Raw genomic sequence first — 72089 nt, 5'->3', positions numbered from 1 at the left:
GTCAACACTGATTCTAAAGACAACCACAAAGCATTCTATAGCTATGTCAAGAATCTCAATGGCAACACTCAGATCTGCTCTGAGTTACAGCACAATGGCTCTAAATATACAGACCCAACTGATATTGCCAATAGCCTGGCAGATAGGATCAGTGCTAACTTTACCCCCCTCTCACCCATGAAAGAGCACATCTCTATACCGGAAGAATGCAAAGTTGCTGTCATCATGGCTGCACAGGTAAAAGCCACTCTCCAAAGCCAGGAACACAGCAGCCATGGGACCAGATTACATCCCAGGCTGCGTTCTACATGAACTACAGAACGAACTGGCACCACACCTACATACCATGTTCAATCATAGCCTCACCTCAGGCTTTGTGCCTGCTGAATGGCGCACAGCAATAGTTATCCCACTACACAAGGGGAGAGCCACCACAGACCCCAGGAACTAGTGCCTCATTAGCCTGATGAACCTGGTCTGCAAGGCCATGGAACGTATCATCATGGAACTTATAAACAAAGACTTTGGTAATCTCCAAACTCTGGACCACAACCATTGTGGGTTTGTAAAAGGCAGATCATGTCTCCTAAACCTGATAGACTTCTTTGAAGCAGTCACCAAAGCCGTAGACAAGGGTAAGGTGGTTCACACAGCCTATCTAGATCTTGCCACGGCTTTCGACACCCTCCCCCACTCTGGAATTATGGATAAACACACTAAACTAGGTATAAATCCCTATGTCACAAGATGGGTTGCCAACTGGCTCACTGACACAACCCACACTGTGAAAGTAGAAGACTCCAAGTCCGACTTCGTACCAGTGACAAGTGGAGTACCACATGGTTCAGTCCTGGGTCCTGTCCTGTTTGGTATCTACTTCCCTGAAGTACAGGTTAACATGGAAGGTGTCTGGCTAATGAAGTTCCCAGATGACTGCAAACTAGGAGCCATAATCGAGATTACTAACGATGTGGACATCCTACAAAAGGGCCTCACTGAGACAGATGTCTGGTGTCAAAGCCATGGCCTCAAGCTCAATGCCAAAAAGTGCATTGTCATCCCCTTTGATAAAAACACTGTACCCATGAACTACAACATAGGTGGTAGTATACTTTACACCGAAAGTGTGATAAGATACCTTGGGACACAGATGGACAGTAGACTCTCCTTTGATAATCACATTGCCACAGTAGTCAGGAAATCCTTCTACGTGGCACACCTCATCACAAAAGGTGTCTCATGCAGAATAAAAGAGGTCATTGTTCCCCTCTACTCATCACTCATTAGATCCATTATAGCGTATAATGCCCCTTTTGCTATGTACCTCACAAGACATCTACAGCAACTGGAAAGCCTGCAGAAATACCTCACAAAAAGGATTAGCAGCCTGAAATACATGCTATACACAGACAGTCTCAAAACACTACATCTTTACTCTATCGCATATCGCCTACTCAGAGGTGATCTCTGCCTAACATACAAAGTTATGTCAAACACAGAGCTGTTGGACATGCACCACTTAAAGAAATCTCAGCGTCGGCCCCAAAACCCAGACTGAAATACAAAAGGAGGGGGGTGTATCCATTTTCATAAAGGATACCCACACCTCCAGGTTAGTGGCACAGCACGAGGCCTTGGAGACCATGCAAGTGCAACTAACACTGGGCAAAGCTGCTTATCAGATCGTAGCCTGCTACAGATCACATACCTTGTCTCAGGACCCTCACTCAGTATTTCTGAGAACATGGGAAATATAAAGGTCGTACCAAACACCATGATATGAGGAGATTTCAACTACCCAAACATTGACTGGGAGAATTACTCGAGTACAAAGTCCTTTGCCCAATGTTTCCTAGAGTTTATAAACTCAAATGGCCTGGAACAGCTGGTCACCACGCCCACTAGAGGTGACAACATACTGGACCTGATCATCACCAACATGGGGGATCAGTGTTCCACACCAGAGGTAAATCCCTCGCTGGTAATATTAGATCATGAAGTAATCACACTGGACATCCACATCCTGACCCCCCAGTCAACAAAACCACTGTGAAAAACTTTTCAAAAGCAAACTTCACACTTCTCAAGACCTAAGTGGAAAGTTTCAAAGCCCCCTTGCTACAGGATAATGTTATCCAATCTGCAGAATCCTTTACAAGTGCATTCTATGAGCATCTACAGGGATGCATGGATCAAGCCATCCCAATAAAAACCAAGACTCACTCCTCCAAAAAGAAGAAACCAATCTGGTGGTGCTTGCCCATAAATAAGCTATACAACAGAAGGAGGAAACTAACACATGATAGAGCAAAATTCCAAAAAGGAAAGGCATCACTGGTCATTATTAGCAAGAAACTACGATCGCTCATAAAATAATCCAAGTCCAGTTTCTAAAGAAAAATTGCCAAGGAATCTAAAGATAACCACAAAGCCTTCTTTAGCTATATCAAACATTTAGGTGACACCTGTCAGATAAGCTTTCAGCTACTGCAAAATGGCAAAAAATACAGTGAACCAACTGACATTGCCAACATCCTGGTGGACAAGTTCAGTGCAAACTTCACCCCCTCTCACCCCCAAAAGGGCTCGTGTCCATCCCAGAAGAATGCAGAGCCCCAGACTTCATGGACATGCAGGTAAAATCAGCCATCTCCAAAGCTAAGAACACAGCATCAATGGGACTGGATGGTGTCCCAGGCTGCATCTTACACGAGCTCCAAAAGGAACTAAACTCTCACCTACATTCACTGTTCAGACTCAACCTTACCACAGGCTATGTACCCAAAGAATGGCATACAGCAACAGTCATCCCGCTCCACAAATGTGGTGCCACAACAGAACCTGGGAACTATCGCCTTGTAAGCCTGACCAGCCTGGTCTGCAAAGCTATGGAGCAAATTATCTTGGAACTCATAAACAGAGACATTGGGAACCTCCAGATACTGGACCCTACCCAATTTGGCTTTGTTAAAGGCAGATCCTGCCTCCTAAACCTAGTTGACTTCTTTGAAACAGTTACTAAGGCCATAGACGAAGGGAAGGTAGTCCACACAGCCTACCTGGACCTCACTAAGGCCTTTGACACCATTCCCCACTCTGGCATCATAGACAAGCTTACCAGCTTGAACATTAACCCCTATGTCATGAAATGGGTGGCCAACTGGCTCACAGATAGAACACACATGGTCAGAGTTGCAGGTGCCATGTCCGACTCTAAACCAGTTACAAGTGGCATCCCACAGGTCTCGGTCCTGGGACACCTCCTGTTCAGTATATACTTCTCTGAGGTACAGGCAAGAATGGGAGGACTATGGCTGACCAAGTTCCCAGATGACTGTAAACTGGGGGCCATAATCGACTCTCTGGCTGATACAGACATCCTCCAGAAGGGTCTTACAGATACATACCTGGTGTCAAAACCATGGCCTCAAGCTGAATGGCAAAAAATGCATAGTCATCCCCTTTGGAAAAAACAAAGTGCCCACAAATTACCACATAGGTGGTAATCCACTAGGTACGAAAATGTAATTAGGGACCTGGGGACCCAGGTAGATAGTAACCTCTCCTTTGATAATCACATTGGCAAAGTGGTTAGTTATTCCTTCTATGTAGCCCACCTAATCATGAAAGGGTTTACCTCTAGATCAAGAGAGATCATTGTGCCCCTCTACTCATCACTCATTAGGCCGATAATAGAGTACAATGCCCCATTTGGTATGTACCTTAATTGGCACATTCAACAGCTGGTAAGACCACAGAAGTACTTCACCAAGAGGATCATGGCCCTCAAAGAGATGCCCTATGCAGCTCGACTAGAGAAACTCCAGCTCTTCTCAGTTGCTTACTGCCTGCTCAGAGGTGATCTATGCCTGACGTATAAGGCCATGTCCAACCCGGAATTAATGGACATGCTCCACCTCAAGAAAAACAAATCTCTTAGAGCCACATGCTCCAGTGAATTAAACCTCAGCAAAGCAATAAACAGGACGTGCTGGAGGGATAGATTCCTGTCCCAGAGACTTCCCTCAGTCTGGAATAGAATCCCAATTGATGTTAGGCAGAGCCCCTTGCAGACTCTCTTCAAGAGGAATCTTGATGAGTGGATGGGAAATTGTAAATTTACCCCTGGGATCACTTCAGTGGCCCTGCTAGACAGAGGCCCAGGAAACTAATTTAAAAGAGAGGAAAAAGCCAACACATTCTGGCTAGGCTTATAAATGCCCTTGGGCAGATAGCCTAGCACCTACCTATGAACCTACATGCTTTAGGGACCTAAATCTTGTCACCACAATAAACAGAACATGCCAGAGGGATAGATTCCTGTCCCACAGACTTCACATACTCCAGAATAAACTACCTATCTATATCAAACAAAGCTCCTCATTAGCACTCTTCAAGGAAAATCTTGATTATTGGATGGGAAATAGGTAATTCACCCTGGGGATCACTTCTGTGTCTCTGCACGACAGTGGCACAGGAAAATAAATTTCTTGGATGGCAAAAGCCAGGATACCTTTTTGGCTGGCCTTATATAGGCCCCAGGGCCGATAGACTAGTACCTACCTATGAACCTATGAACCTTGCCTAAAAAAGGTAATATGGGGACAGCTTGAGCCTTGGCCAGTATTCAGAAGCATAGGGGTGACAGGTGCAAACCATCTGTAGTGAAGCAACAAGGCTTGTCTGTCATGTCATCACAGGCAGACAGAGACTGGATCCCCTTTGAATTACACCAGAAGCTCAGCCAATTGTTGAAGTTTATCATCTTTCTGTTATATTGCAGTATCATGTAGGTGAAGGTAAGATGCTACTCAAGGTTTGACCTTGTGTGTGCCAGCATGTGGTGCATCAACCCATATATGATATGGTCATGGCCTATGCATACAATACACTCACAATACACCTAGTATGATAAGCCTGCTGAGGTTAGCAAATGTGAAAAAAAACCTTTGTGCAAACTGTCAGCAAGTAATGTCTGTATTGCACCCTGTAACTCCATATTGCTTGCTGAAGTGTAAAGACGTACTTAGTTTTGATTAAGAACACCGCACTTGCCAACTGTGTGTGTGTGTGTCTTCCTGGGGAGGAGCAACCTTTTTGGAGAGTACTCAAACACCTTAGAAGTGGTATATTCATCTTTGTCAAGTCGAATGATGTCACCATCCTACAAATATACCTGTGGAAAGGTGAAATCCCAGTAATGTGTATAGTGTGTTGTGTAAATGCGTACTGCTGTAGTATCATAATGTAGTTAGGAAAGAGTTTGAATCTTGCACTTGCTGACTGTCTGTCTGTGTGACACCGTTGGCCAATGTGGAGTGAGTTTTGATTTTTATAGTGTATGACATATTACAACGACAACTGTATGTGCATTATACATGTAAGATAGCTGTGGGGCAAATCCATATGCATACATGTGACCTCAAGTATTTCATAGGTGGGTATTCTGCTTTCTCCATTAATGCATGTGTTATCTTTGCCAGAGCGTGCTGGCACTTTCCAGACCTTAGGTCACTTCTGTATGCTTGTGACAAGCTTAGCCACTGCAGTGATCCCTGGGCTATGGCTTCCATTTCACATCCACTCATCACGGTTTCTATTGAAGAGTGTGAGTGAGGGTTTATGCTTGAGGTATATTTGAAACCTGTTTCAAAGCAAGCAAAGTCTGGCAAAGATGACTAATCATTATAGGTGTGCAATAACCTCTGTGGATCTGCATGCAAACCCTTTATTGCTTATGTGCTGCACAGAGGGATTTCCAAAACCCTTTGGTAATGTGATAATCAAAGGAGAGATGACTTAACACATGGCTCTATGTATACATTAGTACCTGTTCCACATTTTGGGGACTACTACTTATGTGGTACACTGGGGATACTTTGTTTTCTAAAAGTGGATAACTATGCTTTCTTAGGCTTATAGCTTTACAGCATGAGTTTCACACCAGGTATCTATCTGTATGATACCCTTTTGGAGGATGTGTGTGTCATCTGGAGAATAAAGTATGCCCACAGTATGCATTTTCATCAAACGTGGGCAGACATATCCCTACTGTGTTTGCTTGTACCTAAGAAAGCTATATGTCAAACAGGAGTGGTCCCAGGACTGAGTGCAGGTGAATACTACTTGTTACTGGCATAGAATAGTACATGGAGGCTACAAATGTTACTGTGTGTCCTACATCTGTGCGTCAGTTGTCAAGCCATCATCTAACAATCATTTATGGTCATTCTGTTGAGGTTATGTCTAATACCAGTATGTGGGATGGGTATGATTTGCTGGTGAACTATAGCTTGGCTGTGTTGACCTCCCCTCCCTCACCTATAGCCTTGTTGACTGGTTTGAAGTCTACTAGGTGTAGGAGCCATGATCTGACCTTTAGAGAACCTAAGTGGGTATGGTGCAGTGTTTGCAGGTTCATAATGTCTCTGTTAATGAGTTCCATAATGCTGTGCTCCATAGCCTTCCAGATAACATTGGTCTGGCTTATAGTGTGAGAGTTTCCAGGACCTGTTGTAGTTCTACCCTTAATCAATGTATGTTAACATTTGCACTGGGTGTGACGAGGGTGGACAGGTTTAAGAATAAGTATATTAGAGGGTCACGCCAGGTTTGAAGGTTAGTAGACCATGCCAGATAGGCAGGATTAAGTTGGTTTGTACATGTGCTGAGGAGGGATGCAGAGTATATTGTGAAATAGATGCTAAGGATGAAGTCGCCAGGTAACAGGAAAATAGGAATGCCTAAGATGAGGTTTATGGCTGTGGCGAGAGAGGACATACAGGTGGATGGTGTGACAGCGCATGATGCAAAGGGCAGGAAGACATGGAAACAGATGATGTACTGTGGCAACCCCTAATGGGAGCATCCGAAAGGAGAAGATGTTGTAGCTCAAACCTTGTGGACTGTGAACACCATTACCGTACGTCATTCCACATGTATGTAACCTGTATAGAGGCTCCATCTGGATAGAGCGTTTAGGTGAGTGGTGACTTCGTATGACACAGCCAGGGACAGTGTCCAGTACCATTGCCACTGTGGTGTGGACCTTGTTAAAGAGATGTTTTAACTAGAGTGTCTGTGAATCATCAGGTATTACATCCTGAAGGTCTGGAAATGTGGCCCTTGTATAGCGACAGGGTGGTGAAATCTGCATTCAAACTGTCTGACAAGGAATTGATAATGTCAGTCAGATAAGTGTACTTTGTGACCATTTACATTAACTGTGACCCAATCTGAGATTTCCCCTGTAGATTATGAACAACAGTAAAGAAAGCTTTAGTGTTGTCTTTGGAATCGTTGCCATTTTGTATTTTGAAGCTTGCCTTGTATGTTTATTGAGGGATTGAATTTTCCCAATGAAACTGACCAGAGAGGTTATCCCTTCTTGGTATGTAACTCTTTTTGGTATAACATCACACCTTCTATTATGTATTTAGTTTATGGCAGGGGTCCATGAGACTAATGCACTTTTACTGTATAAGTGAGACTTTCTTGTGTTTGTGATAGCACAGTCCATGCAACCTTGTAGGTGAACAGTGTGCATTAATACAGGATTATGCAGCTGGGACAGTGTTAACCTTAGTAATGTAAACCAATGACAGATAGTAACAACAGCATAACCCACAGCACAGTGTCAACCCGTGTCATACACACACATGCGTACTCAAGTTCCAAAATGTGTGTAGTACAATGTATAGTGGCCACCAATAGAAACTATGGAGTGTTAACACTGGCTAATACAGGGCATGTCACCCTGCTCATGTGTCCAATATGCACGTACATGCAGATAATGCACCTCCACCATGTTCACAAATGTACACCTGCAAACCTGTGCTGCACACACCCCACACTTACTGTCCACTGTATATAACACATGCTGACACAACTACACACATCAGCCAAGTGGCACATGGGCAAACAAAACACAATTGGAATAAACACTGGTGGAAACAATACAACATTGCTAATTACAGCTTTAATGCCTCATGCCTGCTCAGCTACACCTTCAAGGATATCATTACACTTTACTGCTGACAACATGCTACACATTCAACCATTGCTATACTTTATCAAAGTCAACCTGTGCATCAGCACCATGTTAGCCTGTTCCTGCATCAATGTTACAGATGACAGGAGGTGGCACAGGTTTCATCATATGCACAGGGTGTGTTGTTGGTTTGCCAGTGGCCTACACTGAGCCATACAATCGACATGTGTGTGTGAGTGTGTGTGTGAGGGCCATGAGTACTGTTATGGGTCAATGTTGATGTAATGTGTGCGGGTATGTGTTTGCCCTAGGTTTCTGGTTTATGTGTGTGTGTCTGCATGCACACAGTTCCACCATGTGGCTGTCATATACGGGGATTTGTGGGACAGCTACAGACTGTACCTGGCAGGCTTTACAGATCACCATCTCTGGCCACGGATACGGAACCTGTGCCTGGCAGGGGTGCTACAGACAGTATCAGGTACTAATCCAGACTAGGTACTATCCTCAGAGGTTGACATATGTCCACTGGATCCAGATCCCTGCTGGGACTGGCCAGAGCCACGTGAATGTGGTCTTCTAGGACGGTCTATGGACAGACCCCCCGACATTGCTGGGGCTGGTACTGGCACTATGGGAGCAGCTGTGACTTGCTGGATGTCCATGGCGACCTCCAGCTGCTGATGTTACTGGCATACATCCACATTGACATCTCAACCATCCCGCACTGTCCTGACACATGGACATGACATTGTGGAGGACATCCAATGTCTCACCCCAATGTCTATCAATGACCTCAGTGTAATTACGTATGGCACCTGCTAGGTCATGGATACTGTCATTTACAGAGATGTTATGAGTCCTCTGTGCCCTTAGTCCCTGTCTGGTGTACCGCTCCATTCATGCCTGTGCCTCCATGACAGCCTGGAACATGCATGTGGTTAAAAGAGTTGTGGCATGTCTGCCAGGGGCATGATGACCAGCATTGCTCTGACGAGAACTCCTGGGCATCTGCCTTTGTGGTACCGTTACAGACATCTGGCTATGGCTGCTGTGTCCTGATACATGTGCCATAGATACCACACTGTTCCGGCCAGTGCCAACCATACACTGTCCCTCAGCTAAGGGCAATGGTGATGATGGATGTACAGGCAGTATAACTGTGTGCATGGATGGGGTGGAGACTTGTGTACTGTCAACCGGTGGCCCAACAACAGACCCTGACAAACCTGCCTGTGCCTCAACACACCTATCCTCATGATCACTGTCTGTCTCAGTGACATCAGGTTCCCTGCTGTACTGAACCAGCCCCACCTCAGCACTTGTGAGAGGAAAATAGGAAACACACTTTAAGACCTGAACATGATGTCAGACCACATGCACACATGCACACATTGCACACAATGCACACATGCACACATGCACATGCGCACATGCACACATGCGCACATGCACACATGCGCATATGCACACATGCGCACATGCACATGCGCACATGCACACATGCACATGCACACACACAAATACCCTCCTCCCTAAAGCAGACACACACACACACACACACACACACACACACACACACACACACACACACACACACACACAACACCAGCAATCTCAGAACATACACAATAGCAAGTGATGGTGGGGTACAGTATCACAAGAAAAACAGTCATATCACACATGTCAGCATGCAGGACATGTGTTGCTCAACAGCATGCAGTGCAAGTGTACACAGTCCTTGTTACTAACAGTATACATGGCTTTGATACATGTGTTTTGTTATTAGGTGATTGGCCTCCCCCTGGAATGCAATGCATACATAGACACAACATTGCTGTGCAAGTATTCAAAACTCTGTAATGTACTGTGCACCATGACTCACAGGTCTACATACAATGGCTGGATGTGTATCTGTGTGTCAGATAGGTATCCAATGCTGATTACAGCCTCTGTGTCTTTAGCAAATAATTGTGGACACAGTTTTGGCACATGCATGATGAGTAGTCACACAACATCATCAGTGGTGCATGTTTAATCGATGGAATACCATTCATCCACATACCCAATGTACAGTAGTTATGGTGAGTGTAGATCATATTGTGGACATGCCAATGTCATCCATGACGTGGCATGCTAAAACACAACTGCATATTTAAACATCACACATACCCAATGTGTGTCATATGACCTAACCACTCAGTAGCATCACAAGACATATATGTGTCAGTTGTGCAAATGGTGATTGGTATGCATATTGTTTAAAGGTGCATATGTTTGCACACACACAACATTGAGGTGTATAGCAATGAAAGCTATGTGTAGTACTGTGGTTACAATAACTGGATGGGGTATAGTACCATAGGCCATCATCATGAAGCATTATGTGGTCACACAAGGCTACAAATGTTTCCCAAACCAGCACTAATCATGCTGTACTGGAACTGTACTACCTTGGCTACATTCACCATTTCACAACCAGTTGTTACATGGGTTTGTAAGGAGGCCAATAAGGAGCATTCCCTGACATGAATGTGTAGTGTGTTGCAGAGTGTTTAAATGCCCCATGATAGGCCTCTACCCCTCAGGTATATTATGTGTAATGTGTGGATGAGATTTTGGATACTGGAGTATGTCTTTACAGAGGGTTGGTGAATCCTTTATGTGTAGCATGTTAAAATGCTCTGTGTATGACATAGTTGTGTATGTTATGTGCATGTTGAGTATCAACTTTGCCTATCCAATGGTCACTACAGTGTAGCCACATTTGTTTGAGATGATCTGGGTATTGCATGTGTTTGAGGCAGCTAATGACATTAGTGAGATGTGCGTGGTCTTACACCAAACATGCACAGCATGCATTACGGGTAGGTGTGTTACATGTGTACATGGCCTACACCTTAACTATGACATGCACTTTTTATTTACAATAATAAATGTAGAACACACTCACCAGCATCTGTCTGCTGCCTTGATGTCACCCCAGAGGGACCTAGAGATGAGACAGTTTGTCAGTGGCCACAACTGTGGCATTGCTACTGTGTGTTTGCAATCTTACAGTAGAACAACAGTTTACATTCACAGGCCTACAGATTATGTTCCAAATGATCAGTATTGCACAGCAACAGGCTCCACATCTTCTAACTACACACTGCACATCTCACATATGCATGATCTACCAATAAAGATAACAGTAGTCTATAGATATGCCATGTTACCTGCATGCTCCATGTGTGCTTTCTGGGTGGCTTCAACCTCCATCATGGTGTATGTCTGCTGCTGTTGTTGTTGTTGGGCAGGTGCCACAAGGCTCAGGAGCAGCTCCTCCACTCTGGTGAGGGGGGTGGATATTAACACCACCTCCTGTTGCAAGCTGTTGTCTCCGCACATCCATAGCACTCTGACAGACATGTCTGAGTAGATCACTGCAGTGGTGGCGTACCTGACGATATGTCTGGTTATGCAGGCCTACCTCATTTACCCTCCAGACAACATCTTGCCACATTGCAGTATGCTCCTGCTGGTTCTGGCTGGTTTGTGAGAACATTAGACTGTAGTGCTGAATCATACAGCTAGTAATGATCTCATCTTCAGCACTACTATAGCTGGGATTTATGTGATGTGCCATGATCACTGGAAGACATAAAGAAAAAATATGTCTGAGCAAGTCATATGGCACATTTAACATTATACAGTACAGATATCACTGAACTGCCATATATAGCAACCTATTAGCTAACTGAGAGTGAAACACTTTAACTACCACTTATCACTGCTCACCCCACAACTGTTTGAAAGTGCCTGGCTCACTCTATCTAATGAACCATGTTCTGCACAGCAACAAAATAAAATCACTATATAAGACTATAGAAGAGTACTTGGCACACTGTATGCAACAAAATGCACCACCTAGCCACAGCAGATGTACATCAAGCTGATGTATAAAGAAATATGTCATCCATCACAATGAGTGTAAGGTCCAGTAAATGTATTACTATTATACCACACAACTTGTTAATGGCAAACCCGTGGCCAAAATATGTGCACAATTGGGAATATAGGCCGCATACTGCTGTAGTCCACTATAAATGTTGCTAGTTACGCAGTTATATGTTTTACCACACATATGACAGAGGACATGTTACAGACATACCCACACACACATCAGACATAATTACAGGACACAAAAGTATGGCAACCCAGATAAGCTTTACGTGTATACTATACAGTACTGTGTGTCAGTACTTACAAAACCTTAATCTTGAGGAATGTAATCTGTGATGAATACAGGGACCACACAAAACAGTGGATGCAAGCAATGTGGACATACACCATACTTTGCTGTACAGGCCCAGAGCTTCAAGTAGTACTACAGTACACACAGGATTTGGATTCAACATCAGTACCGATCAATAATCGTAGATGTAGTGCTTTAGCCTCCAATGACACACCCCAGTTAAAACCAAGGGACTTAATCACACTGTATGCCATAGCACTTTTTCTGCCTAGCAACAGAATACACAGCTTTTGCTGGGATCAAAGCAAGGACCCATAATACCATGACATAAACAGTTTCCCACTAGGCTATCCCACAAATACATATCTTTGACATATTCACAAACACATTGACCATCACAGTCAGTCAACAGTACAGAGATTCTATTGCAACAAGTAGATGTAGGTGTGTATGAGTATCTCTCTCTCTCTCTCTCTCTCTCTCTCTCTATATATATATATATATATATATATACATGTATATATGCATATGCACATCCATTGGTGTACATACATACATATATATATATATATATATATATATATATATATATATATATGTAGGCACATATACATTTCACCTTTCATAGTGGGAATATCAATTATACAAAGGATGTGAGGTGTACAGTAATGTAATAATATCGCACAGTCTTGTGATAAATGCATTGAAAGTGTTCACAGCCCAGGTAGCTTTAGCAGGCCTCACTGGCTTCAGCATTGCAAACTGAACAAACCACCCACACTCTTTAACCACCACATGTCATATACCAGCACTGTATGCTGTCTTGTTTGTCACACACTAAAACCTACATACAAATATGTGCATACTAATCTTCACCAACATATATATCTCCACCCTTCACAAACAGTTGCAATATGTCCCCTGCTCTATGCACATATACAGATGTGAATATATATGACACATATATATTTCTCCGTGTGTGTGTGGCATACACACACAAGGTCCACACTGTTGTAAGTCCCTGGACCTCACAGCTGAACTGTTGGGCCTTGCTGCAACACAAACAGGTGTCACATGTGAACACACACTAACATTAGGGGGGGTATATATTGCTACAAATGCTAGATAAGCATACTAGACTGCTACAGCAGTTGCCAATGCTAAGCTACACTTTAATATGACTATCATGCATGTGTTGCTTTGTCACACCCATGTTTATATAATGGCAGCACTAATCCCCCCAACAGCCATTGGTCACACTACTGTACAGAACACAGATAACATGGATCAAATTTTTGACATTTAATGCTGAGCTACACATTTCACAGGTATGTCCCACTGCCCACAGGTACACACTGTATTGTCCATAGCAGTAGTTAAGCAGGACATCTGTGCATAGATAAGTACTGCTGCCACATATGAATGGTTCACATTATGTAGACTACTCTTCAGAAGCATCTACTACATGCCAGTAAATACATATGTGTCACATACCTTTCCTTTGTATGATTTGGTATTATTTCTTTTTCTTTTTCCTTTTGTCTGTCTCTCTCTCTCTGTCTCTCTCTCTCTGTCAGTCTCTGCAATAGAGTGATTGAGTTTGTTGACAGCGATTGCAGCCTACTTTTTTAGGTATTTGCACATGAGCATGTGATGGCCTGTGCACCAATTAGTGGCCACCATTTGCTAATTGCATGCAGCCTGCTGTGTAGTAATTGCAGTAATCACTGTCATAGCAACCCAGTACTATAAATTGCTAACTCAGGTAGGCATGGCCCTTTCAGCTTTCCAAGATGGAGATCATCCTTGTTTGCTGTGGACATCATTGTTTAAGACAGAAGGTTGGTATAGTTCTTATATCAGAAGCCAGGGGTTTAGCCAGTGATTTACATTGTGTACTCAGACCTAAATGTTGCTGCTTCCAGTACACACTTCTCAGTGTAGAAATGTACTCACCCCTCAAAATGTTAACCCAAGATACATGGGAGGATGTACTTTCTTTTCAAATTTTACAATTAACTGCCATGCAAAGCTAGTTATTGAGATGTATTCCTTTGGCACAAGAATTGTTTGTGAACTGCTATACTGTGAATATTCATTTACTCAATTCTAAACAGTTTGTGCTTTTTTAGTGTTGACATTAGCACAAGCTGCTCAAGAAAACTGGACACATTTCAGTACTGTGAGTATGCTTACCTACATCCTTGGTAGACCCTGCACACACAGGTATATTCCACATTTGGGTAGGGGTGCAGAAGTACAGAGAGTGTACATATTATTGTGTGAATTTTATCTTGCTGGACTTACAGGGTTGCTGTGTACATGTTAGTTTATCAAGGCAAGTAGTCTGTCTGCATAACTTCCAACTGTGGACCTATCCACATGGTAGCCAGAGAATAGCCTGTTATTTTTTGTCTGTGCACCACACAGGTCTTTTCAGCAATAGAGCAATGGCATTGTTACAGTCAGTTGCTACCATTACATGGCTACATCCTTTTGTATTTCAGTGTTGTATTCCTACATAAGGGTATGCTTCCGGAACTCCTTCCAAAGCTATTTGCACAGTGTGTAACAGCAGAAAGGCTGCTATGCCTCTGTGTTTCTGCCTCTGCCAGACCTCTCAAACACTCAGGTACCTATTTGAATAGACTCAGGGAAAAGTAGAGAAAAAGTTAGGGACACCTTTAAAATATTAGTGCCATTAAGTTGAGACTTTGAGAGAACCAGAGCATATGGATTAATACACCTTTTTTGAAGTAAAATAAGTGTCTAACTCTTAATTATTGTCATTACTCATTACGTGTAATTCACCACCTTTCTGGCCAAAGTCAGTAGTTTTCGGAGGGATTCAGAGGGACAAGCTAAATTCTGTTTCAAAATCAGGAACATCCATGAAAATTAGGGACAGTTGGGAGGTATGGCCTCTGCCCTAAACAGATATGCCAGTGTTTGTCCTGCTGTGATACTGTGTGGGGGTTGTAAAAGTGATGGTGTAACATTATTTCCTGCTAGAATGGCTGCTTCTCTTATCACAGTCATGTAATGTAATCCCACAACAACTGTTGGTAAAGATCCACAGAACAAGTTGTGTGGTACGGCTTTCCTATTTTTCCTTTACATTCACTCATTCTGATGCATGATATATTTATTTCAGCACCAACTTGTATATCTGCCATGGCTTAGTGGTACTTCATGCAGTGTAGTGTGTACACGGTCCCAGGTTCAAGACTGACAGAGGTGTTTTATTTTGCTGCTGAGCAGAACAAGGGCCCTCACATACAGAGTGACTAAGGCACTTTTAAGCAGTTGTAAGCGGGTTTGCGTGGGATTGTGTGATGCCTAGCAATGCTTAGCTAAGCGCAAACAAGCGCAAACTTGTGCAAACCCGCTAACTACTGCTTAATAGTGCTTACTCCCGCTAACCCCAGCGCTCATTTCTTTGAAAGAAAAGAAAAATGTGGAGATAGGAAAGTGGTGAAAAAGGGGCACAAAGAGGGAAAGACAGTAGGGAAAATAGCTCAGGATGTGCAGGACAGGTGTAGGGAAGGTCCATAGCTGCCCATTTCTTTAACAGCAACAGCTGTGCATATGGAATAAATTTGGAGGTAAAGATGAAACCTTCAACACCTGAGAGAGGGGTGAGGACAACAAAGTATGTTGTAATGCCAATTAAATTACATTTTATGTGTCCAGGGGACATGTGTGCAAAATGGGCAGCTATGTATGGGGCGTAATTTGTTTTTGAGAGCAGATTGCCCTTTTTTTAGGTGAGAGTGGAATGTGGGGTAGGGGAAGTAGGTATATTTGGGAAGGTAGGTTGGGGAGGTAAACAGACAAGACAAACAAGATGCACTCAGGGGCAGAATATGACACGTGGTGGGTGAACACCATTGACAGGAGGGATGTTTGGAAATCGCAAGCCCATGAGCCCACAGATGGCAACAGTGGAACTGAGATCCCCACCCATGGGCAGTCACCACTGCACCTTCACAGCCCAGAAGGTGGCTGTACTGGGGGCTGTGTAGGAGGGGGCAGGCTGACCCGGGAGTTGCACCACTTGTACCTCAAGCTGGCATAGAGGTTCTGCAACAGAACGCTTGATCTCTCTACGCACCACAGCCCAAACCGTTCGAAGGGTGATAGGTGGCCCTCCTCCACCCATGCTTGCATGGGGGGCCAAGCCCCATCCCCTGCAGCGCTTCCACCTGAAGGTGGCACAGGGCCAATGGAGGAGGAGGTCCCAGGCTGGGCACCGGACTTGCTGGTGCCAGGTGCCATGGCCAGCTGAGGTGGGACAGGTGGGTCTGCTGGGACCGGCCTTCCCATACGAACTATGTTTTGGAGAATTTAATAAAGATATAGGTTAGTAACAGTCAACAGCATTCCCAGTTAGTTATAACAGCATGCAGAAGTATTCCCATTAACCCAATACACCAGAGTTTCAACAGTTGAAAAGCAAGCATAACACATGCATATATAGAACAATAGTGGACATTACAGCAGCATGCAGGTTTAATTGATGGCAACAGGCCACCAATATTGTGGTATTTGAACAGGGCACATGCATAAAAATGAATGCAAATATTTATAAACCAATAGGACACATGTCCCAACAAATGTTTTGAGATTAGGCATACCCATTGAGGTGTGGAATTGCATGTTTTATGCACATACAGTAGGATGGAAAAGATAGCTCAATTAACAACTTATATATCCTTCTAGTTTACACTACATTCCTATTAACTGCAGTTATATGTCCCTTACATGTATTATTACACTACCCAATGTCCTTCTATTGTGCAATTGGATTTTGCTAGATCATTATATACATGAGCTGTATCTGGCATACAAACTGTCCAGGATGCAGATGTTACTGCTACATATTTTGAGAGTTGCTCACACACACTACTGCTGAGATGGTACACTGACAGCTCTACTTTCATATAATTATCTAGATATGTTCAGGATAAATTATCAGTTATATGTTAACAGCTCCCTACATTTCTGGCAGCACACTGACATTTCTGGGGAAAACAATACCAAGCTACTCGTGTGCCAGATTAACCTGTACATGCTGGGCATGAACCAACAGTTAAGGGCTGTAAATATGCATAAAAGCTACTTGCACTCCCTTCATCCACTTTATATGGGCCTACCCAAGTGTGGGTTAACTAACACTGCTTAATACAACAGTACTATTTCTAAAATGCAACAGTACAACAACATATCAAAGAAAATCACACAGACGCACTCCAGGAATTATACCTTTATTAAAGATTTATTACACCTTTATTTATTGGGTTAAAACACTTTTTTGAAGGCTCTCTCATTTATTTTATATAACAGTCCATGCAGAATAATTATTAAAGAATTATTATACCTTTATATATTGGGTTAAAACACTTTTTTGAAGGCTCTCTCATTTATTTTATATAACAGTACATGCAGAATAATTACTAACCTGCCTGGTGACGCAGCCTTTGCAGCCTATCTTCATGGGCTTGCTGATTCATAGCCCGGACACCTGCAGTTGTGAAGTAAATGCAGTGATAATGAGACATACCTATCCATAGTATAGACAAGAATAGCAATACTTAAATACTTAATACAATAGCTACTTACTCAGTACTGGGACATTTGCCATCCCACAGGCCTCCTGGATCCACTGGTCCAGTTGATCCTCCTTACGTCACTTCAGGTCAGAGTAATGGTGCCTGACCTGCTCACCAGTCTGAGGAACGCCAGTGGCACTGGTGAGATCATGAGCTAGACAGTTCCAGGCCTCTGTTTTGTATTGGGTGCCCTGGTACTGGCCCCGCAGGAGTCTTTCCTCATGACTGTGAACAAGGAGCCAAACCATTACTTTGGTCTCCTCAATGCCCCAACGTTGCACTCAAAATTGAGTGCCTTCTCCAACACCGGCCATGCTGACTGCAGAAGGGAGCTACAACTAGTTATGGCAAGTATTCCCACCTGTGGAGCTTAAATATGCCTCATTTCCCACACTTATTTGTGATTGTCCAGTTTTGAAAAAACTCAGCTGTAGGTACACCTGCTTAGCTGATGTTAGCAATGTTTACTATTCTTTTGATAGAGATGTGTCTGTTGAAAGTGCATGGTTATGAAATGCTGTCATGGCTTAGTGGTTATGAACTTTGACTATAGTGCACAGTATCCCGAGTTCGAGCCCTGTCACTGTTATTTATTTTGCTACTGGCCAGACCTGAATGGTTAAGGTACAGTAAAGGTGGTGTGGCCATGTTTAGCCGACTTTGCTCAACTTTGCCTTACTTTGCTCAGTGTTGCTCAACGTTGCCTGACGTTGCCTGACATTGCTCGATGCTGCCCGACGCACTGGTTAGCGCGGTGCGCAGCTACGCGTAAACATGTTCTGTTTGTGCTAGTTTGCGTGATGCGCAGCTCTGCGCAAATACATTGTGCTAGTTAACGCAGTGCTCAGCTACGAGCAATTAAATATAAATATGCTCAATACTGGTAAAATATGCTTAGCAGTGCTTTACATTGCTTAAAACAAGTTACTCATGCATCAGTATACATAACCATTTCACCTTCCGATATATATATATATATATATATATATATATATATATATATATATATATATATATAATTCGTTCACTACTACATATAACATTTCAATACTTTTTACAAAACTTTAAATAATACATGTCAGGAAATATTTTTGTATACAGATTTCCAACAGAAAATGAAAAGTGTAGTGGTGGGACTCGAACCGGGAATGCCTCCTCTTTGTGCGAAGGGTCTAACCACTACGCTATCGCTATTTCTCTTAATTTGCATATATTTTTCTTATTATCCTCTTCGGTGTCTAAATTGCTAACTGTAGCTAAGCAATGGGCAAACCCGCGCAAACACGCGCAAATATGGGCAGCTATCAGAAATGAAAAAAAAAACATTTCCTTTTACCTTTTATATTTGTACGGGGTTTACTATAAGGGGGAGTTTAGTGTTAGAATGTACATATGTGAGCGAACTCGCTCATGTAACTAGACATTTCCCGAGTTTCAAACTTGCAGGGGCGTGGATTTTTAGACTGATCGGCAGTCCGACACATCCCCTACACTCGTCCACGCTCCATGTTAGTTTTAGAGTTGAGGCAGTGCGCCCTCATTAATATGCATGGCACGCTGCCGTCTTACTCTTAGACTGACTCTTCCGTGTAAGACTAATTTAGTCTTACACGGAAGATTAGTGAATCCTGGGGATTGTGTTTAACCTGCTTGAGATGTATACTTTTAGCATGTATTACATTGTTGGTTTTACATGGTTTCTTATATAGTAATGTGTCTATATCTTCAAAAGTTCTAACCACACTGACATCCAAAAAATGTATTTGCTTAGAGGAATATTCATATGTAAAGTGTAGGAACATAGTATTACTATTAAGATATCGGACAAACTCATGTAATGCTTCTAATGTATCTCCCCAGATAAAAAAATATGTCATCCACAAAGCCACCATAGTGGAGGTAGACTTAAGATAGTTGTTTTTTCTGTCATTAAAAACATATTCAAACTTCCATTTTGCTAACACCATGTTTGCATAACTGTTCACGCACATGGTGCCCATAGCAACCCCAGTGCGCTGTATGTAGAATTTATCCTCAAACAGAAACACATTATGTTCCAAAATTATGTCAAGAAGAGCACATATAAGGTAGATAGATTCACTATTATATCCAGAGTGTTTACTGAGAAAAAGTCTAACATTCTCAATCCCGGTTGTGTAAGAGATTCACTTAAACAATATCACAATATCCAAAGTTACTAGAATAAAATCATCATCACAAAAGCTATTGGACAATTCATTCAACCTATGTAAAAATGTTTTGTGTCTCTTAAAATGACATCAACCTTTTCAAGAATGGGATGCAAACATTTCTCTACATATATGGATAGTGGCTCAGAGGCCCAGCCTCTGCCTGACACTATAGGTCACATTGATGGATCAGTGGAGTTCTTATGAATTTTCAGAAGACCATATATCTAGGGTATAAGTGGATTTTCTACCAAAAAATAGTCATACAAAGATTTATTAATTGTACCTTCATCAGTAAAATATCAATATTAGCATGTATTCTATCAACCAATTCAGTAACCTGAAATTTTGTACATTGACTGTGTGTTACAATCACTAAGCATTATCACCATAGGATTAATATAGTGCAAAGAATCCATAACAACTATTCCGCCTCCCTTATCAGAGAGACGGAAGCAAATATCTTCTTGTGCTACCAGTTCTAGTAGAAAACTCTACCTGACTCATATTATTAAAACGTTTACCAGGTGTACAATTAAAATATTCATAAATATCACCTTCGGACAATTTAAAAAAAAAATCTATAAAAGAGATGGATTCATAGTCATGTACAAACTTGGCTTCTTAAAAGCAAAAGTGATACCACTGTTGTTACCAAATTGAAGCTTTAATGCTACATTACGTGCAAACATCCTCAAATCATTTAAATTAGAATTCCCCACGGGAATGAAAGATAGCCCATTGTTCAGTACCTTTATTTGTTCCTGAGATAGAACGCTCAGTGAAAGAATAAGAATCAAATTTTGCGAATCTTGCTGCAAACTGCACATCCAAGTTCCAGCTGGCCGGAAAGTTGTTGTCTCTTTCTCGTGGCTCTGCTCTGGCTTGTCAATCAACCTCTTTCCTTTGGTTTCAGTTGTAAAAAAGGGTGCTTAGTGGTAACCAAATCATTGCCACCAGCCAATAATTCTGCTACATGTAGACCACTGGATTCTTGACTAGAGGAAATAGTACTAGGAAGTGAGGGCTCATTGGCTAACTGTGTAGTCACACTAGTTTTTGTAGAATGTGTATGGCTACTAAGTGTATCAGTACATGGCATTTTTTCACGAGTAGTATTTGTACTACCATTGGGCATATTCAAATTAAGTGTTGTCTGAGACTGGTCAGCAGTCCGAGTTTTTGACTTCTCATCTGACCAAGTAAAACATGCCCATTTTTAATGTGCATAATGTCTGTAAATAATTTCTTTCTTTTAACTTCAAGTAAACGCTTATCATATGAATCAATTTCAGAGAACAATTCCTCAAGCTTATATGTAAAAGATGCAAAATCAACTGATGCATTAATTTTATCAATGTTCTCAGTAATCTCATTTTGTAACTTAGTTTCAATAGGAGCAAAATATTTCAAAAGCAAGTGAATATATCCAAAGCTTACTTCTAAGTTAAAGATTTGCCAATCTTTTAACAGATCAGGAAGTGAGTTGCTGTAGGTAGGCATTTTACAAACTCATAAGCCTCTGGGAATTACCTTGTAATTCAAACACGCTTCCAGATGCAGTCTCTGCCATTGTACTCTCTTAAAGTGATATAGATTGTTTTCAATAGAGTGGCATACATTGTTCAAAGTCATTAGTACTTTGTGTATGTACATTTTCAGATATAGCCATATCCAGGGAAAGCAATGGATTTTGATCAGTAGTAAGTAAATGATCCAAATGTCCATTAAAAGAGGCAGCCTGATTAGCATTGTGTGTGTAGTCAAGCTCCTCAAACACACCTTCTGCCATGCTTCTTATGTAAAAAATAAAACACACAAGCAAAAGGGAGCAAAAACCAGTTATTTGAAACAACTGTATTAATGTGTTGTATAAGATGATTCCAGGGACAAGGAGGTCATAACCTCCCTGTATTCTTCTCTTATAAGGCCCATTATTGAGTATAATGCCCCATTTAGCATGTACCTCACAAAGCACATGCAGCAGCTGGAGAGACCACAGAGGATCCTCACCAGGAGAATCCCGGGCCTCAAAAATCTACCATACACAGACAGGCTAAAAGCTCTATCCCTCTACTCAGTTTCATACAGACTCATCAGAGGTGACCTCTGGCATAGAATGTGATCTTGGACCTTGCCTTGATGGGACTGCTGCGTATCCACAAGTCAAGCTCCACTTGAGTAACCCACACGCACAGCCTCAGCTTGGTCTGTAACATCAATAGGATTTGTTGGCAGGACAGATTTGTGTTCCAGAGACTCCCCCATCTGTGGAACAAACTCCCTCAGCATGTCAAGCAGAGTATCTCTTTACCCCTTTTTAAGCACAACCTGGATAACTGGATGGGAAACAGAAAATACATTCCTGGGATTCCACCCTGCTGGACAGGGGCATTGGGTGCTGACTTGTTTAAACATGGGCTAAACTCCTGACTAGGCTTACAAGGGCCCCTGGGCCAATAGCCTAATAACTTCCTATGATTCTATGATCCTATGATATTATTTAAAGTCTAGGAAATCAGAAATGATTACCTTACTCTTTGTTTGTTACATTAGACTCAAACGTGAGTATGGAATAACAATATGGAAACCTTTTTTTCTGATTTTTAACAAAAAACCTCTTTATTAAATTATCATTTATGACATAGACAATAATACATTTATATAAATGAGAACAAATCATATTGACATAATCTGAGCTGTAAGCATTTTACATCACAAACCATATTGACCTAATACTTGTTGCAAACATCATACATCACTTATAATCTACCCAATCATTGTCAAGTCAAACATTACATAGCTCATTCAAGTCCTGCCTTCTTTTAAACTTCATTCTTCCCAGTATATATTGGTCCCACAATTCCTATTTTTTATGCAATTTATTCCTACCTTTTTTAAACATCCCAATTCCAGTTGTTTTATCTTTATTACTATATTCGCTACTTCTAGTACAGTTGGTTTAAACTTTAATTTCCATTTTCTAGTAATTGCTTATTTATTGGCAGCCACAATAATTAGACTCAGCAAGGCCTTACTATGTCTAGGTAATTCCGATTCTGTATCATAGCTCAGAAACATTATTTCCCTAAAACCCCAATGAATGAACACAACAACAGAATCAAATAGTGAGACAGCAACCCGTCTCTGCTAGGTTATCCAGTCAATTAGTGAACAGGACTCGAACAAGGATGAAAGCAACGTATTTATTAATACACAAAATATTAATTGAAAACTGGTAAGCGCTTTCATCTGCATTGCAGACTTCATCAGACAACTATACATCAGAAGTAAAACCATATTTAACAACTTTTTGGCGCCAACTCAATTCAAAAGATTATTTCAAATAGCTGACGTCAACTTTTAAAGTGCCAGTGCTTATAATTTATAAAAGCATGAATAATATATATAATTGATCAGGTACAAAAATCCCCACAAGGAGGTAATTTCAAAGCTCTTTTAGGAAAAAAGGAAAGTATGTGGCAGATGAAGACTAATGCCACAAAGTTCCCAGGCATTAATGATTTTATTTCCATTAAACCTTTATTACAATTATAATAAGTTGAATGTGAACTACCCATTTGTGCTTTTTATGTATATGTAGATTTTTTATGCATATGCAGATTTTGTGATATTAATGACTTAGTGTTAGTTGGGCTACAATTGCTGTTTTTAGCTACTTTTAGTGAAACATGTGCTGTTTTATAGGCTATCTGCCATGAATTTAGCAAATTAGTTCATTGTTATTTATATTTATTTATTTGCATACTTAATAAATTATATTTTAACATTTTTCATAGTAGTGGGCATTATGATCATCATTGTATTCCATTTATTATTTTTATTCATGTGTTTTTAGTTGTGGAGTACATTAATAGATTATGTACTTCTATAATCATGAATGTTATGTGTTGAAATTTTATCTCAATTCATGCTTTTATAAATTATAAGCACTGGCACTTTAAAAGTTGACGTCAGCTATTTGAAATAACCTTTTGAATTGAGTTGGCGGCAAAAAGTTGTTAAATTATTTCCCTAGTTACACCAATTTGCTCACCCAGTATCTCCACAAGAGTAGTTTTCAGGGAATCTTTAAAGTTTGCTAACTCATTACACTCCCAGAAAATGTTGCTAATTATTTCTTTCTTCCCCATCACACCTCTGTTTGCTGTCTACCTAAGGAAAAATTCTTTGAAGTCTACTTGGGGTATAAAAATATCTATGTAAACATTTCCAAGAAAAAATCCTAAATCTTCTAGATTTTGTTGCATATGTATTTATTTATTGATTGATTGATTGATTGGCAATTGTTTACCGGGAAAGTCTACTGGGCCAAGGAGAGCCCATTTTCAGTGGAGCCCCTAGGACAAAAGCTCTTCAAAAGCAGTTAGTACATAGTATTCAGAAGAGTTAATAGAACAAAATACATTGTGCAAAAACACAACAAAATGTATTATAAAAACACAAGTAATACAGAGAAATACAACACAAGGCCAAGATAACCGCTTAAGCCAGTCTAATTACAATATTATTCAAGGCACATTTAGAAGTAGAAGCCAATGCATTCACATGACAAATAGAGAGAAAATGCAAGAAGCAAATATAGCACTACAAGGCATATATATTGAGTGCATACAATTAGCAGGTGTAGTTGGGTACAGGAAAGGTGAGTTAGCCGGAGAAGAAAAGGGAGTAAAAATACAATATAGGAGAGATGAATAGGTTAAAAGATGAGAAGGGTGAAGTACTGCTATATTAAAATAGCAGTATTGGGGGTATAGAGTATGTAAGGAAATATAATAGAGGGTTTGAGATAGAGTTTAGTAGTTATATTAGGTAAGGAGAGAGAGAGATGGGAGCTTAGCAATAAATTAGTCTGTTTGAGAAGTGTGAATAAGTTTATAGATAAGTATATGTGAAGGAGTAAATAAGAGTGGATAGGAAGACTCTAGGAATTAGGTAATAGCTGGTGAAAGTACTGAACAGTTACAAGTCCATTTGGAGAGGAGATATCCATGCAGGGACGTTTTGAAGGTGGCAGAGCCTTGAATTGTGTGACTGCATGTCAGTAGACTATTCCATGTTTTAGCAATGACCCAAGAGCAAAGTAATTGACCAGCAGGTAGCTTACTTTTATGAATTTGTAGAAGGTGTAAGTTTTCAGATTTTATAATGGTTGAATAGGACTTTAGGGCAGAGCAATCTAGAGGTTTAGTAATTCATTTATGTGTGATAGATATTTGAAGATAGGTTAAGTAGTGGGGGAATTCAAGCCAATGTACTTTATTTAGAGCAATACAATGGTAGGTATAGTGGCAACTATTTGTTGCAAATTTAGCTATCTTGTTATAGCATATTTCCAGTTTAGTTTTGAGGGAGGACTGGAGGTTGGTTATATTTGGGAGATATACATATATTGCCCATTGTTTCTTTGTGAATTGCTTATCCAGTCTTTCTTCCCAGTCCTTCCTAACCTCCTGTGATTGATTCTTATAGTTATCATGCAATATTTTACATCGTCTATTAATTATTCCCTTTTTAATGGCAGCTTCTGTTCTAGATTCTACTAAAAACTCTACCAGTGCTGGTCTTTCATTTAGGACTCCCTATTTCTTTCTTTGTCTATACTCTGATATCAATCCTTGATAGGAAAGGCAGTCTCTAACTTGTAGTCTAAATAAATTCTTGGCATCTTTCCATTCTATTACCTTTCCCTCTCTATTTATTTGCTCCCAATACATTGGTTCCTTTGCCAGTCTTCTCCAATAAATTCCAGCTCCTCTTGCCTATTGACTATATCTGTAATTGCAGTTATCCCTATCTGCAGAATCTCCTTTCTCCATTCCCATGTTGGCTTAGTTCTTAGAATACTTTCTGCTACTTTATGAATATAATATTCTGTATGACTATTGTTATTGTCCTTAAACATCTGCATCCAAAATCCCAGTCTCTCCTTGATTCTTGAGCTTCCCCCCATTATAATCCCTTTCCACTTTGAATTTTGTTTCTGCTTGTGCTATGTATAAGAGCCTTAACTGTTTAGCTCTGAAATACCTCTTCAAATTGGGTAATCCCAATCTGCCCTGTTCTACTGGAAGAATCAGCTTATCCCACTTGATTCTTGCAATTTTCCCTTCCTAGAAAAAGTCCTTCAGTTCTTTATTAATTGCTATCAACAACATCTCCTGTGGTTGATGAAAATATGCCTGACCTGTGTATAAGACTAAACGGAATAAAAACATTTAACTCCTTGTATCTTCCTACCCATATCCATATAACAGGGCTTTAAATTTCTTAGTTTTTGTATTATCTTTTGTTTAGTCTCTTCCCACATATCCTTCGCTACCATACCAGAATCATTTTAATCCATATTCCTAAATACTTCATTCATCATGTCCCCATAAATGTAGCTATTGCTAAAGCAATTCATGTGTGGGTACATAATTCACTGCTTATGCCTTTGTTTTATCTTCATTAATTTTGAATCCCAAAAAGAAGTGCAACTGTCTCAAAATGTTCCACAACACTGAAATGTCTTTTTCTGGTTCTGTCAGGTATAAAATAATATTACCTGCAAACAGAGCCAGCTTTTCCTGACTACCATACCAATTATATTATTGAATTTCCCTTATTTTCTTGCTTCTAAATATAATGAAAATAACAAAGGGGAAAGAGGACACCCATGCCTGGTTTCTCTGCTCAATCAGAATTTTTTTAGAGAGGACCCCCACCCGCTTTAATTTTCACCTCCAATCCCTCATATATCCTCATAATCAACCTTATAATTTTATCAGGGAATGCAAATGATTCTATTGCCCTGCTCATGAACTCCCAGCTTACACTGTCAAATGCTTTCTCTGCCTCAAGACCCACCAACAAAAGTGTATTTCCTTATATTATCCTTCCATCTGGATCATCAGTTTTCTGTTAATGTTGTCAAATGTTTGCCTCCCCTACACAAAACCACATTGATCCATATCTATCAATTTTGGCATCACTTTGTCATCTCTTTAGCCATTATAGACATAAACACTTTATAGTCATGGTTTAGTATTGAAATGGGCCTTTATGAAACTGTATCTGATGGATCTTTACCCTGTTTAGGTATTACAGCTACCACTGCTTTCTTCCAGGATGTTGGTGCTTCTTAGATACTGTTAAACAAAACCTTCCAGATCTTTATCAGTTTTTTCCCTGCTAGTTTCCAAACGTCTATAGGAATACCACCTATTCCTGAAGACTTTCCTGTAGATTGGTTATACATCACCATTTTAGCTCATCTCCTCCTATCCTAACTCTTAGTAATTGGACCTCATCTACCTCTAACCTTGGCATGTTTAATTCTTCTATAAACATTTCCATTTGTACCTTTTCTTGATTTCCATATTTCTCTGCTTTATACAGACTTTCATAGAATTTCTGAAATATTTTTAATACCTCTACAGGATCTCTTGTTACCTTCCTTGTTATAGGTTCCCTAAGCTTGGTGACAGCCCGTTCTACTTTCTGTTGCCTGAGTCATTGTGCTAAAAGTTTTTGTGCTCTAGTATTATCAAAAAACAGCTACTTAACAGCAGTCTTCCTAATCTCATGCATATTATTGAGGTAATCACTTATTTTCTGTTTAGCATTCTGAAGTTGCTCCTCTTTTTGTTCTTTGAGATTCCCCTATCTGCAATATTTTAACATTTGTTAGTCCCTCTAAATAATTCTTGTTACTTCTTAACCATATCTCTCTTCCTTTTATTTCCACCATGTTTATAAACTCCACTTTAATTTTATCTCATTCCATAGCTATATTTTCAGGAAAAAAAATCTATCTTCTCTGGTAGATCCTGAATAATTTTCACTACCCATTGCTTAAAATTCTCTCTTACAACAGGTAGGTAGGAAAGCACCATTGTCTCATTTTTATTTCATTATCCTGTGTTTTAATATTAGTTATTACTGGTGCATGATCAAGACCTTCAGTTAAATCTATATGTTTCTATGAAATGTAAATTCTGTCTAGCCTAGCCCAGTTTTTGTATCTTGGGGAATAATATGTAAATTCACTCTGAATTCCTAATATTGAATTTACATCTTCCATGCCAAACATTTTCTTAAATTTCTTCAAAAGTCTACCCTCCTTTGTTACAATTTCCCTTCTGGGCCCCCAGACACATCTTCACTGCTGTAAAACAAATTCCACTCCCCACCTATAAGTAATATTCCTTGCTGATGATTTCTCCCAGAATTTGCTTAAGCTCCATTATAGCAGTTTTATTTCAAATATAAATACATGCCAATGTAATCATCCTCCCTTGTCACTAGCCCCTTAGCACTACAAATCTACCATTATTATCTTTTTTTTATCCTCTTCTATCATTATTTGCAATTAATACAAGTACTTCTCTTTTCCTTTGTCCCGGGTATTCTGCTGAATAACTGTCCTGAAAACCTTTCTGTATCAAATTCACATGTTCATTTCTTTCCAAGTGTATCTCCTGTAGCATAGCTATTTGCACTCTACATTTTTAATATAATTCACTATGCTTTCTTTTTTGCATTTATCTGTGAGACCATTGACATTTAAAGACATTACAGAAAGCATCACTGTATTTAAAAAATATTCCCATCTATTATGTATAACAGCTTTTTTCTTAAATGTCTAGTTACACCTTTTGTGTTACATGCATACACTGTATGACAGGTTGAACTCTTATACAGTTGTTTCTTGTCATATCCATTTGAGATTATGTCACATCTTACCCCAATACCACCCTAAATCCTATTAAGCTAATAATAGCACACAAAACTATGTAGATCTTTACATATTGAAGTTTTACCCTGCTAATAGGAATAAATGCCCCAAACTGACAGCCACAGTCACATACTTGAGTTAACCTAAAGGAAAGGTTATCCATGTCAAGACATATGGTACAGACTGTGCTTCTACTAAGTGCTGTCTGGCTTTGTCTTATCTTTATAGCTCTCTCAGATGGGAAAACACCTGAATGCTTTCAGGGAACATTATCTCTTAGCCAATTTCTCTTTATCAGATTGTCTCCATGGAGACATGAAGACCAGATGCAGAACTGCTACTAAGCATACATTTATTTGATATAAAAAAGCCTTATAATATTTAATATTATTTTTCATTTGTGTGCTATCTTTTAAAACTTGTTACTAGATCAATGTAAGGGCCTTAATGTAGTCATTCCCCCATGCAAGAATGAGAAAAAGCACATTAAGTTTACTTTTGTCATGCTCTTTTAACCAGACTTTTTTTTTTTACATTGGAGTGCCTACATTTCTTATAACTGAACAAGAAGAAAGAGAGTAGAAGAGAGAGAGAGAGAGAGAAAAGCAGGAGCACCTGTTTACAAAAGTATCCCCATTACACTTAAAAACAACTGAGAAAACTTTATGATTTTCTTTGTATGATATAAAATATAAAAATAGTACTTCTAAGGAAAAATGTTGTTTTCATTACACTTAACTTTCTCCCTCCTCTTCCACTCCCCTAAGTATGTTTCCAAACATTGATGACATGAAGTAGGGCATATACTTTAGAGTCCCCATAAGTCCAAAAACATCCACTATTTCCAGATTTTATTATTCTGTCTAATTTTACAAATATAATTATTGCTTTGTTACTGGTATTATTCCTGTTCATCTCCATCTCCTAAATCCTGTCTCTGCTTCATTTCCAACATACTCTTGATTTGTCTAGCCAACTCTCACACTCCCTTCCTTCTCTCCAGCATTTTCCATTGAAACATAGGGAAAGGCTTCATTGGCACGATCTCTTTGTGGTCTTTAATACCAGAAGAACAAGAAGCAGAATCTCCTCCTGTTTTACAGCTCACTATTTGTTAGACAAACTTTTATATTTCCTCCTTAGCATGTACTTCATTAAAAACTGATTTTGTCCCTCCACGGAAGAATATTTTGATGATAGATGGGTACAGCAGTTTGAATCTTATGCATACTTCTTGACATTCCCTGAATAGTGGAATAAATGTACTCCTCTTCTGCCTTGTGTACTATGAGTAATCATTCTCCACAAACATTCTGCTGTCTCCCACTTTTAGTACTTTGTCCTTCTGCCACTGTTTTCTCAGAATCAACTCTTTCTACTGGTAGGATTGCATCTTTACTATTAAAGGTCTAGGTTGCTTTCTCATAACTAGGTTTGGAGCATACACATGATGTTCCCTTTCAATTAACAACCCCTAATGTGGAACACTAGTCCAGTGTCTTATTTGTGCATTCATAAAAATAATACACTCTCTTCCTTCCAGCTTCTCTGGTACAGAAAAAAATTACAGGTTTCCCTATGTGCTACATCCTCTAAGTCTATAAGTTTTTGAAACATCTCTTCTTAAGCAGTCTCATATTCAGCCAGCCTTTTCTTCATTTCGACCTTTGATTTTTTTCAGTTTTACCACCTCATCTGAATATCTGTTTAAAGCTTCTTCCATTTTTTTCCAGCCTTTTGTTGTTTGATCTACTCCATCAGTATTTTGATTATTTTGACCAGGTCTATATGCAGTTGTGAACACAAGACAGCCATTTGCTGTAAAACCAGGAACCAAAATCAAAAGACAAAACCACACCAGTACAGTAGAGAGAATAAATTATAGACTTTAATAAAAATAAATATAAATAAAAGGTATAGTTTAAGCATTTTCATCTGAAAGATAAAAGACTTCACAAGAAAAAAAATAATGCAATAAGTCAGACTCTTTTATAGCCACTAATAGACCCTTAGCTAATCACACCCAAATAATGCATTTTAAATTGGAAAAGTAATTAGAGTTAAATGCACCAATACAAAAACCTGAGTCCAAAAATGCTTGAGTTGCACAACATATAAAAACCATATACTCTGTATACAAACATAAATAAAGAAGTTAATACATTATTATTACAAGTTAAAAATGAAATAAATAAAACTATCATAATACATGACTAACCCTCAATTATAAATAACCTCCCTAAAATGGCATTTCATCAATGTTTGGCCACCTGAATCTTCAACACATTTGAAATAGAAATTTTGTCTTTTAACCATGGTAGTTTACCTGCATCTAGTTTAAGTTGCCACAACAATTCTATGTATTCAACTCTAGTCTCCCAAGGACCTCTGCTTGGACTATTAAGTACCTGTTCCAACACAAAAAATGGAACTTACTAGAGGAACAATTTCTAGTGTGTTAATAAAGTGCATTGCCTTCATTCAAATGTGCCACATCATACATAGGCTCGTAGATGTGATTCCTTAAAATTCTCTCTGGTTTACCTATATAAAAAACACATACAGACTGTGCAAATATTCAAACAGACAATCCTTTACTATTACAATTAAAATGTCTGGTGGATCTAATGGTCAGATCCTTAGCCTCTAAATAAATTTCATGGGTATTATTCATGAACTCACACTAATTACAAAACCCACACTTAAAGTAACCTTTTTGTTACTTCTTAAGGGGTTAGTATCAGTGGGGTGGTTCTCCAATATTTCCTTTAAATTTCTGCCCCTTTTCCATACAAAAACTGGGATTTTAGGAAAACATTTTTCACTTCTGGAATGTGAGTTAAACCACCCAATATTTGTTTATAATCCTCTCAGTATCCTTAGAATTAGAGTTAAAAGTACAGCCAAAAGCTTTATTAATGGGGGATGCCCACTCCATGATTAACCAGATGAATATCAACATCTCCCTCAATAATGGGTAAAAATTTGGTGCTATGACCATTAATGACTTCAAGTGCCAAGCTGATTGATCAAATCCAATGGGTAACCCCTTCCCACAAACAACTGCTTAACAAAATCAATTTCCTTAATAAAAAGGTGATGTTCCAAAATCATTCTGCATGCTCTAATCATCTGACTCTTTACAGTATCCTTCTTCTGATAGAAAGGGTGCTCACTAAGGTAATGTAAGTAGGAATTAGAAAAAGTGTCCTTCCAGAGCACTTTAGAGTGAAACCTACCACGTTTAAAAGGGTGACGTCCAGATAATTAATACTTTCTGTGGAATGTGAATGGGTAAACCTCAAAAACGTGGTCATACTCCTGATATAATCAAAAAATTCCATTAAACTATCCAAAGATCCCTTCCATATTATACAAATGTCATCCAGAAATTATCCATGTATATTAATGCCAGAGCAGGCATAACGGTATCCCAAAATATATTTTTTCTCCCAATAATAAAGCACCAAATTTGCAAAAATGGGGGTACAAGAGGCACCCATGGTAGCACCCTTGATTTATTTGTAATACTCTCCACTGAAATACGTAAAATTGTTATTCAAGACCATATCCATGAGCTCAACAAATAAATTAACTTCCACATTGGACAAGTAATCACATTCCATCAACGCTTCACTAAACCAATCAAGTCCCATGGAATGGGGAATACATGAAAATAAATCAACACTATATACAGTCACAAAAATGATGTCCACAAGAAAAATTTTAGGTTTAATATTCTTGAGAAAATCCGAAGAATCTTTGGAAATGTGCCTAATATTAGAAACAAAAGTATTTAACTTATAATCTAAAAAGATAGGTAATGAGTGTGTTCTATAGCCCACAGCTGCCACGGTAGGTCTAAGTGTGTGGGGGGGTCTTCAACACATTTGTGGATTTTTGGTATACTGAATGTCACAGGAATATGAGGCTTCTCAACTCACAGGAAATCCAAAAGGGTTTTAGCAATCCCCCAGAAAAGAATCTATTTTGGAACAGGCAATATTAATCGTTCCTTAACACAATGGTGTATTTGTCATCATCCCTCAGAATTTTAGACATAGGTGCATCATAGTCTATATTTTCCATTATAACCACCCCACCCCACCCCCTGTCGGGCTTTATAATCCTATAGTCAGAATTACTGGAAAAATTGTAATAGAGATTTTTCATCAGAGCTGAAATTGTGCAACTTTCTCTTGTGCTGTCCCTTTAAATTCCTAAAATCCACCTGTACATGTGCTTCAAAAATTTGGAAAGCTGGATGAAGGGGAGGATTAATAATACTTTTCTTCTTTAATATACCATTGGAAACCCTAGGCTCTGCATCCTGAAAAAGATACCCTAAATTAAGCTTCCTTAGAAACAGTTTCAAATCCAACAGTGTATCAGCAATATTTAGAGATTTACATAATGCAAATTGAAACCCCTTCATTAACAAATTAAAATATGAAACATCAATGGTGAGGTCACTATAATTAAAAAAGTTAAAATTAAAAAAAGAAATAATGTTTCCATTGAAAGAAACCATAAAATCATTATGTAAAAAAAGTTCATCCATTCCAGCTAGTCTCTGTTGTTTGCTAAAGTTCTCCCCATCTTCTCCCTCTCCCTTGTCTCCCCCCTTGGATTTGGGTCACATGCTGGAAATTTGACTCTTGATTCTGGGCAATCCATTCAAACCATCTCAAAGGGGGAAATTGTAAAGGGGAAAGGGTGGGGAGAACATCAAATCCCCTTTCAGGATTGTTATCAACATAGTCACCTCCCTGGGTATGGTTAAAGTTATTAGTAGCATGTTCTTTAAATCTCCCTTTAGGAAGGGGATAAGCCAAACCATCCCAATATTCGACCCAGTCTCTCTGCATTTTGGAAATGTTTCTCTTTTTAATATCCTCACACAAACAGTCTGAATCCTTGAATGCTTTGAAATAGACAGAGTTATCGACATTGTCAATGAGGTCATTAATAATATGGTCATTCAAAACTATACGTTCATCAAATCAAATTCGTAAATTAGACTCATAGTTTTTAACCATAACTCTCATTAACTCAACCCCAAAACCATTAAAAAGTGCAACAAGTTCAAGGTGAAAATTACTGTTAGGTTGCACATTATTTGGAAATTTAGAGAATCGCAAACCCTTCGGGACCCTTTTATTGTTAATGCATTACTTTAAATAATAAACTTCAGTCTGGACTGTACGGTTCTTTAATCATTTTTCTTTGAACTTATCTACTCTCTCTTGGTAGGATAGAACCAAAGGTTCATGAGTACTGGAAAAGTAAATTCCCATGTCAATCAATTTTTTTAAGTCAAAATTATTTGCTGCATAGACAAAACCAGAAGTTACTTGACACGGCTGTAGTAAACCTTTAATTCTGGGGTTAAGAGCACCAAACCGTTGTGAATTCTGGAGCATAATGTCATTTCCTCCATGAATACTGATGTCAAGTCTATTCCTTGATTGGGGTTCCAGGCTAAAAATTCTTGGTTGTGGCAGGAAACAAAAGAACAGGTAGAAGTGCTCAGGGCTGAAACTTGAGATCCCACCATCTGAGACAGTAGTTCAACGAGATGAGTAAGATGACCCCATTTAATCGATATCACTGAATCCTCTATAGTAGCAAATTCATCCAAAGTATCCCCTCTAACCGACATGGTACATATGGAACCAGACTGAACACAAGACAACCACAAACCTAAAACAAAAGGCAAAACCACACCAGTATGGTAGAAAATAAAATATAGACTTTAATAAAATCAATATAAAATAAAATGTATAGGTTAAGCACTTTCATCTAAAAGATAACAGACTTCATCAGAACAAAGTAATGCAAAAAATGTTTTAACTATTTATGTTTTTATACACAGTGTAACTTTTTATATATTATGCAACTCTAAGTATTTTTGGAATCAGGTTTTTGTATTGGTGCATTTCTTAACTCTGATTATGTTTCCCATTTAAAATGCATTAGTTATCTTTGATTGGCTAAGGGTCTAATTAGTGGCTATAAAAGGGGCTGATTTATTACATAAATTTGTCATGATGACGTCTGTTATCTTTCAGATGAAAGATCTTAACTTACACTTTTTATTTTATATTTATTTTTATTAAAGTATATATTTTGTTCTCTGTACCATACTGGTGTGGTTTTTGCCTTTTGGTTTTGGTTCCTATCTGCAGTTGTCTTATGTTTTCCTCTAGGTTACTGGAAGTCATGTCTACAGCTTGCACTACTTTTTGTTGAACAGCTGCAGTACTTTTCCCACTCAGTGTTTTTCCTCACCTTTTGTAGCTGATTTTGCCTTAGATCCTCCCTATTTCTTTTTTCCTGGCATTCAGGCAGTGCACTTACTAGTCAGTTACTGAAATTTACCCAGAAACACAAACGTCCACTGGCCTTCTCTGCTGAGTTTCTATTTTCACACCGGGAGAGCTAGAATTAAACAGTTACTTCATGTGCAGCCATCTTGGAAGTTGAAGAATTAATAAGACTCTTGACCTAAACCAGTTCGGATTCATCAATGGCAGGTCCTGTTTTCTTAATCTGGTTGACTTTGAAAAAGTTACTGAAGCAACAGAAGTGGGCAAAACAGTGCACATAGCATATCTAGACCTAGCAAATGCATCTGACACCATGCCACACTTTAGACTTTAGCATCATTGCTAAATGTTCCCAGCAAAATATCAATCCCTTTGTAACTTGTTAAGATAGCAAACTGGCTAACAGCCAGAACCCTGAAAGTTAGAGTGGGCATCTCCTCAAAAGGCTTGTCACTTGTGGTGTAACCCAGAGCTCAGTTCTTGGGCCACCCCTTTTTGGCATTTATGTCTCAGAGGTCAAAGCTAATTTTAAGGGCCTGTGGCTAAGTCTGCAGATGCCTGCAAACTTGATGACATTGAAACCTCCCCAGATGGCACCAAGATCTTTCAAGAGTGCCTGTCCCAAACAAATGGTGTAAAAAACAAGGGCTAAAACTAAATGCTAATATTTTTTAATTTTTTATTTTATTTTATTTTACATTTGTTAACCGGGAAAGTCTAACTGGACACACATCCATTTTCAGCCAAGGCCCGGGGAGAAAAGAAATTACACAAGAGAATCAAATAGAGATATAGGTTCTATAGAAACATAAGTTATGTATAGATTAATAATTCCTTTAGTAAAGTCAGTATACAGCATTCTAATAGTAGGGTTTATATAGAATATAAACACACAAGAAAAACATTTTTTTTTCTTTCTAAATTATGAGTACACTCAATATTTTGTTACAGAAATAACCAGTGATTATTAAGCTTTACAGTGAAAGGAATTAGGGGACGTTTAGTAGAATCCTTGAACATGGTATTGGTGCAAATTAACCTGGTGAGTAGCATGAATAAAGCCAATTGTTTGAGAAGTGGGTTCTCAGGAGTATCTTAAATTGAATAATGGAGGTAGTGGAGGTTATTTGGCTAGGTAGTGAGTTCTAGATTTTGGCAATAGTGCAGGCAAAGAGAGATTTGCCAGCATCATTTTTGTGTCTGATAATGCTTATTAGGTTCTGAGAACTAGATCATAAGGCTCTGGTAAGGATGTGGGGGGTAATTATATTTTGAAGTGCAGGGTTTTTTTCTGGAAGGTAGAAGAGATTATGCGCTATTGTGAGTTGATTAAACAGAAGTAGTTGAGGTAGCTTGAGCCAATTGAGTTGGTTAAGGACGAGACAGTGGTGGGATTTGTATGAGGTTTCAGTAGCAAACTTGGCTGTTTTGTTATAACAAGATTCCATTTTGTTCAGATTACTCTGGCGGAGATTAGTAAGGATGAGAGAGACATAGAGAAAGATGGATAAGAGATGAGTTATTGCAATAGTAGCTTTGGTTTGTTTAGTTATAAAGTCTTTGTTTCTATAGATAAGGCCTAGTTTTTTATTAAGTTTCTTAATGGTTTGTGCTATATGGATGTCAAATTTGAGTTTATTGTCTATTTCTACACCTAACAGTTTAGTATGTGCAGTTGGAGTGATTTGAATGTTATCTTTGGAGTGAATGGTGAAAGTGGTGTTGAGAAGGGGAGCATGACCTGGGCCGAAAATAATTAATTTAGGTTTTTTTGGGGTTAAGAATAAGTTTGATGTTTGTGAACCATGTTTTGGCTAGAGTAAAAGTGTTTTAGGTGAGGATTTGCAGTTCCTTTAATGGGGGGGGGGCGGCACTTATAAGGGTGGTGTCACCTGTGTATTGTACTACTGATGCTGTGAGTGAGGAGGAATTGATTTGGTTGGTGAATAGTGAGAACAATAGTGGGCCAAGGATGGATCCTTGAGGGACACCTATGGATACTGGTAGCAGGGGGGACAGCTGGTCATGCCATAGGACTGCCTACTGTCAACCAGATAACTAGTTAGTAAACCATGATATAGTGGAGGGGCTGAGGCTTAGGGTAGATTAGAGAAGAATACTATGGTCTACCATGTCAAAGGCTTTAGATAAGTCTAAGAAAATGGAAGATACAAATAGTCCCTTGTTTCTATTGTGGTTAACTATATCTGTAAATGATAGTAATGCTGCGGTGGTGCTGTGGGATGGTCTGAAGCCATGCTGGGTTTTGGAGATTAAGTTGTGTTGTAAGAGGTACCGAAGTAGTTGAGAATGTACAACTCTCTCTACTATCTTAGATAGAGGTGAGAGTATTGAGATTGGGCGGTAGTTGGTGAGTTCTAAAGAGTTGCCCCCTTTGTGCAGTGGAATAATGTGTGATGTTTTCCACAGGGTGGGGACTTTGAATTCTGTAAGTGACCTATTTATGAGGATGGACATGAGATCGGCTATGGTGTCTGCTGCTGTCAAAAGGAATTCGGCTGGTAGGGTGTCAGCAGCTAGTGTGGTTGGTTTGAGTTTCTTAAGGAGCTTTGAAATAATTTTAGTAGGTATAGGGTGTAGGGAAAAGATGGTATTGTTTTGAGTAGTAGGGTGGGTTTTGCTAGCACCTGGTATAGGGCTGTTAGTGGTATTGAGGGCATTGGTAAGGTTTAGACTGTTTCGGTAAAGAACTTGTTTAAATTGTGTGGGAATGTTGTCATGGTTGTTTGGTAGTACTGGGGTTGGGGTGGTGGCTTTACCTAGGTGGATTATGCTATTTATTGTAGCCCAAAATTTCTTAGGGTTGTTGGCATATTTTTCCTGCATGTTTTTGTAGTAGTTACTTTTGTCTAGTTTGATTTGTTTTTTGGCTTTGTTTCAAAGTTCTTGGTAGGTTTGCCTCAAATTACTGGTTTTGTTCTTTTGATATTGACTCCAGGCCTGATCCCTCTCTTTCATTGTAGTCTTAGTATCTTTAGTTAGCCATGGAACATAGTTAGCTTTTAGTCTTATAGTCCTGGAGGGGGCATGACAGTTTAGGATTTGCAGGAAAGTGAAGTTAAAGTACTGTATGGCATCATCTAGAGATAGTAGTTTTAGGGGTGTCCAATTACAGCTTTGTAGTGAATTGATGAAGTCAGTTGTTTTAAAGGTCTTTTTGTTACATATTACTCTGAGGTTGGGTTGGCTTATGTAATGGGGTATGTTCCGAATTAGGTAGGTTGATTGATGATCACTTAGATTGTCAGGTAGACAGCCAGAGTGCCATGCTAGAGTGGGGTCAGATAACAGAATCCAGTCTAAGATTGATTTGCGTTTTAAGGTTTTGTCTGTTCTGGTTGGGGTGGATATAATTTGGGTAAATCTATGGAGATTAATGTGGGTAGTTGGTGTGTGGCTAGAGCAGTTCAGCCAGTCAATATTAAAGTCACCTAATAGTACAGTTTCTTGTGGCATGGAGTTTGAGATCCAGTTGAGCAGGTTTTCCATTATAGTAGTGTTATTGCCTGGTGGCTTGTAGCCACCTGCAATAATGATATGTTTGAGTTTAGTTTTAATTTGACAAGGATTAGTTCAACATCTTTGATTTCTTGGGTGTTATAATCAATTTGTTCAATGGTGAGATGATTTTGGAACAATATCGCTATGCCACCTCCTTTTTTCTCTACTCTATCTCTGTGTACTATGTTACAGCCAGGGCTGTAATCTCATTATTATGGTGTTCTGGTTTAAGCCATGTTTCAGTTAGCACTGCTATTTCTGGTTTATGTATAGCTAGAAGGGCATGAAGGACCTGGATTTTGTTAAGTATACTTCTTGCATTTATGTTAATGAAGAGGAGAGAGGAGGTATGTCTATAGTATAGCGGGGTGGCTGATTAGAGTCTGTGTAGGGTGTTGTGGTGGGCCCTGGATTAGGGTGAATGTCACCACAGCGAATGAGTTTGTGGAGTAGGTGAAGATACAGTTTAGTTAGTTTGTGTAGTAATTTAGTATGTTTTAATGAGGAGTGAGGATTAGTTCTGACTGACAGTTTGTAGTGGGAGTAAGAGACTGATCTAGATCTGGTGAGGTCTAGTGGTGTGATAGAGAATTTACAAAGTTTCAGGGGAGTGAATAGAGGTTCGGTTTGCCATTGTGGGGAAGGACTGATATGTCGTGGAGTGTGGTAAGAGGAAAGGTAGGAGAGCAGGAGAAAGGTGATGATAGTACATAGGCAGAGTAGTGCTTTTATTAAATGGGACTGTTATTTATAGTTCATCATGTTTGGTGAAGAGTGTTTAAGGGTAGTATCTTAAAGTAAGTGGGTTTGCTATACTAATAATGAGTGATAGTAAGAGTGTGGTGAAGGGTGTTGGTTTTTAAGTGATATGTGTGGTGTGAAACTCTAATTGGGTGAGAGGGAACTGATATAGAGGGTGGTGTCTAACTATAAATGTAATTGATATGGGGGTGGGTGGGAATGGGGGTAGGGTAGGGGAGCGGAGTGAGTGTAGCGAACGGAGCGAGGCAGAGCCAGTAGTCCAAGACACTGGAGAGTTTGGGAGACTATCACTGTTATGTGAAAGAGAGCCTATTACTGCAATATGCATCTTATATGGGTTGAAGGTAGGTATGTGGCAGTTAAGTAACCTTAGACTAAATTCAAACAAAATAGTCAGTATATCAGTGATGTGTTGTGTAATTCAGGGAGCTGGAATGTGGGCAGGATGGGTAGGAAGAAGCAAAGGTACACTCTAGATTATAGAGGAAAAGGAGTGCAGTATAACTAAGAAAGTAACATATATATGGGGGGGTGATGCCTGCTGCTAATCTGTGATGCAGCATTTAATCACACTAAAGTCAGTCAGCTGTCCTTAAGGGAGTACACTATGTAAAGTACACTAAACCAAGAAAGTTAACATACATTCACTACTTTCAAGCTATGGTTCTCTCAAACTTCTTTGCTAGGTCCACAGCATTTTCTGGGCGATTCTTCTTAACTGATGTAGGTATTTGATGGGAGGGGGGAACCGTTAAATAATAGTTATGAATGGTCTGGATGAGGGAAAGAGATATTACTCAGGGTGTTTTCATACAGGCTAGAACAGGTTTTTTGTTCAAAAATTGCTTTCTTTTTTGTTTTTGTTTTTGCACTACTACTATAGTATACAAGGTTCTACACAGCAAGTTGGTCATTCGGGTGTTATATTTAAGTAGCTTTATCTTATAAACAGCAAAAAAATGTTCAGGAGATGTTCACTTATCTTACTTAAACAGTGCAGTCGTCAAACAGCAAGACCAATTTAGAAACTGCAAGGTCCCAAACATGTAGAAATATCCATGAGACAGTAAGCCAAGTGGAGCTATGGTATATGTGAGTACATTTAAATGTCTCAGTACAATGAGAGGAGGCTGGATATGTCTCCAACTCCATTTACCCCTGCAGGTCAAGCAGAATCTTAATTTGTGGTTATTTCGACCGGTAACCCAAGCCAAATTTTGTCCACACAAAAAGTGGGTTACAAGGACTTAACTATCAAGTTTTATCTAACAAGTACAGGATGTATTCATCAACATTCTAACTAATCGTAGCATTAATAAGCTATATCCAATGCAAGCGGAAGTTACTATGCTATATTATAGACAGCCTTTGCTGTAACCATTAAGCATTTTAAGCAGACAGTGAATTACCACTTTAATGGCTGGCAATGCTGTCAGAAAGATATACTGGTGTGGCTATTATGTATACACTTGGATGATAAGTAAGCCAGTATCCAGAAATAATCAGGCTAATTCAATTATATATCAGACAGCATACAGCACACGATGCTGTTTAACTAAAGGAGCTGTTGTGCACTTGCCTTTACTGTTCCTAAATTATAAGGCAATGCACTTGGATGGTATATAGGCCAGTAATCAGTCCAATTCAAGTATGTAACAGCCAGCATACAGAACGTAATGTTGTTTAACTAATTAAAGGAGGTAGTATACGCTTGCCTGTACTGTTTCTAAAAGATAAGGCAATAATCAGGCTAATTCAAGTATTTAACATACAGCACAAAATGCTGATAAACTAAATATAGGAGCTAGTGTACTCTTGCATTTACTGTTTCTAAAAGATAAGGCAATGCAGACACAATTTACAGCCGTGACATAGTTATTTAACACCTCTACAATGTACAGTTACATTTGTGGTTTCTGCTTGCCTGTGGGTTAATTCACGAAGCAGAGTTAAATCTAAAAAACATTCTACAGTTCCTTAAACATAAATTTACTTCAGCAGATATTATTGCATGTACAGAAATAAAAAATAACAGTACAGATTCCTTACCGCTAACACGCTATCAAGCACAGCAGTGGCAGCATCTATGGGGAGGCTAGGACAGTTTGAAAATGGCGCCTTGCCAACAGGGTTCCCTAAGTAAACTTACTTGGAAGGAAGGATGTAAGAGGGAGCAGGAGAGATGGACTTCCTTGGAAGGAAGGATGTAAGGGGGAGGGGACAGGAGATAATGACAGGAGGGACAGGAGTGTTGCAGATGGAAGGGGGAGGGATTAGGACCTGAGCCAGTTGTCCAAGACACTGGAGAGTTTAGGAGACTATCAGTGTTATGTGAAAGAGAGCCTGTTACTGCAATATGTATCCTATATGAGTGGAAGGTAGTTATGTGGCAGTTAAGTAACCTTAGACTAAATTCAAACAAAATAGTCAGTATATTAGAGATGTGTTGTGTAATTCAGGGAGTTGGAGTGTGGGCAGGATGGGTAGGAAGAGGCAAAGGTGCATGAAAAGGAGTGCAGTATAACTAAGAAGATAACAGCTATATGGGGGGGGGGTGATGCCTGCCACTATTCTGTGATGCAGCATTTGATCACACTAAAGTCAGTCAGCTGTCCTTAAGGGAGTACACTTTGTAAAGTGCACTAAACCAAGAAAGTTAACATAGATTCGCTACTTTCAGGCTATGGTTCTCTCAAACTTCTTTGCTAGGTTCACAGTATTTTCTGGGTGATTTTTCTTAACTGATGTAGGTATTTAATGGGAGGGGGGAACCCTTAAATAATGGTTACGAATGATATTCACTACTTTCAGGCTATTGTTCTTTCAAACTTCTTTTCTGGGTCCACTGTATTTTTTGGGCGATTCTTCTTAACTGATGTAGGTATTTGATGGGTGGGGGGAACCCTTAAATAATGGTTACGAATGGTATTCACTGTCAAGAGGTGTATAATCACATCCTTGGGCAAGCATGACTCCCCTCATAACTACCACATTGACAAGACACATGACAAATAGTTAAGGATCTGGAGACCTATGTCAATAAATGGCCTGTCTTTTGATTATCACTTTGGTAAGGAAGGAAGAGCACCTGCAGGCAGGTGCAAGGGTATGCACTCACCTGGAACTAGATGGCTGGGAGATTAACTTTATTTTAATTAAAAAAAAAAAATATATATATATATATATATATATATATATATATATATATGTGTGTATTTTTTTTTTTTTAACAGTGCCGCACAGACACAACAGGTGTTTCTAACCTGTTTTCATCTTCTACATCTGTGCAATTGATGATTTACTTCATCTTCCATGCCTATGCTGACTTTCAAGTCCAGAAGACGTTTGGACTGCAGATGAATGTACACGTGAGAGGTAGGGGTGTGTGTGTGTGTGTGTGTGTGTGTGTGTGTGTGTGTGTGTGCGTGTAAGAAATAGGTAAGCAGGGGTGTGTGGATGTAAGAAGTAGGTAGGTTGGCAGGGGTGTGTAAGTCCATATTATGAGTTCACATTTTCCTTTTGCTTAAACAATTCACTGGCATTGATTGTGTTGGTTTCTTTCCTGCTGAATACACATGAATAAATTAGTTAGTTGATATTTCATGGAACTGTGTTTTGGAGCATTTCCTGATTCTGGAGGAATCAAGCAAGCCACAGAATGCTGTAAAGTTTCTGCTTCTCTACTTTGTCTATTCCAGAATTCTAATGTTTCTGAAATGCAGATGATGTTATGGCCCATAATATGCATACCTTTGGTAAATCTGCAGATGCGTAGCTATAGCAGAGTAAGGGAGGTAGGTGCAAGGACTTAGGAGGTGCAAGTGGCAGTTAGTGTTGATAATGCAGACATGCAGTACTGGTACTGGCTTCTAAAAATGATTGCCAATACTGTATTTGTAATCACAGTGTGACAACTAAGTACGTATGGTATTTTAACCTTTAAAAGACTGTTTTCCTTCAAGTTGGGGGGAGGGTGCCAGACTGTGGAGTTGCACAGGCTGCAAGACAACCTAGTTAGAGTTTTACATACTTGGTCTCCTTTGGGTATGCAGAAGTGTATATTACTATTCCACTTCATTCAGGTCCATTTATGCATTGTGTGGGATTCTAGTATATGGTTTAGACCAAGTAACAGCACTATGCAAGTGCAGACAGTGTTTGTGGATCCCAGGGGTGAAACTGCAAAATCATTTTATGTTGACTTTTATCGCAACCCCTTTGCTAAAATCATTTTGGTGGTATGCTTACACTGCTATAAGAAATCATATTGTTAGCTGTGTTTGCCAAAATTAGAAATATTATTTTGATTATTTAATTATTTTCCTGTTACTTAAATAAGATTATGGCAGACAGCCACGGTCGTGCAGCAGTAGCATTGTCACCTCACAGCAAGAGGTTCTCCCGTTCGATTATCGGCTGGAGCGCCTTCTGTGTGGAGTCTGCATGTCCTCCCCGAGGTTGAGTGGTGTTCGAAAGACATGCGTAAATGGGCATGCCTTCGTTGAACGTTGGGCATCGAGCTGGCCCCTAGGCACCTTGAAAATCTACTGCCAATCATTAGCAGACCGGAGTTCTGCTGTGGCAACCCCTAACTGGGAAAAGCCAAAGGAACAACAACTTAAATAAGATTATGGCCATATTTCCAAGGGCATTTTTAGGATATTCTGCTGTCATTGAAAATATTTTGTAATATATGGCTCAGGAAATATAAAGTAAGGGCAAACGGTCACTAACTGCATATTTAATATGCATTAACATTTAATGGACTATATAATTAATCTTTAATTTACCATAAAGGATACAGTTTAGATGCAAATAAGGACGAAGCATTTGTCCCCAGCATTATAACGGGCTTTGTCTAGATTTCTTGTACTAAGAGATTGAGGGGTAGTGTGTGTGTGTGTGTGTGTGTGTGTGTGTGTATGTGTATAAGAGGGAGGTAGCATACCCCTCAGCTGTCCAGGTTTTTGCAGAATGTGCAGATTTTTCTCCCATATTTCTCCTAAAAAGGATTGAAGTTGCTAAATAATGACAGACATTTCAGTTTTAGACATAATATCCTTTAGAAAAATACATACTAACACAAATCCTGTTATTCTAGCAAGTTTCTAAGTTTGTGAGAGCAATATTTATAATCTATCCTTATTTATTTTAGGCTTTGTCCAGATTTCTTGCACTAAGAAGTTGAGGTGTGTGTGTGTATGTGTGAGAGATAGTGAAATACCCTAATTAGAGTTAGCAGATGAAATTTATTTGCAAGTGCATTTTCAAGGAATTATGAGCTTCAAGGGAAGAGAACACAAAGAAACCTGGTGAAAATGGCACTTAAGACAACAGCAGACTACACATGGAAAATAGTCAAGCGTTTTCTTTCATTTTTATTATATACTTGAACTTCCTCAGAACAGCAAAACATTGTAAAATACCTTAATTTATACTATCTATTATACCGCCAAAAAAACACATTGACCAATGAAAACAGCATCCTATCAAAAAATGTCACTTCCTAAACTATACAAATAAACTAAATATATCTAAACACTTATAAAATATTCTTACAAACACTCAAATCTATGTATTCATTATAATTAATTTATTTATTTACATCCATACATACTATGATGTTTAAGTACACACTTATCATTATCATTTCATTAAGTCCTGGATTGATATCTGCTCTAAGCTTGATTTGCCATAATAGTGTTCTAGGACTGTATTGCAACCTGTCACAAAACCAAATGAATCAACCTGCTCAAGCATATAAAAATAATATTTTCAAAAACCCATACAATTCAAACTGTGTTTAGCCAAAGAGTTATTTAAATCAGCCTTTCTAATAGCATTATTATGTTCATGAGTTCTGATTCTTAATTTCTTATAACTTTTTCCCACATAAAACTGTGAACAGGTACTACATAATGCCAAATAAACAATGTTTTCATTTTGACAATTTTATCTTCTTCTAGAACAAAAACTCTTGTCCTGTAGATGTTTAAAACCAATACTATTAGTGTTACTCATAAAACAACATTGTTTACAATGGCCACAAGAATAAGTACCATTAACTCCTGATAAATGTTTATATTCATTCAAAAAATCATATTTTTCCAATAAACTTTTTAAATTGGGTGTTCTCTTAAACACAAATTTAGGTTTATCTCCTATAATAGTAATTAAATCCTTATTCCCTTCTAAAATCTTCCAGTTATGGTTAATAATTTTCTTAATATTTCCACTATCTATACTAATAGGTATAGGGAATGCACAAGTAAAATCACTTCAAGTGTTAACTGTGGGTAAACCACCAATTTTAATATTTGTATCTTTTTTTTTTTAATAATTTTTCTTTTTCTTTTTACATTAATAAATGTCACAGATAAAAACCATCTTATAACATGATTATATATATATATATATATGTTACACACTGATGTCAATAACACAGGATATAGGTCGTACAACATATCTATTTACACTATGTACACAGATGCTTTCACTGTTAATTCCACAGTTATACAGACAATATATACATTTGTAATATCCAAGTTATTATTTAATATCTGAACTTGTATATGTTCTTCGGTTCCATTAGAGTGTATTTCTAAGTTGCTGTGTGATGAATTATGCTAATATGATATTAAAGGTTTGTTCCCAAATTTCTCTGGATTTCATGTTTTTGTTTCTTTTATCTATTACTATTTTATGAGCTAAAATGTGTTATATAGCTACTTGTTTAAAACCCTCCCAAGAGATATTTACCGTATCTAGCCATTTAAAAGCTATATACAGCTTCATTAGTAGGAAGATTGTTAAAAGTGTATTTGCTTGTTTTCTTGGTATGTTGGGTGGGAGAATGTGTAATAGAGTGAATTCCCAAGTTAATGTTGATGTTTGATAACTCATTTTTTGTAATTGTACCTTGAGAGAGTTCCAGAGTTTATAGACACATTTGCAGCTCCAAAATACATGGATTAAGTCAGCTATCTGGTCCTTACAGTGTGGGCAGAAAGGTGATTTTGATGTGTTAAATTTGTGTAGGATTGCAAGTGTAAAATATGCATTATTACTGATCATAAGCGGAGTGTATGCTAACTTTTTGAGGGGTATAATCTTCCGTGTTAGATTGATTGCCTGGCTTATTTGCTGATCATCTATGGATGGTTTAATTTTTCTCCAGTAGTTAGAGAAGAGGAGGTCTTTCTGGTATTTGATTTCATGTATCATTTTATATGAATTAGTAATAGTTTTCTTTGTTGTGATAATAGTTTTCCAAAACCTGCTACAAGTTTCTATGTCACCATTCGTCATAGTAGCATTTTTGAGGTAATTAGAACACAGTTCTTTGATTTGTCTTATGATTATTATGTGTGATTTTGGGAGGTTTAAGTTGGTCCCCATTTCTTGTATTGAGCAGTAAGGTAAGGATAAATATCTTGGATTGTTTTATCTTTCATTCTGGGAAAAGGGACTAAGTCCAGCATCTTATTGTTTATTTTTAAATTTGGGTTTTTATGAAGGGGTTGCAATATTGTCATGGCTTGTCCAAGGTTCAAGAATTGAAAGAGTTTTTGCGCTAAGTTGATAGACTGTTTTAAGGGCTCTATAATGTTATACGTTTGTATTTCTTTCTGCTTCAGGAATGGAAGTGCTTTGGTATTGAAACCTAGAGCTTTAATATATATATAATAGATTGTCACCCAAAGAGAGAGACCAATTTTCCATTGACGGGTTATGTTCAGCTATTCTTAATATTCTGTTAGTGTTAATGATCAAGTAGTACATTTTAAAATCTGGTAGATTTAGTCCTCCTTTGTTTTTGGGGAGTGTTAATTTTGGATAGGAGATTGTTTGTTTTTTTTTGGGTTCCCATATAAATTTTGCTAGGAAGGTATGAATTTGTTTGAAGAATTTATTATGTATTATTGTCTGTGATGTCATGAATATATACATTAGTCTAGGTAAAATGTTTATTTTGATTATTGATACTTTGGCCAAGAATGGTAGTTTTAGGTTGTTCCATCTTTTATAGTCTTGCATTATGTTTTGCCATTTAAGGTTTACATTGTGTTGGTAGAAGTCTTTGTTATTCTGGAAAAAGGTGATTCCCAGGTATTTCGTTTCTTCTTTTATTTTTATTGTGTTTAACAATGGTATTAGTGAGATGACTTTGGGTGTTTTTAGGGGGAAAATATTAGTTTTATTGAGGTTTAGTTTATAGTTAGACATAGTCGAGAAATGTTCAGTTGCAGCTATTATTTTGTTTATATCTGAATTTGGTGTAGTGCAGTATATGTTCAGATCATCCACAAATGCAGTGAGGTATATTTTGAAGTTGTGTGTTGATGGAGGATCGTGGTATGTGTTTTGTTTAATGTATAGAAAGAGTGGTTCTAGGTATAGGTTAAACAGGAAGGGTGATAATGGGCATCCTTGTCTTGTTCCATTTTTTATTAGAATCCTATTTGACCAAGTTTCATTTATATATAGAGATGTATATGGGTTGCTATAGAGAGTTTGGATGATCTGAATAAAGTTATTGGGTATATTAAAGTAGGGTAGTGTTTGGAGTAAGAAATCTAGGTTAACCCTATCAAATGCCTTGTGGACATCAACTACCATTGTGTAGATGTTGATATTGTATCGGTTAGCGTAGGATATTAGTGCATCTAATGTTAATGTATTGCCGCTAGTCTGTCTATGTGGCATAAAACCGAATTGTTCTGGGGAGATGATTTTCTCTATCAGATTGTTCATTCTGTTTGCAAGTATAGAGGTAAATATTTTAGTATCTATATTTAAGAGGGAGATGAGTCTGTAGCTTTCGGGGTTTTTGGGGTCTGTGTGTTCTTTAATATAAAGATGGTTTTAGAGGCATTAAAGTGGATATAATTTATTTTATAGTTTATTATGTGATTCAGTGTATAGTATCATATCTTTTTTTTAACAATAAGCCCATGAATCAAGATAGGTGGATAATGAGACCACCTCTTATGACAAACATCATCCCTAGTCTTACATAATTCTTCTCTAGGATAACCTCTATCACAAAATAAATCCAATAAAACCTCAATTTCTTGAAAAAAAAAACTTTATCGGCACTAATAATCCTGCTCAATCTAATTAACTGTCCCCTAAAAATATTTAATTTCATTTTCTTTGGGTGAGAACTGGTGTAATGTAAATAATTAGTAAAAGTTTTCTTTCTATAAACTTTACTGCAAAACTTTTTATTTTCAAAATCTAAAGTGATTATTAAATCAAAAAAAGAAACTTCGGTACCTACCTTACCTAGAGTAAACTTTAACCAATCCCACTGAACAATTCATATCAATAATTAATTTATCAAGCTCTTTTTTACTACCTTCCCATATTAAAAAAAATCATCAATGAACTTTTTAGAAATTTTAACATGTTTGAATAATGACATCTTAGTAAAACAAGAATATTCCCACCAGCACATAACTAAATTGGCAAAAGCCGGTGCCACCCTTATTCCCATGGCTACCCCATTTTCTTGGTGATAAATGTCTTTTCCAAATAAAAAGAAATTGTTTTTTAATACTATTTCTATTAAAGTTCCTATTAAATTGACCTTAATTTTATCATAATTACAAACGTTTTCCAAATATAATTTAATAAATGCAGTGTCATCTTCTTGATCTATGCTGGTGCAAAGGGCTGTAACATCCAAAGTACACATAAGAAAATCATTATTGCAACATTCTGAAAACTGGAAGTCTTTTCATTTTATTTGATAAAGACCAGGAATCTTTGAGATAAAATTCACTGGCTTGAGCAATAGAGTCCAAAACTTGATCTAAGTAATAAGAAATACTGACTGTTTTGTGTCTTGGTGCAGAAAGAATAGGTCTATAAGGAGGATTTTTGGCATCATTATGAATTTTAGGAATGCCAAAAATCCTTCCTAATTCTGGCTCCTTTATCACCAAAAACTCATTTAAATCAAATTCAGTATATTTGTTATTGAACAAATGAAAAAAAAACATAAATCAACAACCTTAAAACTATTATTGACTATAACTTTGTTAACTTTTTGATAACTAGCAGAATCACTTAACAAGTTATTCATTTCTTTGCAATAATGTTCTTCCTCTATTATAACCATCCCACACCCATTATTTGCTTTCATGCATCTCAAGTGCTTATACTTTTGCAGACGGTTTAAAGATTCTTGTTCCTCTTTATTTAAATTAAATGTTTTACTGAAAGGTTTATTCTGTAATAACCCATCAAATTTACTTTCACAAGGTGAACTAAAAATGTTTAAATAATTATGCAAGGGTTCCAGTATATAATAAAAAGGAACAAAAGCACTTAACTCTGTTTTCCATGTGTAGTTTGCTGTTGTCTCCAGTGCCATTTCCATTAAGTTTATTTGTGTTTGGTTCATAGTTCACTTGGATTACAGGTGTTTTTGTGTGTTTCAAGGGAAGAGAAGTTTACTGCTGCTCATGCTAAGGCTGCTTAAAATGTGCAACTGTTTTGTTTAGTAAATGGTGTCACTATTGTGGTACAGAATTTTAAAGCAATGTTACTTGTATCTTGATGCAGAGGGCTGTAGGTTCTACTCCCACAGCATGTAGATTTGTATTTGAAGGGTGTGGGGGTGCTGCAGTCCTGAGTATGTCCTCCTTTGGATGAGATGCCTAGTAATTATGAACCTGTTTTTCAGCTTGCCACCCATTCTCTATTGCAATATACCAGCTTACCATTTTTTTAATGTAACATTTATTCTTCTAGGGCAGCACTGAATTTGTAGATGAAACACTGAAATATAACGTTTTCTAGTAACCATCTCTTTATTAGTTTCAGATCTCTTTAATGTGAAATTATTTGGATGACTTACTTCTGCAGAATTGTGCCTGTTGACTGATATTGATGGATTGTAATGACAGAAGTTTGAGTGGCCTTTTATGGTTGAAATTATCTGAATTGAACAGTTTGTCATTATTGATTCATATGTTTTGTTTCATTGCTTACTGGAAAATGTTCAAAACTATAAATTTAAAACATACTCTGACAAGTGGTGTATTATACAAGGAAAATAATTCAGTTATTATATATTATAATTAACACAGTCAGGAAGGTGAATCAAAGAACTTTTGTATGGTCCTAAGAATGTGTGCAAGGGGCCTATGATATGAAAACAGCCCAAAGGTAAACTTAAGCTGCCACTAGCCAGATACATTTTCTTTGAATGTGGCTTTCAATGCTGTTTCAGTGAATATGAGTTTCAAAAGTACAGAAGTTTTAATGCTAAGTCTATTTTCATTGTAAGATTATTGCTTTGTTTAGCAAACGTCTATCAGTGTTTGTGCTATAAAATTTGAAATAAAAGTTGTAAATTAAATCCTAATATCTGTAGTCATTGTAGAAGTAAAGCATAAACAGTATACACACTGAGAGTTTTGAACAGTGTTTATGGCAACTGGAGAGAAATAGCTAAGTAATGGGACATGTGAATGGCTGCGTGGGGGGGGGGGGGCTCTGGGTTTGCACCCCCCCAGCAAAAAATCCTGCAAGCTCTTCTATAAGGAAATCCTTTTGAATTGCACAAATTATACCAAAAGTATTGCATCCAGGTCCAAGGATATGATCATTCCACTATATTCGGCACTTAGCCAATCATTGAGTATAATGCCACTTTCGGTATGCATCCATCCACCCACAACCCCTTTTTCCCATATTTGCAAATGGGGTTGAAGTGTCACTTCAACAGTGACAATCATCTAGAGCCAAGGTTCACAACCCCGGATGGTTAGCCTTGCCACTGTAGTTCTTCCACACCACACTCGCATGTAAACTCGCACCTATGGCCAAATTAGAGTATGGAATTCACCTACTGCATGTCCTTGGAAAGTGGGAGGAAACTGGAGCACCCAGAGGAAGCTCAAGCAAATACAGGGAGGACATGTAGACTATGCACAGAAGGCACCCCAGATGAGAGTCAAAGTGGGGAACTTATTACTCTGAGGCAACAATACTATCCACTGTGCCACTGTCAATGTACCTGTCCAAACACTTGTCACAGCTGGAATGATCACAACACTCTCTCACTAAAAAATAATCAAAGGCCTAAACTGTAAACTATGGAGTCTGTCTCAAGCATTTCTCTGTATCATACAGACTATTGAGAGGCAAACTTTGCCTCATGTATGGAGCTTGAGCACACCCTTTTCTGTCAAACCTAAGTATTTGTAAGTTCAGTGGCATCAGTGTCTTCTTTAGAATGACGAAAAATTAAAATATCGAGCGTTCACGAGCGAAAAATCGGAAATTCGATATTTAGTTTTTTGGATCGCAGTACAGTGAAGATTGGAATATTTGCCCATTCCTCACTGTAGTTCAATCTCAGAGTAGAAATATATATTTAGCGGGGGCGCAGCCCCCCACAATAGCGATTTTGAGTTCCTGATTATTTGCTAATGTGAGCATTCAATTTCTTGATTTTTCTGTGTTCTGACATAGACCCTTGTATCAAACATCCACTCAAGGGATCTTAATCTCTTTTGCAAAATAAATATAACTTGTAAGAGTTATAGGTATGTATCACAGAAAACACCTATTTTATGGGACAGTATTCTACTCAACACAAAAGCAAAGTAGTTATTCTATTCAAAAGTAATTTGTACAAATGGATAGGTAACCTCATATTCACCCCTAGTGTAGCTCTCATGTCCCTCATGGATAGGGGAAACATAAATCTCCCAACATGTCCTTGTTCGGGCTGTCTCTGGGTTATTCACATGCAAAATATAATGGCTAAAAATGGAATGTGAATGTAAGGCTAGGCTCTTTAAGATACTCACAGGTCAACAGTCTAATAAGTACCCATGAACATATGAATATAATGCCATTACTGAAAGACTGCTTCAGCAAGAATATTTTATAAACAGATTAATTTTTAAAGAGAGTAAAAAAATGACACCAAGAATTTTCTAATGAAAAAGCTAGGACCATTTCAGATTATTTTATTATCCTGACTGCTAATGCAAAGTTGTTTTTTTATCTGCACAGCTTATTTATTTACTTTTATTTATTTTAAACACATTTATTGAACTATCACTGGTGACACAGGCAAACATATTTATATAAAAGTGATCAAACCACATTAACAAGTTCACATTTACAAACTGTATACATTACATGTATTGTTATATATCATATAATCAAAGCAACATTACATAAATTGCTCATTTCCTGCCTTCTTGTAAACCTCATTCCTCCTCAAAAACATTTTTATGCATATGTTGTTCCAACAGTTTCTATTTCCTCCACGTTCCTGCCTTTTTCTAAAAATTGCACTTCCAGTTCTTTTATCTCTGTTACTATATTCCCTACTACTAGTATGGTTGGTTTAGACTTTGATTTCCATTTTCTAGTAATTGGCCTTTTTGGCAGCCACCATAATTAAACTAAGCAAGGCCTTACTATGTTTATGTCATTCCAATTCTGTATCACAGCTTAAAAATATAATTTCCTTAGTTATACCATTTGCTTATACAGTATTTCTGACAGAATCATCTGCAGGGATTTTTTAGTCTGTTATTTCATTTCACTTCCTCCAAGAAATATGTTTCCAATTACCTTTTTCCTCCACAATCAGGTCTCTAGCATTTCTACCTGAGGAAAAATTCTTTGGGGTCTGCTTTGGCTATAAAAGCAACTATACAAACATTTCCAAGCAAAGATCCAAAATTTTCTAGACTTTGTTGCATATGTGGAAGCCATACATATATCCACACATTGGTTCTTTATGAATTGCATATCTAATCTCCCTTCCCAATCCTTTCTGACCTCCTGTGATTGATTCCTATAGTTATCATGCAATATTTTATATGCCCTACTAATCCATTTTTAACAGCAGCTTCTGTTCTAGATTCTGCTAAATTCTAGGAGTGGTCTTTCAATCAGGATCTCTTTATTCCTTTCTCTTTCCCAGTGCTCTTATATCAGCCTTTGATAGGAAAGGCAATCTGTAGCCTACAGTCTGAATGAATCCTTATCCTCTTCCCATTCTATTAGATTTCCCTCTCTAATTATTTGGCAGTTTTTTTCCAGTAAATAGCAGCCCCCCTCTTACCCCTTCTCTGTACCCCTATCGTTTTATTAATGTTGTCAAATGTTTTCCTCCCCTCCACAAAACCTCATTGGCCCATATCTATCAATTTTTGCATTACTTTTGCCATTCTTTTAACCATGATAGACATAAACACTTTATGAACATGGTTTAAAGTTGAATGGGTCTGTATGAAGCTGGATCAGATGGGTATTTACTGTCTTTAGGTATTACAACCACCACAGTTCTTTATCCAGAATGTTGGTGTCTCCCCTCCTTTTAAAATACTGTTAAGTAAAACCTTCCAGATCTCTATCACTTTCTTCTATTCTATCTTCCTAACTTCCACCAGAATACCAGCTATTCCTGGAGACTTTGCTGCAGATTGGTTATACATCACTATGTTTATCTCATCTCCTATCTTAACTGTTAGTTGTTGAGCCTCATCTACCTCTAACCTTAGTTTGTCTTCCATAAATATTTCCACTTCTGCTTTTTCTTGAATTCCCACTCCATGGCTTTATACAAATGTTCATGAAATTTCCAAAATATCTCTAATACGTGCACAGGACCTCTGGTTATTAATCTTGTTATATGCTCCCTAAGTTTGGCAACAACCCTTTAGTCATTGTGCCAAACGTTTTTGTGTTCTGGAGTTATTCTCAGATGATAGTGTTTAACAGCATCATTCTAAAATCTTGCATATTATCCAGGTACTCCTTTATTCTGTTGTTAGCCTAACTGCAATTGTGCCTCTTCTTGTTCTGTGAGATTCCCATTATTTTGCATTACTTTAACCTTTATCAGCCCCTTTAAATAATTATCACTTCTTAACCAGCTCTGTTTTTCTTTTATTTCTACCCTATTTTTTAAATCTGCCTTCACTTTATTCCACTCACTATCTATAACTTTTGTAGTACTTTATCTTCCCTAATAACTGCTGAGTAATTTCCACTACCTATTCCTTAAATTCCTCTTTTTTAACAGGTACATGGGGAAGCACCAGTGTTTCAGCTTTACTTCATTACCCTGCATTTTTATCTTAGTAATTATTGGCACATGATCTGAAATAGTTATTGGATGTTTGTAAACGTTCTCAACTAAATGCACTTGTTTCTGTGAAATATAATTTCAGAGTAGTCTAGATCAGTTATTGTACCTTGGGGAATACTATGTAAATTCTCTCAGCGTTCCTACTAGTGAATTAATGTCTTTCATACCAAATACCATAATGTTTTTTAGAAATCTAGCATCTTGTCATATTTTTCCTTCTAAGCCCCTCATATATATATTCTCATTGTTGCAAATCAAATTCTAGTCCCCACCTATAAGTAAGTAATAGTCTCTGATGAAAGCTGATCATTTCTCCCCAAAATGTTTAAGCTCCACAATAGTAGTTTTAAGTGGAATATAAATACATGCCAGCATAATGCTCATCACTTACCAGTAGCCCTTTTCTACCACAAATGTGCAATTATAAACTTTTCTCTATTCCATCACTAATGGAGCTCCTCTAGCAATTAATTTAAGAATTCCTCTTTTTCTTTGTCCCTGATATTCTGCAGAGTACCATCCTTAAATCCTCTTTATCAAATTCACATGCTCAGAACTTTCCAATGTGCCTCTTGCAGCATTGCTATTTGCACTTTGCATTACTTAATATAATGTATTCTTTCCTTTTGTATATATCTGTGAGGCCATTCATATTCCAAGATAATACAGAAAGTGTTGTCATGATGATAAGAAGTCATTATTCCCATCTATTATGTGTAGCAGCTTTATTAATGTCTATTTCCATTTGTGATACATGCACCCATTAATGTTTGTCAGGTTAATCATTTATGCATTTTCTTTATTATCAACATTGGAACCCATATCACATTTTACAAGACGTTTTGTTTTAATAAAAACCCTCAAATGGAAAACAAACCCCCACAACACTTCCATAATCTGTTAACTTAATGCAAACATACATAACTATGTATATATTCAGATAATGAAGTTTAACCTTCCTAATACATTTGTACCGAATAGAGAGCTGCTAACACAGGCCCTAATTAACCTGAAATTGAGGTTATCTACGCTAAGGTGCATGTTATTCCTTGTGTTTCTACTTACACTAATTGGTGACTGTTCTTTTTTATCTTTATTCCCCCCAGATGTGAAAACAACTTGCATGATTTCAGAAATCATTAACTTTTAGCCTTGAAGAAATCAATGTTTTGTTTTTCATTGTCCTATTATCATGATGTCTCCAAGGAAATGGAAGAGAAAAAAGAAAAATATAGTCTTCTGCTTCAGCCTGAAACATTTATTGATAAAGGAAAGCTTTTCATTATATTTGGTGTTCTCATATTTATTTGTTTCTACTTAAAATTTGCTTTTATATTAAGACAATCATCTTAATCCAGATATGTAAGAGAAAAAATATCATCTCTACATATATCATGATCTGTGTACTTTTACAACCATCCCCATTAACTTAAAAATGATTTTGCTTAGCTTTTCATCTCTTTTTGCACTGTAATGTCTACACGTCTTAATATGAAAAATAGAAGAAAGTAAGAGAAGAGGAGGAAGAATAAAAAAAATGTTTAATTTAGTAACTTTATCACTTACAAGAACAAAATACTTTATTATAAAATATGTAATTTATATTGTGAAAAGTTTAATAGAAATGTTAACAGAAATTGTTTTACTTAATATTTACATTTTTCCTTCCTCTTCCCCTCCCCTAGAGTCCTTCCAAACATTAATGACATGAAGTGAGAAACTCAACTAAAGTCCATTCTTTCCATTTATTCTTATACAGCTATATTTCACAAATGAGATTGATACTTTGTAGTCTCAACATTTATTCACTAATTTCTGTGCTGCTGGTCTTCCTGCTCATCTCCATCTCCCAACTCCAGAATCTGGTTCAATTGGAAGGTACTCCAGATTCTTCTGGTAAACTCCTGTGCTTTTCTCTGTCTCTCAATCATTTTCTTTTGGAATGGTGGAAAAGGTTTCATGCACATAGTCTCTCCATGTGCTTTATCAGAGGAATGAGAAGCAGAGTCCCATTCTACTTAATGGCTCACTTTATGTTGTACAAACTTTTGCATTTCTTCCTTAGATTGTTCTGCATCAAGAAATGACTTTGATCCTCCAGGCAAAATATTCTGAAGACAGCTGGATACAGCAGTTTGAATTTCACACCTGCCTCTCAACATTTCCTGATTACTGGAATGCATTTGTTTCTCTTCTGCCTGGTGTACAATCAATAATCATTTCCCACAAACACACTGCTGTCTCCAACTTTTAATACTTTACCCTTTTCCTCCAGTTTTGTCAGGATCAACTCTTTCTGCTAGTAGGTTTGCATCTTTACTAATAAAGGTATTGGCTGCTTTCTCATGGCCAGATTTGAAGCATATACATGGTGAGCCCTTTCAATTAACATTCCCTGCTGTTACCAGTACAGTTGCGTATCTGTGCCTTCATAACGTTAATACATTTTGTTCCTTCTAATTTCTCTGGTACAGCATAAAATATTAGATTTTCCCTTTGTGCTCTGTCCTCTACTTTTACCATTTTTAAAAATGTCTTCTTGAGCAGTCTCATACTCAGACATTCTTTTCCTCATTTTGAACTCTATTTTGCAGTTTTATCAGCTCATCTGAATATCTGTTTAAAGCTTCTTACATTTTTGCCAGTCTTTTGTTGTTTGAGTTGATATACCCTTTCATTTATTTTAATCCGCTCTGAGCACATTTGACTTATTTTTTCCCCTAGATTAGTGGAAGCCGTATCTTGCACCAAAGCTGGAGCTCAAACTGCTTTTTTCTGAACAGTTGCAGGATTCTTCCAAGTCAATGTTTTCTCCTCTCCTTTTCTAGTTGATTTTCTTTCAGACTGTGCTTCTTCTTTGCTGGTATCTAGATGAGTAGTTACTAGCCAGTAACTGAATTTTACTCAAGCTGATAATATTACTAGCTGCTGTTTCTCACTTTCTGTTTCCACACTAGGAGAGCTGAAGTTAAGCTGTGCACAGTCATCTTCGAAGTTTCTGCTTATCTTGTGGAGATGGAACTGAAATGAGTATGTGTTGTAGAACATTTTGTCTGGAAAATGCTTGTTGTTTGATTATTTTTACTACTGGAATGGACTGTAACTCCAGTCATAGCTACAAGATGGAACTGAAATGGATAGTAGATGTAGAAAATTTTGTTCTGAAAATGCTCAATGATTTTACTACTGGGATGAACTAACTCCAGTATAACTAGTGATGGAAGATGCCAATGAATATGCTATTTTGGCATTTTTAATGTGCTTGTTTGGAGATATATCCCATCTAATAGGCCTTGGCAGATGATTTCTGTATGTGAACATGGAGTTTGTTTCTTGAGACAGTAACAACAGCTGCAGACTTTGTTGAAGATTGCAGAAACAAGGATTCAGACTATTCTTTAGTTGACTATTCTTAGACTATTTATGTATACTAGCTTCACAGAGAATCTTTAATGGCATTTGATGGATCCAACTCTGCTGCTCATTGACTGAAACATATTGTATGCTCCTTATCATACCATTACTGCTATATGTGTGTGTGTATGTGTATTTTTGTTAATATTTTTGGTGCCCTAGGACCTCATTTATAACTGTCTGATCCCTCCCTGTGTCCCATGTCCACTGCAGGTCTACCAGCCATTCTACTACACCCAGACTTACTCCAGTGCTGCTGGGGCTGGTTATGGGAGCTCAAACATCTTTGCTCCCATCCAATGGGGGGGTTATATTATATATCACTTTCCCTTTCTCCATCCCCGCGCTCAGTTGCATCTGAAGACAGCTCCCATGTTTGTACCACACGTCCCTTTTGGAAGCATCACCAACAAAGTTTCCTCCAGGATTGGCATTCCATCCATCCCTGCTGCTGCATTTGCCCAAGCCACTAACTTAACCCAGGTCAGCTGGGCCATAGTTACGGATGTATCCCTCTACTCTGCCAGATGAGCCAACTGCTATATGTTTTGTTAAAAATCAAATGATCAGGTTGTAGAATGTTTCTTCAAATAACTTGACTACTGCAGATTTTATTTCTTTTGTTAGTGTAATTTATCTGGTTTTATTTTGTTATTTGTAAAGTGCTTTGGTAAAAACACACAAACTTGAACTGATATAAAGCTTCTCAAGAGAACTGAATTTGCACTGTGTGTAAGCTTGTTGTATAGGCATTTACAAAGATGAATGAAGTTACATTTGATGTTACTAGATGCTTTGGTTATAATTCCAAAGCTGTAATGTACATCCTAATATGCTCTTCTCACCTATTTTTCATGGGTGAAATTTAAAGTTAGATTACAACAGTGTTCAGGGACATTAAACATAAGGCAGGAAAGTCCAACTGCAACTCAGTTTTGTATTCTGAGACCAAAAGCTCTAAAAATGAAGTTAACCGGTGATCTTTAATTATGGATTAACTGAATAATTAATGATTATTTTTATTTTTTATGTATTTAGATAATTGTTAATCACTGTGTATTTTTCCATTTACAGAACAATGTTGAGGTGCCCCATTGAATATTGGTTAATGTCCCCACCCACTTTGACCTAGCTGCTATATATCAACATCTTCTCTTGAGTCATACATGATTGTCCATTTCAAAACTCATTTTTAAAACCACATAAGAGACCTCCTACATTTTTCCCTTAATTTTTGTTTAAATCCTGTCTTACATATGATCATCCCTGGCCAGAGAGGTAGGTGGGGGGGGGGGGGGGAACACATGCAATCATTAGCTTTAAAAAAAAAAGTGTCTCTTCCAGCCTCTTGTACAGAGATTGTAAGGTTCAATATCCTATGTCCCCACACAAAATGAAAATGTCAAATTAAAATCTTTAAAAACTATTTTTGCCTAGACCACTGTTTTTTTTTCCCCTCATTGCCTGCTGACCATCATACCCTCTCTTGGTCAACAGGCACATTTGTTTCCAGTGGCCCAGTCATTCTCAATAGAGTAAGGGGACAGGCTTTCACTGAGGCAACCATCGGGGATATTTGGTGTTTATGCCGATTGCAGGCCTAATCCAAACATGCATGCTCAGTAACATATTCACAGCCTTGTGTGCAATGATGTCAACCACTTCAGTGAGCGATGCAACTCCAAGGTATGAACAATTGTGTAAATTGCATTTTCCATAACAGTATATATTTGAAGCCTTTAGCTATATGGGTTATATTCTGTCAAGGATATAATGGCCAGCTAGTCTTCCAAAGTTTCTGGATCTTCTCCACACATGAAACCAAGATGCTGTAGCTCAAGTTCTGAGAAGAGAAAACAGCAGCCTGGTTGCATAAACAATCAGTACTTTATTTCCCTCCTAAAGGGAGTGAGCCTACTGTTCTGAGAAGTGAAAAAAAATATTTGAAAAAACATGACTTTAATTAAAAAAAAACTGCATACAGAGAAAAGGGGGATGGAGGAGGGTGTGGCTATTGCATCAGTAATTATGTCAGACATCTACTATTATGGTAAAAGCAACTTACACAACTGTACTATCTTCATCAGTATCACTGCTGCAGTAATATCTAGCTGTATGGGTATATTACCATAGATTTTTCAACCTGGGAAGAAGAATTTTTAGGATCCAGGAGCCACTGAAGAATGGTCCTAGCAAAAGCCAGCTCTAGACCTGAAGAAGGAATCAGGTTTGAAATGCTTTGTAAAAGTGTGCATATAGGACAAAAAGCTTCTAGAGTCTTTCCATTTTCCAGTATGCCATTGAAGATAAGGTTCTACTAAAAGTACCTCAACCCTGCCTGGAAGTGATTTACCATGGTGGGAAGGCAATAGCAAGGGACAACCATCTTCAAATTGTCCATTTTTTTAGGTTTAGTGAATTAAATCTTTACCTCTGTTCTAATCTTGTATCCCCGCCCAACTGTTGCTGTCTTAGGGCTTGGTGGCTTTTGAGTTGCCCGCCTCTACTATAAATTTGATATTGAACACTTGTCCCAGTCCCATTGCATCAGCTCATTCTACTGAGTACAGTGAGATCAGTTGTAAAGGCCTACCCATTGCATCAGCTCATTCTACTGAGTGCAGTGTGATCAGTTGTGAAGGCCCACCCCTTTAGCTTCTTAACCTTGAATTATCTTCTGTCTCCTCACTTTCTACTTTAAAAAAAAAAATATATATATATATATATTGTGCCGCTTCATTTTGCTGCTTGTACTCTTAGGTGTTCGACTGCATTTAGTTTGCAATATTTGTTACTGCTTGTAGGTAGCCTGATTAAATTGATGACAATATTATACTGAATTGCTGCTTTATTTGAGCTGTTTTTACTGTTGTGATTGTGAGCTAATTTATCACATTTGTAATGTTTTAAAGCAAATTACTGATTAACTGTAATTCATTGCTATTTACTGGAATTCATTACTGTTTAACTGCACTTTACTGCATTTCATTACTGTTTAACTGTATTTTTGTCATACCGAGTTCTGTTTTTATCTTTCAGTGGTTATTTGTGCTTTATGTGAGTTTTACTGTGTTCTTAACCCTTAAATTGAGTAACATTGAAAATTGAGTAGCATGAAAAACTTCTCCATTCTAAATTTGAGCTTCTAAAAACAGAGGTGGCTAACTTCACGGCACCCATGCAAATGGAGATCAGTTGCATGACCACCGAATCATACACCAATGCACTGTACGAACACATACACAAATCCATGGATGTCACCATACCCAACAGAACCAAGACGCTCTCCGCAAAAAAAAAAAAAGGAAGCCAATCTGGTGGTCCCCTGCCATAAACAAACTCTACAACAGGAGGAGGAAACTGATGCGGAATAAGGTGAAGTCCCAAGACTGGAAAAACTCCCTTATCAGCCTCAACAAAAAGTTGAGATCCCTCATCAAATCCTCTAAAGCTAGCTATGAAAACAGAATTGCAGCAGATAGTAAAGAAAATCACAAGGCCTTCTATAGTTATGTAAAGAATCTCCACGGCAATACCCAGATTTGCTTTGAGCTACTGCACAATGGTATCTCCTATACTGAGCCAACAGATTCAGTGCCAACTTTACCCCTCCCCAAGGGACCAGTCACAATAACAGTAGATTGCCAGGCACCCAGTATTACTGCTGTACACGTTAAAACAGCACTGTCCAAGGCCAAGAATACAGCTTCTATGAAATCCCAATCCCTTCGCATCACACGCTCCAGAGACCTCAACTTCATTACCACAGACAACAGAACATGCTGGAGGGACAGGTTCATAACCCAGAGACTGCCCATGCTATGGAATAGACTTCCCATACATGTCATGCAGAGCACCTCACTGGCCCTATTCAAGATAAATCTTGATGAGTGGATGGGAAATAGAAAATTCACCTCAGGGATCACTCCAATGGCTTTACTTGACAGAGGCACTGGGAACTAAGGTCGGGTGGCATGATGTCAGGGTAATCCTATAGGCTAGGCTTGTAAAGGCCCCAGGGCCATTAGCCTAGTACACACCTATGAACCTGTGAACATAGTCTATATACAGGTTTGCTGCATCCAGAGCAGTTTGTTTTTGCCTTGTGTTTCTTGTGTTGGTAGGGGCCTATCCTCTCTGCTAATGAGAGTAGCAGGTCTGCCTGGACCTTGTTTGGCACAAGTGGATTGGTAAAGAAAGCAGGGACGAGGAGGATTAGCTAGATTTCTGTGTTACTAGAATCTTCTATTTTTTTGTGTTATTTAGACCCCGCATTTCAGCTGGTTTGGGCTTTTTTGTACATCATGCACTACAACTGTACTGTTTTTAACCCATTGTGAAGTATTCCAGCTACAAACTTTCCCTTAGTAGCACTTGTGCGATCACCTAGTAGTACTCCTCATAGACCTTCCACCTTTTACGCTCGCTCTTTGCTCTCTCTGACCTCTCTCCCTCAGATTCTGACAAATATGGATGGAAAATTATAGAATAGAGCATGTGTTGTGACATTAAGAAGTATTTCAAAGTTAGGGCACATGCAATAAAAAGAGAGCATGGGCAGGCAGTAGTGCCATTTTGAGTGAACAGCTAGAGTGTTAACATGTATGAGTGCAGTAGTCAGTCTGTTTATAAGTTTATTTAAGTTTAAATTACTAAGCCTCAATCCTGATGTGTTTGTATATAATAAAGTTGCTTGAATAGAACCCACAGCTGTTTGTTTTATCCTGACCGGATGAGCGACATGGTTCTGGAAGCGGGATAGCTGAATGACATGGTGTTAGAACTAACATATCTGAATGACATGGTGTTAAACGTCTCGTCCCAACCTGCTCAAATGATTGGAAAAGGTCAGAAATGAATTTCAGGTAATAAAAAATTTGCATATACGATTTATTTCATAAAGAAAATGATGCAAAGCACAAAACATATTCATCAAATGAAAAGCACAAAATGCATTATTGATTAAACGAAATGTCTGAAACCACAATATTTGATAAAAGTTATTTGAAACACTTATGAGAGCATTCAGAACTACTACTGATTTGCATAATGAGCATGTTAAAAGAAAAACGAGCATAAGAAAAGTATAACAGGCATAACAAGTACAATAAAAGGGCAAAATTAGCATGGAAAAGTAAAGCAGATGCATTTTTTTAATCAACGACGACGTTTTCTGATATGAGCTACTATTTCGAATTGACTAAAGCTAGTCAAAGTATAACTAGAGTCATTCAAAGTATCTCAGAGTGTGAAAAGTATTTGCAGTGTGTGTTTTATTTTTGTACAATTATTTCAGAGAGTTTACTGTGTGCTAAGTATGCAGTTATTTCACAAAGTGCAGTCATTTCAAAGTGTTTCTTACACTGTACAAAGTTAGTTCACAAAGTCCAATCATTTCAAAATGTTTCCTACACTGTACAGAGTTATTTCACAGTTACAGTTATTTCGAAAAGTTTCTTGTGCTGTGTACAATTCATTTGCAATGTGGAGTCATTTCAAAGTGTTTCTACACTGATAAGGGTGGTTTCACAAAATATAGTGATTTCAAAGTGTTCTTGTGGTATGGAGACTTATTTCACAAAGTGCAGTTATTTTGAAGAGTCTATTGTGCTGTTGAGAATAATTACAAATTTCTGGCATAAAGTTCTGACATATATGTGTGTATGTTCGTACATAATTCCAAGAGTCTCTATTACTGTATGTTGATATGGCAGAGGCATTTTGTAGATCCAGTCCACTTGTGTTTGAACATAATATTGCAGAGTATTTGAGCAGGAATATGATATTTTCATACAAGCAGCTTTTTCTGATAAATATGCATGCATGAGGGCATTTATTCTGCTTAATCTAGCTGGGTCAGAGGCCATTGAAAGAGAGCTTTCATTTGTGTATGCACCAGCAGTATATGCAGGAGAAGGGAAAAACTTCCATACTGTTGTACAAGCAGAATCAAAGAAAACACCCCAAGTGCTTGAAATGGAAATTTAGACATGTGAAACCCCCAGACAAATGTTACATTGGAGAGGCACTTATTTTATACAAGAGACCAAAAGCCAGGAGAAACTTTTGCAGCTTACATTACTGACTTGCAAATCAAACCCAAGACATGCAGATTTGGTAACCAGGTAATAGTAATTATTTAGCTCAGTCAGGAAAATATAGTGAGATTACTTAAGTATTGTTTTTGTATATCTGTGTGAATCTAGCCATCTGTGTTAACATTTCCTGTGATTGAAACTCTGGTGTTTATTATAAATAGAAGTTTAGTATTTGCATGTTCTTTTAGTATTTATTATTAAATATATTTAAAGTTTTCATTGTGGCTGGTCTTTTAGAGAATATTTTAACTTTTGAGAGTTACTTATATTTATTTGGTGACACTGTGGCCACTCCTGAAAGCCTTGCTGCATTGGGCAAACACTACCATCTGTATTAGTATTATTTTTACGCAGTAAAATTAGGTACCCTTGAAGAGACTTAGAGTGGCTTTTTTTGGAGTGTTCTGGTAGCAGTATCTACCTTATAGTCTGGGCAGAGGGGGCATAGCTAGTAAATCTGTGCCAGCCTTTCCCGGGGGGGGGGGTGTGTGTGAAAATCAAATCTGTGTCAGCTACTTGGAGCAGGGACACAGAGCACTGGTTTCACAGAGAGGGTGGTGGAGGACTTGACTCTATGGCTGTGATCACTGTGGGGTTATATTTGGGGAGTAGTGTGTGAGAGAGAGAAAGCCAGTCCCAAGACCAGAATGTGTTCCATGTGTGCTCTCAAGGGAAGTTGTGCTTGGTGCAGAGAGCTGCATCTGGAAATACTGTGTGTATCTACTTTTGTTTCAAGTGAACTTTTTTCACCAGTGTCAGTGGTGATGATTGAGACTCCTTGATCATTGGCTCAGAAGAGGGACATCACAGGGTATTTCTGTCTTTGTTAGCAGTCATCTACAAGGTTGGTCAGCTAGTGGCCCTTTATGTTGGCCTTGAGTTCAGAGAAATAGATTCCAAAATGGAGCAGCCCTAGCACAGAGCCTTGAGGAACTCCCCTAGTAACTGACCTTTTTGTAGAGGCAGACACCCACATCCTAACTTCTTGAGCCCTATCCTTGAACCAGCTGTCTATCCATTGGGTGGCAAACGGTTATATATAACTTTGTGAGCTTGTCTACAATGCCCGAGTGGGGTTTTGTGCCAAATGCTTTGGCCAGGTCAAGGTAAGCAGTATGGAGTGCTTTGCAATTGTCCACTGATTTAGTGACATTATCAAAAAGTTCACCAAGTTGAGTAGGCAAGACCTACCCTTGATGAAATCAAACTGGGTTGATCCAGTGTCTGAAGGTTTCCTATACCATTGTTTTCCATGATAATTCTTCCCATGGCTTTTTATATGAGACTAATAAGACCTATGGGTCTGTAGTTACCCAAGTCCATATATGGCCTGCAGTTTTACAGAGGGATGACAGTTGCAGTCTTTCATGCACCTGGTATGAAGCCAGTCTAAAGCTTGTGTTTCATGCCATGATGGCAGTATTCTGTAATATTATTGCGTTCCATCAATGTGGTGTTCTTGGTCTTGGAGAGTGCAGTGAGGACAGTTGCGAAGTTATGGTTGAAGTTATTTCCTGGTAGGAGTTGGGGGGGGGTAAAACTGGAGCTAAATTTTTTGGCCAGTAGATTTGTTACATCTTTGGGATCAATATACTTGGCTTCGCTATTGATGCCAGAATTCCACCAGGGTGACTTTTTTTTTTAGTTCGCCCTGTGCTAATCCTGGGTAGTTACAGCAGTCTATATACAGCCATTTTAACATAATTGCACACATTTTTTGTGAACATTCCACTTAAGCAGTGGTGTTCTCAGGATTTGGGAATTGTTTACCATTTTGCTAGGGTGTCACTTAATAGTAGGAAGTTTGACAGAATAATTTCTAAAATGTCCTGGGTTTTATTTTTATTTCAAAGGATATAGCTTTATGGTTTGACCTGACTAGTGAGGACATTACACAGTGTGTGTGTGTGTGTGTGTGTGTGGGGGGGGGGGGGTTGCAACTATTTTTCATGTTTGTGAGAACCAAGTCAATGATGTTAGAATTCCTAATGGGTGTATGGACTAGATGGTTCAGGGTGTTTGTGTTTATAATGTCCAAGAATCTCTGGGCCTGCATGTTTGGGATTGTGCAATTCCTGGTTTATACTGGGGCAATTAAAATTGCTCATGAATGCTGTTGGGTTGAATGGGGAGAGTTATCTGTACATTTAAGTACTATGGGTTTTCTAAGGCAAAGGGAAAAACCTATAGCTTACAAGGATGGTATATGGGACTTTGCCCATGGTAATTTGGACATGGAGGTGCTCAAGCATGCTATACTACTTGACCCGCCTTGATGTCAGTGTCCTTTTGATGTAAATTGAGATACCTCCATCTCTTATCCCTTCCTGTGCAGTAACTGGTCAAAATATGTTGAAGGAATTACAGCCCTGTACTGTCAGGGTGCTCTCCCCTGCTTCAAACCATGTCTCAGCAACTGAAAAGATGTGTACATTATCCAGGGAGAGGAAAGCTTGCAGGAAACAAAAGTTATATACTTATTGTAACACTAGATCTCTGTTATCTTGTTTTCACCTGGTTCAACCTTTGGGTTATCAGATCTGATAGGATCTTGGCGCCTTTTAGAGAATGTGAATCCAGGGCTCTGGCTCCTCCCCTACCCATAATTCCCTCTTTCCCCCAAAATATCTCAGATTGTTAAATATTTTTTTTCTGGTCATCAGCAGACAAACTCAATCAACATAAACAGAGAAGCTATGAGATGGACTAAAAAGTGGCAAAAAAAAAGGGAGAACAGCAATCAAGAATTGTTCATGGACAAGGTCCCTGGGGAGGGCCATCCATTCACAAGGAACACCAGATGACAATTTTAGAAAGGGGACAAAGGGAAGGATGTTGAGCTGGATAAAAATAAGACAACACGGATCTAGCATTATGGCAAGTACATAACCTTCACATCCGAAGTTGTGTCTGTTTTCACCAGATTCAACCTCTGTAACAGATTCCCATGCTACCAAATAACACCTGGGTGGTATCAAGGAAGGATATTCCTGAGAATGGTGGAGACAAAGGATGTACAGGATCTGGACTGTACATCCAGTGTGTAGTGAGACACAAATGTGAAATGTTGACTAAACTGCAATGCAACACAAATCTTATCAATAGGAACTCTACGCATAAAAACAGTGTAAGGATAGTCTTTTCTTTTCATAAACAAGCATACAATTAGAAAGACACCTAGATAGAGCACCCTTTGATACACGTTTGCCTAGTTTAGCTTTACATAAGACCACAAGCAGCTGATCAGATTTTCTTATGGCCTTAGCTCTGTGTAAATAAAATCTATTAAATGTAAGTTATACTCTCCTTTATTAGAAAATTTTGGGAAAAATACTGGCAAACTGACTTGTAAGATTCATTTAAGATGCCACCTTCAGTTGGAAAGTGGTATTCCTTCTCAAAGATACTGTCTTTATGGAAGGCCAAATATGGAGGTTTACTGGACAATGCTTGCAATTCTGAAATCTTCCTTGTGGAAGTAGCAGCCACCAGAAATAGGGTTTTCCAAGAAAGGTGTTTTAAATCCACTGTGGCTGCAGGTTCAAAAGCAGCCTGAGTTAAGGCCTGCAGCATGATAGTAATGTCTCAAGGAGGAATTGGGTCTGTTATAGAGGGCCTCAATAGGAAGTTTCCCTTTAGGAAAGCCTCTGAAATCTTTAGTGAAGCAATGGGAGTCTGTGTCTGACGTGGAAATGGCTGCTAACTGAGCCTTGATTTTTGAGAAAGTGGTGCCTTTCTGGGAAAGATCTGACAAGAAGTCCATGCTAGATGGAATTAGTGCTGAAAAGGGATCCATTTCCTTAGAAGATGCTCAAATAGAAAACCTTTTCCATCTGCTAAGATAAACTTTTATAGTATTTGCTTTTTTTTAAAGCTGATAAGATGTGAACCACTGAAACTGACAGCACTGTTAGAATTGGAGGAACCATGCAGTCCACAATAAGGTCTTTAGATCTGGGTAAGTGTGTCCATATAGGTGACTCAGAAGATCCTTATGACCATCCAAGCTGGCTGCAATAGATGACACCAGAGGATGGGGAGCCAATCTTACTGGGGCCAAATGAGGATAATGAGAATTATCCTGGCCTTGCACCTTCTGGCTTTCTGAATAAATTTAATTATCAAGGATATGGGGGAGAAACATACAGAAGGCCTAGGTGCCAATTGTGGACTACTGCATCCCCTGGTGATTGACCCTCTAAAAGGATCAAGGCAAAGCAACTGCTGCACTTGTTTCAGTGCAAAGCAAAAAGATTGCAGTAAGGTTGGCTCCAGTGACTGAAGATTTGTGTCGCAACTGCATGACTGAGGAACAACTTGTACAGCAGAAATATGGACTAACTCAGCTTGTCTGCTAGACTGCTGAAGTCCCCAAGATGTGTGTTGCTATCAGAAAGTGATGGGAAGACTTCACCCATTGCTACTCTCTCATGGCTTCCTGACAAAGTGGATATGATCATGTTCCCCCTTACCTGCTGATGTACCAGACTACTACCATGTTATCTAGCTGGTAAATCACACCCTTGAGAAGGGTGCAATGCAAGGAGGACTGGCCTAATCTATAAGATATTAATGTGAAGACTGGCCTCTATGGGTGACCCAGAACCTTGGACAGTCTTGCCTTTGAAATGCTCCCACTCCAGTAGGGAAGCATCTGTAATTACTGTAGCCATTGGAGGTGGTGGGGAGAATGGTTGACTGTCCAACATCATTGGGAAGGTCAAGCACCAAGTGATGAGTGTTAGATAAATGCGACCATGTAGTAAGTGCAATATTAGGGACCATTGAACTACCTCCATGCAATATATTGCCAGGGGAACTAGCATGATCACAGAGGCCATCAACCCAAGCAACTGGAGAACAAGTCTTGTGGGAGGAAAGGTGTGAAGAACTAGAAAAGATACCTGAGATAGGGATGATATCCTGGACTCAGAGTTTGGCTATGTGATTGATCATATTCGGGTGGCATCCAATGAATTCTGTCTGTTGTGTACATAACCCCCTCATTTCACAGAATGTCCAGATCTTAGCCTCATATTTTAGTCTGTTTAATGGGAAATTATTAAGGATTGAAGTTAGACTATAATGACAGGCATTTGAGTTACAGACTTCGTATCCTACAGAAAATTCATGCTAATGAAAAACTTGTTATTCTATCAATTTTCTATGTTTGTAAGAGTAATATTTGAAAATTGTCCCTATTTTTGGGCCTTTGTCCCACTTTTATGACTTTGTCCAGATTTTTTGCTCTATGAGGTTGAGAGGTATGGTTATGTAGGTGTCAACTGGCTCTCTGCTTGGCTGAGTGTAATTCCTAATCACCGGGCAAGTTAAAGCAAGAAATCCCTTTGCTGTGCCAGAAGATCCCTGGTTGGAGTGGTAAGGAGGAATAATCTAAATACGGGAACACTCTGAACCCTAGCAGTCTGAGATACACTGGTGCCACTGCCATGCATTTGGTGAACACCTGGAGGGCTGTGGTGATGCCAAAGTTCAGGGACCCTGAACTGAAAATGATTCCTAGCCAGAAAATATGACAGCTCCTTGACTGCCTCACTATCATGATATGATCGTGGCATCCTGGAGATCCATGGACCACATCCAGTTGTCCTTCCTCAAAAGAAAGAATGGACTGACCCATGACCATCCAAACTTTTGTCTGTTTTACCCACCAATTTAGGTGGTTCCAGTCCAAAATAAGCCCCCTGTCTTATTCAGAACTAAAAATAACCTAGAATAGACTCCATATCCTAACTGGTCTGGGGGAACCTGCTCAATTACTTTTCTCCCAGCAGCCTTTTTACTTCTGCTGCTGCTGATTTCATCTGACTGGGTGATGCATCAAGAATCTTTCTTTTTCTCTGAGGAGGGAAACAAAAGGAATAGTTTAGCCTCTGATGATTATCCTCAGCACCCATGTATCTTGTGTGATGGCCTGCCAGGCTTGACAGTGCAGGGATAAGTGCCTTGACTGCCTCCATAGTGTGAGAGCTGGGAAACCCTTCAGAAGCGCTGAAAGGATTTCTTAGTGAAAGTACTGTAAAATTCCTGATTCTGTACCTATTTGCCTCTAGGGTGCTGTCCATTGAAGTTGTCCCCTCTTGCCTCATGAGGGTCTGCCTGCAGGAGGTTCTTGGTTAAAACCCTGAGATTTCCTAAAGCATATTTTCCCCTCCTTTCTTGTTCCGAGAAAAGATCTTTTGAGAGGTGGAGAAGCAGATCCCAATGGCAGGCAGGGTCTTATTATCTTACTCGCTCCTGTTAACAGTCTCCTTAGCCTTTGGTCCAAAGAGGTTGAACAATCAAAAGGGGTGTTAATGAAGGGTGTCTTGAAGCATTTTGAAAAGACAAACATATGCCGGCAGATGGCTATGCTAATGCCTAATGCTCTAGCCATACCATCAGCTACATTAGAAAGTAGATATGTAGGGCATACAATTGGGACACCTCTGATTTCTAGATGTCTGCCTGTAAGTTACCAAAGAGGGACTTCGTGAACTCCTTATTCAGGTTGCTCTGAAAAAGTGTCATATGGGCAAGGTAGTTCAGTGCTCCATGTGCAAAAGTTGCTGATGCATCCATCCATTTCCCAAACCTGTCAAACACTTGACTCTGTTAGGGGGATGGACAAAGGTACTCCCTTCTGAGAGTTCCTTCTTTGTGGCTGCTGCCACAAAGTACAGTTTTGTACCTACCATAAATGTAGATGTTTGAGTGCTAATACAGCTGCAGTAATCACAGATGGGTTTTCAGCCGTCAGGCGGTCCCTCGGTCGGCCGAATTCCAAAGTCTTGGTCCGGCGTCGGTTGTCGTCGCTTACTCTTCTGACGTCAGTAAGGCCAGAGTATATAAGACACAGCCGACGCCATGTTCTTCAGTCTTTCTTGCCCCAGATGTCAGGTGCCCCCAAAAGGAAGGCAATACATAAATAAGGCTTATCTACATATGCAGGAAATGCAATGTAATGCAAAATCAGTGTAAGCAAGCAAATAAAACATAGCAGGATAACCCAGTCAGGTGGTATGAAGAGGTTGTTAGGCCCCATGCCTTTACCAAGTGGGGAAGGAGGGAGGAAACCTGTACTGCAGCTGTATTAGCACTCGAACATCTACATTTATGGTAGGTACAAAACTGTACTATGTTCATCGTGCATACAGCTGCAGTAATCACAGATGGGTAGAGTCCCAAAGCTATGCATAGGGTGGTAGGTACTATGAGGAACTGGGCTGAGCCAGAATGCCCTGCAAAACAGCAGTGGCAAAGCCTGCTCTTGTTCTGGAGTATAAGGGTAGGTGGTAGTGTTTTGTGAAGGTATGTACAGAACTCCAAGTGGCTGCCTCCAAAATATCCTTAGTAGGAACACCTCTGAGGAAGGCTGTAGAGGTGGCTGTGGCCCTGGTGGAGTGAGATCTGATACCAGTAGGGACAGATTTCCCATGATAGGAATAACAAAACCGTATGCAGTGGCCAATCCACTTGGAAATGGTCTGTTTGGTAACTGGTTTCCCTTGAGCCCCTACAGCATAGGACACAAAAAGTTGTTCTGATTTCCTGAAGGACTTTGTTCTGTCCAAATAATAACGTAGCTGCCTATGGATGTCTAAAGTGTGAAGCAGCCTCTCCCCTTTGTTTTGAGGGTTAGGATAAAAGGTAGGTAGGTGTATGGCTTGATTTAAGGCTACCCTGGATACCACTTTTGGCATAAAAGATGGGTTGGTACAAAGGGAAACCCTGTCCTGATGGAAGATGAGGAAGGGCTGCACCGCCATGAGGGCCTGTAGTTCAGAAACCCTATGAGCTGAAGTGATGGCCAGAAGGAAAGCTGTTTTCCAGGACAAATGTTGCAGATCTGTTGAGGCAGCAGGTTCAAAGGGAGGCAATGTTAATTTTTCTAGTATGTAATTAAGGTCCCAGGCTGGTATTGGTTGCTTCCTTGGAGGTCTTATATTCTTAGCCCCTCTGAGGAACTGTCGTAAGAGTGGGTGAGAGAATAAAGGAGGATCCGTGTTGAATTCTGCAGAAATGGCTGAGGCATGTATTTTTATGGAAGAAAATGAAAG

Source organism: Protopterus annectens, chromosome 5.part0 (assembly GCF_019279795.1).
Source record: "Protopterus annectens isolate FY-2018-M chromosome 5.part0, PAN1.0, whole genome shotgun sequence".
NCBI classification, from domain to species: Eukaryota; Metazoa; Chordata; order Ceratodontiformes; family Protopteridae; genus Protopterus; species Protopterus annectens.
Note: the sequence above shows the minus strand (reverse complement) of the source record.